Source organism: Mya arenaria, chromosome 13 (assembly GCF_026914265.1).
Source record: "Mya arenaria isolate MELC-2E11 chromosome 13, ASM2691426v1".
Classification (NCBI taxonomy): domain Eukaryota; kingdom Metazoa; phylum Mollusca; class Bivalvia; order Myida; family Myidae; genus Mya; species Mya arenaria.
Genome location: NC_069134.1, coordinates 56,185,051 through 56,257,139, shown reverse-complemented (window position 1 = coordinate 56,257,139; position 72,089 = coordinate 56,185,051). Strand labels below are relative to the sequence as shown.

The 72,089-nt window shown below is 34.4% G+C and overlaps 3 protein-coding genes and 1 pseudogene across 4 annotated transcripts; 3 read left to right on the top strand and 1 right to left on the bottom strand.

Moving 5' to 3' along the window:
• Window positions 1-19,070: 19,070 nt before the first annotated feature.
• Window positions 19,071-24,244, top strand: LOC128213763 (receptor-type tyrosine-protein phosphatase epsilon-like). The gene is made up of 4 exons (XM_052919810.1): window positions 19,071-19,155; window positions 23,444-23,541; window positions 23,778-23,897; window positions 24,137-24,244. The coding sequence occupies exons 1-4, from the start codon at window positions 19,131-19,133 to the stop codon at window positions 24,161-24,163; spliced, it is 270 nt and encodes an 89-aa protein (XP_052775770.1). The 5' UTR covers window positions 19,071-19,130; the 3' UTR covers window positions 24,164-24,244.
• A 1,578-nt stretch (window positions 24,245-25,822) lies between these two features.
• Window positions 25,823-33,715, top strand: LOC128215403 (receptor-type tyrosine-protein phosphatase epsilon-like). Its single transcript, XM_052922088.1, has 8 exons — window positions 25,823-25,951; window positions 26,105-26,204; window positions 26,328-26,404; window positions 26,702-26,833; window positions 27,078-27,206; window positions 27,455-27,600; window positions 28,863-28,998; window positions 33,593-33,715. Exons 1-8 carry the CDS (start codon window positions 25,823-25,825, stop codon window positions 33,713-33,715), a joined length of 972 nt encoding a protein of 323 aa, XP_052778048.1.
• Window positions 33,716-45,330: 11,615 nt separating this feature from the next.
• On the bottom strand, window positions 45,331-47,321 carry LOC128215402 (uncharacterized; annotated as a pseudogene).
• A 1,919-nt stretch (window positions 47,322-49,240) lies between these two features.
• On the top strand, window positions 49,241-70,273 carry LOC128213758 (uncharacterized). 2 transcript variants are annotated; one of them, XM_052919802.1, is made up of 23 exons: window positions 49,241-49,373; window positions 55,949-56,158; window positions 56,721-56,984; window positions 57,145-58,479; window positions 58,787-58,966; window positions 59,200-59,314; window positions 59,539-59,654; window positions 59,736-59,944; window positions 60,324-60,411; window positions 60,568-60,641; window positions 60,777-60,813; window positions 61,028-61,125; window positions 61,465-61,584; window positions 61,777-61,928; window positions 62,158-62,293; window positions 62,820-62,963; window positions 65,897-65,996; window positions 66,105-66,181; window positions 66,480-66,611; window positions 67,478-67,606; window positions 67,996-68,141; window positions 68,873-69,008; window positions 69,382-70,273. In XM_052919802.1, exons 1-23 carry the CDS (start codon window positions 49,280-49,282, stop codon window positions 69,457-69,459), a joined length of 4,170 nt encoding a protein of 1,389 aa, XP_052775762.1. In that variant the 5' UTR covers window positions 49,241-49,279; the 3' UTR covers window positions 69,460-70,273. The 2 variants fall into 2 exon arrangements, with proteins under 2 accessions (XP_052775762.1, XP_052775763.1); XM_052919803.1 differs by lacking the exon at window positions 49,241-49,373 and adding an exon at window positions 52,455-52,592 and having other exon boundaries at window positions 69,382-70,272.
• The last annotated feature ends 1,816 nt before the right edge of the window (window positions 70,274-72,089 follow it).

The window sequence follows — 72,089 nt, the reverse complement described above, 5'->3', positions numbered from 1 at the left end:
GTTTCCTCTATATTCATCCAAACGAAAACAACGTAAAATTATATGGTCATCAGTTCTTGAACATTTGACGGTACGATCTACAAGAAAATCAATTACATTTATATATGGCTGCCTGTGCTGCTATTCTTACTGAATTTGATGTCAAATTAATTCTAGTAACACTATTGAAAATATATTTTTTATCTAAACTATCCCGGTTAAATCCCATTACATTTTTGCAATACAATATATAGCTCGGCTTCGTCGAAACCAACGCTTTATCATTACGCGAACTTCACCCTCTAGTATATTGTGGTGCTATGCATAGTGTCAAGAAACATTTAGATATTTGTTTTCGCTATTTTGGGCAGAGGTGTTGGATTTTTTCTCTTTCACCCATTCGTGTCTGCGTACGTCCATGTCGGTATCAAAAAGACCAAAGAGCGAAGTACGTACCTTGAAATGAGAAAAAAAAATGTAACAGTGTCCGGAAACAATTGAGAATTTCTATGTCCACTAATAGAGGTTTGTGTGAAGAGACTCGAAATAACGTTGAAATGATGTCCATATTTGCCATTGACCTGATCTTAGCTCACTGTGTGCTGTGTTAAATGTGCATACCTTGTCTTCAAGCCCCAGTGAACTGTATCGCTGACCGTGCAAGGCAATATACCCTAACATTTATTAATGACGCTACTTTGACCATCGTTGGCCTGTCTGTGTTGTGTCTCTCTAGTTTAGTGTCTTTCCCATCCTTACGTCCTTCGACAGAATATTCGTTAGAATTTTGGCTACTGGGCTTTTCTCGGGAATATTTTCGCGTGTACACTTAATACGTTTAAGTAAAACGCAATAAACTCCGAAAGTGTCCGTCAAGAGGGTCTTAGATTGACTGAGGTAAAGAGAGTATGTGTCTGGATGCAATGTCTTTGGTCGTTATGAGACACCTGTGCTAATCATCACTCCACTGGTCGGCTCTTGCATTTACTAACTTCTAACTATCATTAACTTGACACTTCAAACGAAATGCTAGTACCAGTAGTTAAATAGTCACACTCCGATGAAAAATCACGTACTTTCATGAATATTTCCTACTTCAGGGCAAATTTGTTGAAATAAATGTAAAGGGTAAATAGGCCTTTGGAAAACCCCTAACGGAGTTTTAAATGTCTGCTTTATATGACTTTAAGTTTTACTTACTGATAAGTGTTTTTTTTTTAATTCACATACAGCAAAAACATAAAGGTTTAAAATGCAAGTTGATTAAAGTGTGTAAATATTATGTGACCACAGATGTATTTGTATGAATTACAGAACATTCATTATAACATTCATTATAACCTTCATGTAACACGCACGCACGCACGCACGCAGGCACATACACACACACACACACGCGCGCAGAGACGCACACAAACACAATATATATACATATATATTGACTATAACAAACCTCACACACTTTTATTAACTTGGTATATGGTAGTAAAATTCAGGAACAGTTTCACTATTGTTTTTTGGGGGATTTCGTCATACTAATGTGAATCACATCATACGGGTCACTTCCTTGTCTCTGTAAATAAACCGATTCATGTGTCATTGATATTCTCTTCAACAAAAACATATGCATTTAATACCTGCATGGCCAACAAATGGGTTTCAATCTTTCAATCATTCATAAACGCATTGGCTATATCAAACTTAAATCATCATGAAATTAATTGTGTATAAGCTCCTGTTAAAAAGTCATCAATCAGAGAAATGAATGCGTTTTTCAAACAATTATATATGTATTTCTATACCACTTTTCTTAAAACATTACATTTCCTTCTGTCATGGGTTCGTTTATATGCTCAGTATTATTGGTTAAAAGTAGCTAAAATACAAAATAAAGTGTTTCTCATTAATTTGCGTGTCACGTGTTTCAATGTTTACATACACTATTGGGCCCACACAACTAATGGCTAGAACTCTGACGTTTATTTTCTTAAGAAACGTGTTATCACAGATTTACGTGATACATATAAAACCCAAAGCATAAGAAGTCAAGGTATGTGCCTATCTTAAATAGGAAAACTTACACAACACTGGGAAATGCAAGTGGTGAAATCAATGCACATGAGACGCACGTGAAGATGACATATCAATGACATAAACACACGGTGAATATTCACATTTCTCCTTGAGGGAAAAAACATGAAACCGTGGCGTAAGGGATCATGTGACTTAAAGTTAGTCACATGACTCATGAAGGGATAAGCCACGGAAGCATGGCACGTGGGAGGATGACGCATGGGAATATGTTACTAAGCAACATGATGCATGACCGCGTGATGCACGAAGACAAGGCTTGTTTCAAGGATTGGCTTTTTTAAACTTATCTATTCCTACCTGAAGATTTATTTAAATATTGAGGTTATCATCTTTTTTGCCAAGCTTCAAATATTTTAATAAGGTCACAAGATTAGATGCATAGAACATTTAAACGGTTCTGAACTCTCAACCATGATCGCGCACCACTAATCAACCGTTCTGCTTGAATCATCATTAACATCGTATATCGTTTAAGATTGTTTAAGAATTTGAGTGTGTTTTTTTATTATACTCTATGTAACGAAATGGAAGATAATGTTTTGATAGCAAATTAAAGATGTGTCTTTAATGTTAACAGTTTAAGCGCTTCATACCAGAGCGATTTCTTTTAAAAGAAATGGGAATATATCTACAGTTGGCGGAAAGTTGCTTTGGGAGTTTATGATATTCACTTTTATTAAAGACGAGCTGTACAATGTAAAATCAGTTACTTTAATAAGTCATGTAAAATGGTTATATGAGTAAATAAAAACTCATTTAATAGTTTCAAAGTAAAAAAAAAAACAACGTATCTCTAGAACATTGTCGTTTAGAGCCCTTTTCATGTGCCTCTAAACAAGTTTATTTATGAATTTTCGAGAACTGATCTTTTTTGTCCCTGTAGTGTTAAATGTATAATTGAAAAAGAAGGTTTGGCTGTTTGTTCTGCCGTGCCTTAAGCAGGGATCGGTTATCAACACCAATATGTCATGTCAATAAACGTGTAGCTGTTGTTTTTTTTCTGGCGAGCTTTGTGCTGTAATCGGTTATATACACCAATTACCCGGTTGTTGGAACATTCGCTAAATCATAACGAATCGTTAAAATAACAATCGCTATATTACCTACTTACCGTTACCTGACGAGTCGTTAAATTTTCGGTTGTTGAAATCAATTTAGCGATTTTCGCTACATAACGAAAATGTTAAGAAATGTAGCGAAATCGCTAAACTTAACGATCAATAAACTATTGGGTCGACCCATAATGCTCTTGACTCACTTCCTCCAAGATGGCCGACGTTAGCAACACATCTGAAAAGAAAAAGATAAAAAGTTTTAATTTCACTGCTACTGAAATAAGTGTTCTTGTGGAACAGTATGAAAAGAATAAAGAAACATTAAAGGTAGTGAAGAAGCCAGAAAAAGGCTTGAAGTTTGGCAACAAATTGCCAAAGAAGTAAGTAATGTTGGTGTTACAATAAGGACAGCATCACAGATAAGAAACAAATGGGATAGTTTGCAAAGAGAAGTAAAAAAAAGATGAGGTTGTTAGGAAAAGGTCGATTGCTGCAACAGGAGGTGGACCCCCAGAAAAAAAATGTGGAGAACTGCACAACAAAGTTGTCGAGTTATGTAAGGATCAGGCTGCTTTCAGTGGGATCCCTGGTGGACTGGGGACAGTCATTGATCTTGGTATGAGCACAATTTCTGATGTTATTATTAATGAGTTTATTTGTGCTAAATTTTATTCCTCTGTAGATTAAAAAAGCAATACGCTTGCTCATTTTTTACCTGAGTCTAAAAATAGAAACGCTACTGTACACAATCTAAAATTAAAAGTGGAATCCCAAGACTGTCATAAATGATCATCGAAGACATCGTTAATTTAATAACAAATACTACAAAATTAGTCTTACCTATTTAAAGTCGATGATCTTTTCCGATGTAGTTGAGATATTCTAGCATGGTTTAAACATCCGTGATAGTATTATGATCCAATCCATTTTTATCGTCGGACATGCTTTCACCTATGAGTAGCAGCCAGTAATTAAGGAACTTAGCAGCCAAAAAATACTTTTACCACGAAACAAGAAATGTTAAAGTAATCTAGCAGCCAATAAGTAGAAAATCAATAGAAGTGTATTCTGCTAAACAACATGAATGTCACAATAAAACAGTATCGTGAATGTACTCATAAACAAAAATATAACAATATAAAAATTAATCACACTGTATGTAAACAGTATATAAAAGTTTACCCTGGTTAGAAGTTATAAACAGAAATGTGCGATATTTTAAAGGGAACCTTTTTAACATTTAGACATTTTTAAACCCCAAAACATCAAACAGACTGTGAAGCGGCTGTTTATATTGACTAGCATTAATACCAGAGAATAGTTTGATAACACGTTCATTTAAAATATAACATAAGCTTTAAAAAAATATTGTTACTGGTACAGTTATACAAATAAAAACAACAGTAACAACTGTGTTATATAATATTTGGTCATTGATTTTTGTCCATACGCAATCGTAAGATTTGATATAAATGTATTATAGCACAAATTTGAGTGTCACTTTTGGCAAGAAGATCTTGTGCCCCAGATGCTGGAGTGAGTTTTGGTCAAGTTGACCCGCAGATAGAAGTTATTAGGCGGTACTCGTTTAAATCTCTGTTTAATACGATTACGCTACTTTTCTATGAAACTGGAGTACATTATTCCTTATTTTGTATTCATTTTTTCTTATTTGCTGCTATGTTATAAAATGTATTTGGTTGCTTTCTCTATTTCGTTGTTTCTATTTAAGTATAAACACTTATTGGCTGTATCTATTGGCTGCTAGCTTCTCATTAGCCATGGCAAACTTTTGACAACACGTCCAAAAGTGAACGGTATTAAAACTGGGTCGTGTTAGAGTGCTGACCAATTAGCTGACGATATGGAAATAAATGAGATTTGCTGACCATATAGATAAAGAAGCGAAAACCCCCACAAACCAGCCCACACTCATGCACGCGTGCACACGCAGGCATGTATGCGGACACGCTCACTCGCACGCACGCACGCACGCACGCACGCACGCACGCACGCACGCACACACACACACACACACTTAAACATCGAAAAAAAACAACGTCAACCTAAGTGTTCGTCCTCTGTCTCTAAAGACGAAGCCTAACCTGAAATAGATAAAAATGCTGAAAAATTGCGACGCATGAACGTTCATCATCAAGCTGTGTGAACGACCCACAACGTCGATGACTGTAGCATTCTTTTAAGGACAATAAATGAATGACATTTACTGAAAAGGATGTTTTAAATGAGTGTTAATCAAAAACAAACTTTTCTTCAAGATAAATCCTTTGTGTACCTAACGACGAAAATGAAAATTATCCTTTTCATTACATTCCAAAGACACTCTTACGTAAATGAACATTCCACAAGCCTAATTTCTGTTGTTGTTTTTTTGTTCGAAACAATAAAAGTCTTGTTGTTCATGGTTTAAAGTATAAAATGAACTCGTACATTTTTGTTGAAAGGTATGTACAGTATGCAAAAAATAACAAAATCACGCCACCCTAGAGCTATTTGTCATAGTTGTTATCGATTGTAGAGTCACCGCATTTTTGCACGATTACCGCCCTCTGTTATAAATTGGCCATTGTCTGGCGATGTTTTTCAAAGGTTAGTTTTATATTTCAGGCTTATTTATTTCATACAAATATTTTATAAGCGACAATGATAATACAAGGAGTCATGCAAAACATTATTGATTAATCAGGAGTTGTTTTTATAAAGTAAAAATAGCTGTCTCCCTTCAAGTTTTCGCAAAGTGGAATTTACCCGTTTTACACATATTCATAATGAACTCGTCCGCCCGGGGAGTATATAAGCGCGTCGCTCAGCTGAATTAGTATTTTTTGTTTTACCGCCGTCTAGGCAACTTCAAGCAGTAAACCGGAAATCGTCGTTTGAAGTCAATAAATTAGATTCTTGACCGTCTGGCTGTTTATTATTGAACACAGAGCATTTGGATATGTTGGATAAAAAGGCACCAGGAACCTGACATCTATAGGATTATCTAGCGGTCAAGTTCAAGTAGCTAGATACATCTGCGATCTAATGAACAGAGCTGATGGCTAGTTACTCTAGTAAGCCTCATACCTGGCATCTGCGTTTACCACAGGGCATTGCGATCTGTGTGCTGGCAAAAGTTCAGGTATTTTGCAATGCTAATAAACAAGCTACCGTTAGAGAAGGCAATTTATTATTAAAATATTTGAGCTTAATATCAACCATTTGTATGATTATGTTTTAACTTAACCAATCATTTTTTTTTAAATCATTTGTTCAAGCATAAAGCAAAGCAGCCTGAGGAAATTTTTATATAAGGGCGATTCATATAAGCTCTATGACATCGATTGTACATACAGCAGGCACGTTTCGTTGATTATCATGTTACTTTCCTTTAGTGTGTTCACTTTTGCCTCTTTAAAATTTTAAGCATAGTGTTTCAAAAGATCAATTCAAAGCTATAATGAAGTTAATATTGCGACAAATATTTTGCTTGTAGCCATTTTGATTTAAAAACCTAATATGAATTCACGTCCGAATATTACGAAGACGAACCTTGAAATATAACTGTAATCATCCGGGGCCACAAAACGCATGAACCATGCAAACATCGCAACAATCTTGCGTAATTATGTTGCTATAAATAATCACATAATGTATGAATTGCACAAACATAATTATCAATGTAATCCTCCTACAAAAAAGCTTATGGGGTGACTATTTTGTTTTATATTGCCCAAGACAAGATAATTTAATATACAACCCAAGTGACTGATGCATTCAAGATTGAAGCAATGCGAGTTTAACAAACAATATGTTTCACGTCTCTCGTTTTAAAGAACAATGACCAATGAACATAATAATAATTAAAATGAACGCAAGAAAAAATATTCCTTTACAGTAATTTTGCCCACGCTCTTAGTTAAAATATACCTAATGCAAATATCATAGTATACCGCAAACAAAGCTTAATTTGGTTTGGCTGTAGCACGAAGTTTTAAGTTTTAGAGATGTTATGTTTACCGTACACATGCAAAGCCATTAGACAGGTGATTGAAAATAGGTTAAACATGAAAATCATCAACATTTGAAACTTGTCATGTGCTGTTTCAAACGACAAGGCTGTGATTTTTGCTTTTAAATGAAAGGTATAACAAAAAGTGTTTATGGTCATGGATGTTTCCATTAAAACAACATCCGCTATAAGTTTGCCATTCCGGTTTATTTGCAAACTTATTTTTTATTATTTTAGTTATCATCTTTAAAAGGGGGTGGGGGGGGGGTCAGAGTAAGTTTGTATGATTTTTAAACTTTACGAAATCATTCTAGGGAAGTCCTGTAAATATTTTCCAAAACGTTTGGCAAAAGTTATATCATCATCAAAGTTTATATCATCAGGGAGGGAACCTTTCAACACAGAATTTATAACTTTGGACTTCGTATCATCAGATGATTCGTGCTCCTCGTCTCCTAGTCCGAACATTCTTAAATTACCTTTACGCGTCTCGCGCTCTATTGAGTTCATTTGCTTCATAATAATGCCAATATGGTATCGATTAGTTTTAATCACTGATTGCCAAATGGCCTAAGTCAGCTTCAAAAGCACTAGAAGAATATTCAATGTCGTCAACTTTGGATTTAATAGTTTTAAGATCATTGACAGGTATAGACATGTCCAAATCTACAGAAATCAACAAAACTGTTGTGCTTGGCTTTAAAGCATTATTAAACTGGTTGTCAAGTAGATAGCCCATGGGCAAAGGCAGGGTTTTAACAAAACTATTTTAATAATTTGGCTTGTAAACTTCAAATAACAAACATCTAAATCGAGGAGTTTCTTAATTTTTTAGTCAAGTTATTAAAGCATTTTAAGAACTTATAAGTAATATCTGAGAATTTTTCGTTTAATATTACAGTTGTAATGTACTGAGTACAGATGTTTTAACGCAGACACTGTATAGAGTATAGCCTTTCTATGTAGTGGGGATAGTTTTGGCATTGTTTTGCGCTCTACAACTATTCGAATCACAATGTAGATATTTAGCATTCTAAGTTAAAGATTACAAGTTACAGATATATGTACCACATGTTGTGGTTTTACTTTTGATTTTACTCTATTAAGAATGCTTTGTGATTACTCTGTTCCGTAATTCAGTCATTAGCAAAAAAGTATTGTGACACAATCATCACGCTGAGGATCTGGACTTGATAGTCCTGCATATGCTCTACGTCTGAAATAGGAAAACGGCTTCACTTTACTGGCAATGTATAAAGTTCTCGGCAACATTCGCCCTGATTGGATATTGCGTGATAAATATAATCTCCATGAAAAATTATTTAAAAAAGAGAGAATTTTAGACAAATGAACTGGTTACGGAGACCATGTAGATCATATATGAACTGACAATGCCTCTAAATGACCAGAGCTGTCGATAGAGCGTTAAAACCCAACAAATCCAAACTGAAAGGGTTGTAAGGCTGTAGGCGCTAAAAGAGTGATACAGACAATGAAAGTCGAATAAAAAAAAATAGTTTGAGTGGCCCCATACGGTTCGGTTACAACCGGAAAGTGCCTGTCATTACCTGAGAAAAGGTGATGTAAATTATTTATTTTTTTAATATCTTAGTGATTAACCCATGTACTAGGACAAAATGAAGCCCGATACTGGATGAGGATTGTTTTCTATTCATAGTACGTAAAAAGGCAGCGTCTTTTAGTCAACACATTTCCAATTTTTGCGTAAAGTTAAATAAGAAAAAAATACATCTTCCCCTCGGTTCTTCACCAATTATTATCTAAGATTATTGGGCTTGCTTTCAAATTCACATTCACGTTGCAATGTTATAAACGTATATACATAAAGAAGTATTTTAATTTGCACTGCATTACACCATAGTTGCCATTTTAAACACCGGCGCAATAATCACTTTCAGAGGTAATGTCAACAAGAAGATCTGATAGCTGGTTTCGATTTGAGGTACTTAAGTGTGTAGACTAACAACCTAAACACAACAAAGCATATGTGGTATAAAATACTTGATATTAAAATAAATTATATATAACACGTTTCGTTAAATAATATATATTTTTTATAGACCTCTAGTTACTTAAATTAGGTTATAGTTTAATGTTTTTATGTTTTTACAAATGACTTTGGCACAACCAATATATTTAAGTGTCCAGAGTACACTGTGTTCTAGAGTACGACTATACCCAGTCCACAAAAATACTGTACGCAGTCCATGTAATGTGAACAAGACTGTATCTAAATAAGGAGCAATTTTTCACAGACAAAGTTTGGCATATAACTAATTATTGCGAAAATGAAAAATGCGTACAGTTTATAAATTTATGTAACGTTTCAAAAACGTTTTGTACTGCTTACAAACAACTCTGAAGCGTTTACTGGTTGGATTAAATATTTGTTATTATTCAGAATTCACAGATAGCTGAAATATCATGTGAAATTATACCTATTGTACACATAAATATTGCCACATTGCGTTGTTTACGTGTCGCTAGGGCCACTATATACCAGGTGTACGGTTATCCACCGTGAACCAGGTAGTATTTCTTAAGCAAGATTTGCCCATTTGTATACAATTCAATTAAATTCATTTCTTATCTAAAATGATATGAACAAGAACCAATAATGCAGTATTGATTAAAACTTGTTGTTTTTGTTTAAGATAAAAGATGTTTATATTTGTATAAATGCAAAAGGAATTTTATTAAATCTCTGATAAAATATTTAAATTGTTGGCCTTTCCCATCCACTGAAGGCTCTCATCAGTATTTTTTTTTTGTATATATTAATACCTTTTACAAAAGTGAGAAATCAAATAAACAGACAAAGGACATGAATAAGTGTGCAAATGAGCTTCAATATGGGATTTTTTTGTAAGATTCATAAGATGTTGTTTCAGTACATATATCCTAATTGAGTTTTAAGCGTGTATGGGAATATTATTTTATAAAGCGACATATAGAAGTAATAGAACAAGTAAATGCATGTATATACAGTAAGGTTTAATTCATATCTAGAAAATAATACGTGTGAAAAAATGTACATATAAACAAGTTTATCCGTCAGCTTTATTCTTAGCTTATTCTGCCAAGTACGTCTCCATTGTCTGATTCTTTTGGATTAGGCCATGCAAGGTTTAACCTTTTTAATCGTATGGCTCGTTCTTTATCACAGAATTGTTCAATTTGTTTAAATCTTCGTCTAAAAAAACATGCTTGCGCGAGTTTTTGAGTAGTTTTGCCCTCCTCCAGACTTTTAACCTCTCTGCACACGAATTTGACAATTATGGGGCGGTTTTACTTCTCATCGTATTTTCCTAGTCCATTGCAATGTCTATGTCCATTCTTGTTCTAAGAAATTCTTGAACTTTTGTGCTGTTTCATGTGAGATCTGACCGCTGGAGTCCTTGATATCGCCCGTTATGCGTTTATTATTACGTTGGCTTTATTGTTCAGGGTCATTGATCTCCTCAAAAAACTTTTCGTTTTGTTTTAGTAATTTTTGATTGCTTTTTAATGTCATCAAGATGTTAGCAAAGTGTCCTTTATTTCATCTAAAGTATCCATGATTATGTTTTGAATGAAGAAGCGGTCATTTTTTGTAAGCATGTTGTTCAATTTTGGGTTTATTTCATCTAATTTATTTTCTATTTGTGTGTATGAAATACATGCGTCTATTTCTTCTTCGATTATGATTTTTGTTTTTTTCTTGGGTTGTTTGTCTTTCTTTTTTGCACTACCTTTATTTTCAATGTTTTTGACTAAAGTATCAACCTCCGCCATTTCAACCTCGGATAATTCACTTCCCGTGGATGATCTTATTCGTGAACTGAATCTCTTATATATATTACAATTCCCCCACTAAAGCATTTTAGCCCGCCTGTGTTGAAACTTTCGAAAATATTTCAACATATATACATATATAACCCTCTAAATCATAATTAGAATCTACGTTACCCCCTTATTCATACAAAAATATAATGTCATAATTAAAAAATATAGGTCCATCAATTTATCACATGTAAAAACACTCCATATTCCAGCGACTATATTATCAAGTTTGGAGGATAAGACTTTTTACCCTCGCAATCGAGTGAAATCCATACTTCGGGCAAGGTTCAATTCACATGTACCTTCTTTTTGTACAAACGGTACCTGCTAAAATACCTGCATTTATCGGTAAGCCGCGTCGCGGCGAAATGCCGCGTGAATCTGTTCGAAAGTCATACGCGGCTGCAGCAGATAAACGCGAGGTAATTCCGAGGTAATGCAATTTCGCCCGCGTCGATAACGTGTTGATTTTTGGCAAAAAAAACGCGTGGTTTGAAGTGTAAGCAGCAATAGTAGTTGCAACACTGTCATCGTCCCCAATCGTTGAACTGTACATCGGGCGAAATAGTAATTGCGACACTTTCAACGCCCTCTATTGTTCTTCGTCTGTTGCAATTGTCTACAACTTGAGCGCCAAATACTTGCAACCTTATCAACGTTCCATATAGTTGGACTATAGTGTTGGTAAATTTTGAACTCAAAATTGATTCATTGAACGAACGCTTCATATTTGTGACCCTTTCCATTGCAACAACATGTATATATCCAGGTGTATTTCGAAAATATATGTAAAAAACTTTAACGATTTAGTTGAAAATTATCCCAACGCTATAATTTATTTGAGCAAGCTCTATCGTGGCCCATAGTTTATTTAACGCAATCACTTTCCTAAATCGTAGTTTAACGTTTATGGTGACTAAATACTGTATAAAGGCTTCTCATTTTAGAATGAATATATATCGTTATATAATTACACAATAAATATATAGCTTGTTTACTTCTGAATATGTATTAAGTTAAGCTAGAGGAACCATTATAACTATTAAATTATTGAAGAAACATATTGATATTTAACTACAATTATATTTGATTAAGCCAAAGTAGCCTGTAAAAGGGAGAATTGTCTTAAACGTCACAATAATTCAATTATTCAAGAAAATTGGGTTGAATGTGCACTAAATCAGAGTCAATAAATATCTGATTTAATAATTATTATTTACGAATAATTACCCTGCTTTGTGTAGCATCTACAAATATTTGAACCTATCTCTTATTAAAAACAATCAAATTCATTTCTGTTATAAATGTCCTGCCTGAACTTTGTGTCAGCTCAACTGATTATTATTAAAATGATTATTTGTGAAACATTTAGACAGGGTGAAACTATCTGCAAACTTCAATCTTATCAATGAGGAAGCTTTTAACATGTGTGTTAAGTGTCTTCCACTTTCGCTGTGCTCGTTTAGATCGACATCTGATTGACGAAAAGATGAAGTCAAACATGGAATTTCTCTTTTTATTCATGTTGTTAATTGGAAAGGTATTCTGTACATGGAATTTTCAAGGTAAACAATTTTAACTTAATCTTAGATAAGAAGAAAAAGAAAGAACATGAGTGGATATCATCTATACGAAATCTATTCATTAAGTTTCCTCATACGGATGAAAAATAGCATTAGCGAGATTTTATCATTTATTTAAGTAGTGTAATAAGCACTGTTTGGATTTTCCACGAATGCTATAGTCTATTCACATCAAAAATACTGATTTGATGATTTACAGCGCTATATACATATACGTCACTTTAAAGCGTGCACATTTATATAGCTATGTATTATTGCGTCAAGTATAATACTAGTGTTAAACGTCTCATACGCTTTAAAACAGGCAGTAAACACAAAAAGTACTATGTAGAAGTAAAAAATGTAAAAGTATAATACAAGATTAATGACAAATTAAATCTAGGTAATAACCATAAACATTTGACGTCAAAGACAATTATCTTTATACACGTTTAGCTTCAAGTCGAATTCATTAATAATGGTGTTGTTATATATAGGACATTTACCACAACTATTTATGTTTAAACCAAATGCGAGAAAAGAATTGCAAAACTTCACAGGTCAAAATATCGCACCATATGGCCAGGCGGATCAGTATCCAAAGACATACCGAGATAATGAATTTAATGCAAGAAAAGCCATTGATGAAGATAAGGATACGGATGTTGCACATGGAAAATGTTCACACACGGACCTTCCACAAAATGGAGAAACTGCTTGGTGGGAAATTCAATTCAACAATTCATACAGCATCACTGGTATTGTGATTGTAAACAGAAAATTCATAAGTAAGTATCACATACATATTTGACCTGTCTAAGCAAAATCGATGTCAATGAAAATTATTTTCCATTTAAAAACTTTTAAGGCCCTTTGAGTCGTTTTGCCCTTTTGTAAAGGGGAAGATGATAGTTACGTAGTATTCTTTACATGTTGTATAAAAATATATTGCTTGTGTTGCATTTATATTTTGTTTTGGTAGATAACTTCCTAAAGAAATTACCAATTCATAACAACTGCATTTAAAACTGTCTCTTATAATATGTCACATGCGTGATGTTGTGCACTTATTTCTTTCTTACATCACTTTTTTAGCTGACCGAAACAAACTGTTCGGAATGTTTATATATGGGAACACTTCCGGCACCGATTATACTGTACTATTTCATGATAATTCAACCACAAGGAGTTGTCAAACAAACAGTACTGCACAAGTGTGTAATGACAATATTATAATTCCTATTAGTGGAACGAAAAGGCTGTTGCAAGGACTAAGGATAGTAACACAAAACTATCTCACCCTATGTGAAGTGGAAATTTTTGCAAGTAATTGTGCAATATTTACTTAAACATTCTGACTTACTTTATTTTTTGATTAGTTTTAAGTATGAACACGAGAACAATCTTAAACTTCAAGCACTCTAGTTCACTAGATGTATTTTAGAGAATTGCCAATAGCTTTATATGAGGGTCATTTTTGTTTCTACTTACACTCTCTTTCAATTCATTTATGTTTCGTATACTCTCATTATAATGTCAATCTATAGAACGACATTTTAAATCATACATTATTGTCCTTCAGTTGCCTGCAAACCTACTGACATATCAAATGGGAACACACTTCCGTTGTCACCACCGTCAGATTTGCGCGTGAACTGTCCGAACGGTTATCATCCGCAACCTGAGTCAGTTCAATGTCATCACAACGGTAGCTGGTCCAGTTCGCCACAATGTATTCGGGGTTGTCCATGGCAAATTGAAAATGGCTATCTTACAGATATATATGAACATTCCACACCATTCAACAGACCTATCCAAGTAAATGAAAACTTTAGCATCATATGCAATGCTGCATATGAGCTAAATGTTACCAATAACAGATTTTATTGTCGTAATGGGAGATGGAACGAGGGTGTAAAATGCGAACCGATCGAATGCTCTTGTCCAGCAGAGACAAACATCGCCATTTACATTGTATTTGCTACAAAAAAAAACAGTGTAACTGGAGTGAATTGTATGGAACTAGGTTGCAAGTTCAATGCAAACCTGGGTATATATTATCCACTGCAGTCAATACAACATGCCAAAGAGACAAACTTTGGAGCCTTCATTCATTGAAATGTGAACAAGTTACTTGTAATAACGAGCCTCCAGAAATTCGAAATGGGTTTTATGCCCATTCTGAACAAAGTCCATATCATGTTAATGCCTTTGTGACACCACAATGTAATAATGGATATAAACTAAAAGGAAATGGCAATTCACTGACATGCTCTTCTGTCGGTAATTGGTCAGGGGTTTATTCTAGTTGTGAATTAGTTACATGTTCTGGGCCACCAGTTCTTGTGCATGGAACATATGAACCAGCGCATATTGAAAAATACTTTTATAACACGACATTAAATATAATATGTAACATTGGATATACAATTTACACCGGACCTTCTATGCGTATATGCACAGCGGACGGAAACTGGAGTGGTTTAAATCAGTGTGAACAAGTGACATGTTCAATCAACATTTCCGAGACCAACCATGTATTTTATAGTCCCACTGTAAACTACACTGGCAATTCATTTCTGATTGATTACAATACTACATTATATGCAGTTTGTAAGGATGGATTTACTTCTAAATTCGAACACATTCCAAGAAAGTGCAAGCTAGACGGACATCTGAGTGGCCATGAACCAATTTGCACAAGAAAGGCATGCGTCGCAGTTAATTATTTAGAGGTCAACATATCGGGATATACAGTACAAGTCAATGGACCGCTCCTCTACGAAGAAACGAAAATGGTTGAATATAACCATTCATTATTTTATCATTTTAACGGTTCATTAATTGTTTACTGTTCTGTCGATGGGACACTTCAATGGCAACAAGGCAACCCACCTGACCTACGTATGTATTTTTATTTCATTTTACATTACTATGAATGTTAACTTAGTGTTTATCGTTAAGCTTATACGCATGAATATAATTGAAGTCACATACAATTCCATAAAAAAGTAGATCTGTTATTAATTTACGTGATTAACACTAAATTAATTTCAAATGATATTTTGTAATCATATTACAACAATTTGACATTAAGACACATTTCTATTTAAGGAAAAATATGCATCTTACCAAAAACGATTCCAAACGGGATGGTGAATCATTCCTGTATAGCTGACGATAAATGCGAACAGGGGACAACTTTGCGAATTGAATGTGATGACGATTTCTCAACATTGAACATTCTTGTCGAATGTCTTCCTTCACACACGTGGAATGCAGATATGATTTGTGAAAGTAAGAATATGTTATCATTTTTTTGTATCTACAGTAGACTGAAATAATTTAAGGGTGTTAAGGGTGTTAGAATATATGCAAAACTAAAATAATCAGAATGGCATTCGATGATAACGCGTTCTCCTTGGAGGTTGTAAAAGGTGCCCAAAAAGAACGTTTGCATCTTCACCTTGGCGCTGTCACATGACAGTAGCTCCCTCGAACATTTTCTTCTCCCATTTAAAAGAATTAATTATTATTTCAGAATTGTCTACCTACGAAACCCGAACAGTTGCAATTGCTAGCGCGGCTAGTGTGTGCACTCTGCTTTTTATTGCGTGTGCTATATTATTTGCGGTTTTTCTGCATCGAAAGCAAGTATCATAACGTTTTGTCGCATACCTTTTAAATTATGTAATTATGGTGAGTCTTACATCATTTTTATGATAAACTGGATTATACTAAACACAACAACCACATTTTCAATAATTAGACCGACATGTATTGCTTTGGAAATAATTGTAATTCTAAAACCTAACACACACATACACACGCACACACGCACACACACACAAACACACAAGCACGCACGCACGCACTCGCATACGCGCGAACACACACGCACACACACATGTAAATATTGTTCTCCACTATCGATGTTTATTATAATGACCACTATAAACATATGGATATAAGTTCAATCATTCTATGGTTGTTTCAATTTAAGTCTGGACAGCTCAAAGAATATATTTCGGCGCACTATATCAGAATGTGGTTTTTGTATGACTGCATCATACCTTTAAGGATTTATTACTGCTGCTACATTTACTTGTCAGCCATGTTTGTTCCAGGTCGATAAGTACTCGAAGTGAATTTTTAAGTTGGTATGCCTGTTCTTACTCTTTAATTTTATTCAATTAGTCTGGCTCCTTAAGGGCATGTTTTACTTTGCTTAACGTGTGAGGTTACGTGATCCCCCGACCCAATGATCTGTTTTTGCTGGCCGTTCCAAGGCGGCATCTCGAAAAACTAGTTCTTGATCGCGATGATAATGATATTCATTCTATTATTTGAAAGTTCTTCATTTGAAGGAACCGCCAGGAGCACCCAGAAAACTTATATACACTGCCTACACCCATGGATGAATTAAACTTGTATTCTGAAATTGACACAATTGGAAAGGTAGTTGAAACAAAAGGTGACAAATGTTTGTTTTTTTCTATTAAAATTATTTTTGAAATTGCGGTAGTAGTCATTGACTGATTTAGTTTGGTTTATATTTGGCATCTGTGACTTAAGATAACACTGATTATTCGTTTGCGACAAATACAGACCACATCGAAGGAACACCGGATGAAGAGACCGGCTTTGAGAAGGCATATTACAACTTTGCCGATCGTGTGAAACTCCCAGAAAATGCCATAAAAGTAGAAGATTTGTATGATATACTGTTCTCACCCGAATCCAAGGAAACTATGAAAAATCAGTTTAAGGTATAAGTATCATTTTATTTTGGATGAGATGTATTTGGCCACCTGATCTTTTATAATAATAATAATAATAATAATAATAATCGTCATACATTGGAAAGGAATCAATATTTCTGTGTGGAGCCATTAAGTGGGAAAAACGAATATTATGTTTATAATATGATAAATTATTTTGAAGACCTTTCCCAAAGGACTGACAGAAGAATATCAGGTAGCCATGAAACTTCAAAACGGACCAAAACAGAGATACAAAAATATTTATCCATGTAAGTATTGCGCAACAGTAGTGAACGCTTGAAGTTTAAAAAGTGTTATGTTAGTGTACACGCAATATTAATTGAGTCCAGATATCTGTAGTCTTTAAGGAAGAGACACTGCAAACCATGCGGTACTTTGGCTTCTTCATTACCAGTGGACTGTGTCATGTATAGGAAAGTGTTTGGCAAAATCAACTTTATACATTAAACAATGGTTGTATAATTTAATGCTACTTGCCTTGTTCGTTTTCTGTACAGTACGGTGTGATCTTTTGGTCAGAACACCACTGATAACGTTTCGTTTATATCACGTCCAAAGCTATCCGCATTAAAGCCAAAGTAAAACAAAGGAGACTCATGTATAAGCCAAGTTACCAAACCTTATCAGAGAAATGATAACTCTAAATATTATTTCAACAAGATAATCACATCAGAGCTCAAAAATGACTTTTGCTTATTTGTCTTACACGACTACTGCTTATTTTCCAGATGATAAAACAAGAGTAGTTTTGCAGAATTATGGGAACCATATTAACGATTACATCAACGCAAACTACATACACGTAAATATAATAGACTTTCCTTATTGTTATATGTATTTTAAACATTATCGAACCAAATTTATGTTGCAGTCCAATGTTCTTGCTTTAATGCATTACATGTGTTAGATGTCAACATATTGGGATATAATCTTTACAATTTAAATTTATTTAATCTACTTAAAAAAATACTATGTTTATAGCTAAATGTTGTGTCTGTAATCATTGTATTAAGCATTCGAATGACAGGAATTAAACATAACAAGTTCTTGTTTCATGTGATAAAAGTATCCGAAACACAAACATGTGAAGTTTGAATTCCACGTCCGATTTCAGTTCATATACAGAACAAAATATATTAACTACAATGGAGCAGTTTACCAGGCATCCACATTTAGCATTATGGTTAAGGGTGCTTTCCGAGAATTCGCTTGTATGTGGGTCAAAAACAAATGCTTGAATATACGACTTATTTCACTGACCGGCCGATCGATTTCAAAGAATTATAATTATTTGGTTGTTAAGATTCATAGTTTTCCAAATACATTTTTACGGAGTGTTTGAATGCAACAAAATGGATAAGTAAATTAGTGGAGTTTTCTAATGAAATTGCAAAACGGTATCTAATTATTAATGGTTTGTATTTATCAGAAAAGTACTTTACCAAACAAAATCCATATATAATGCTTATTTGGTCAACACATACCCGATCCAGAGCAGCAATATGGTCTACTGTTTTAATAGATATTGATAGTTTAGGTAAGTAGAGTTTTGTCAGGCAAACAAAGCAAGAGACGTAAAATTATTCATAGTAAATAGTTACGATTTGTCCTTAGATCTTCAAATTTTTATTTTGCCTTTCCTAGAGCACGGATACGTAGACTTGGGCTTCTGAAATATTGAGTTGTTGGCGCATCAACACCGTTATATCTTGCCCAGAAAAAAACATTAGAATGAGTACTTCATGATATATGCACTCTTTTAGAAATAGCTGTGTTCTGTTTGCAGGGGTATAATCAAATGAGAGCGTATATTGCATCTCAAGGTAAATAAATGTTGACAAAACTATGGAAATTACGAAATGAAATAATAACAAACTAACAATAACTTTTTCTTTATATTATTACTATCAAAACATACACTGTAGAAGAAATATATTTCCGTGTACAGTTTGGCAAATCACAAAGAACACGGCGGGGAATCCACGTGACCAAATGGTAGGTTTCAGTACAAGATGGCGTCACCAAAACGCTCGACTCGAGCCGAAAATCAAGGCAATACATACAATTATTAAATTTTCTTTATTTTTTAACATAGCCTATCATATGCCCACCTACCTATTGTGTATTAGCATATCCATGTTTTCCTTGAAACTTTAACCGTTCTCGAGAACACTTCTGCAATGATTCCAAAATGTACGAAATCCGACTGGTAGGTTACAGTTCCATTTATCATTTTGGCTCGGATTTAGCAGAAAATGAGGTTGTAATTTGGGAAAATCGCAAAAAAACACTTAAGTTTTGTTTAAACATAACAGGCATATGCATTTGGCAACGAATATTTTAATGATTTTAAAAGATATGAGCACGAAAAGAAAATGATAGGTTGCAGCTCCGATTTTTGAAGAGATAGGTTGCAGTTCCATATAAAGGTTGTCGTCTGGACTGCAAATTATGTAATGTGATTGTATCACTGATATTGTATACAAGCATGGAGGAATTGAAATGTGACAAACTGTTTTTATTTTTATGAATTAAATATATATTATGATTATTGAATAATATCACGTTTAATATATAAATAAATGTTAAACATCCTGATATTATATACACGTCGTGTATATAATATCAGGATATTTAACATTTTTATTTATTTACTGCCGATATATTATTATGTGAAGTATTATGGATACAACTTTTCTACCACCTCAGATAAGTACATCCAATAATTTAACCATGCTAGATATTCTTATCTTGCCCACGGGCAAAGATAAAATGCCCGTATGGAACTCCTTTTTAATGGTCACCACATTGTAATTACCTCCCTTGTTGAAGACTGTCGTCTGTAGCATCATGGAAACCTTGTCTTGTGGCAATATTTAGAATGCTAGTTAATTATTTCTCGCTTCAAATGTCACCATAAAACAATTTTCACGCACCATTCAAGAAGTAATGGTTCACTCTCCTTAGAACTATTTAAAGACCGATTTTACTATTGATTTAATCTGAATCACTGCGCGCATATCCATGAAAACCACGAATTATCTCATATTCATACGCAATTATTTTCACTATGCACAAAAGAGGTCCAGCAAAAAACTCATTTTTACTTAATTATTTTTAACTGAGGTGGGAGAAAAAACATCTACCATATCCACTCGCGGATGAAAGGGTAAACCTCGTTTCCACAAAACACCCTACGCTCGGGTCGGAATGAACCTATCTTACACTCTCGGCCATGGAAGAAACTTATAATCTTTATCCTGATCAAGTGTTAAAGATCTCTTTAGTTGAAGTTACCTTTAGGTTAACACAAGGTTTAATAAATAAAAAATACCAATCACTTGGTTGGTATTTGTTCATTTAAACAAAGGTGGTCTCAATTGGTCCGAAGTTGTTCAACACGGCGCATTAATCGAAAGCGAACTCTTCAATATCTTACATCATATTTTTTCTAGTTCTGATATTAAGTCAGGTAATGCATGTTCATGACACGGAAGGATTATAACAGCGACGAATGTAGTTTTATAATTAAGCAATGGAGGAATAAGCTAGGTTTGAACCACATCATCCTGCGATTAAACAATATTTTTACATATAAAACGCATGTTGACATTGAAAACCAGTCGAGTTTAATTCGTTGATCTTGTTCAAACGCAAGCAACAAAGTTAAACGTTATACTTAACTAAAATGACAAACATTGCCTTTCATGAGTTCTGCTTACATGAACTGGTGACCAAATATGTATTACATGTAATATGTAAGGAGTGATTTAAAAGTTCAAACGTAAATGGGTAATGAATATATATAGCTTTATTTCCCCCATTTTCTGGAGATGTACATGGTATATGGTAATGCATACATAAGCATGAATATTTACAAACACAATACAAATTTGATAGTACATAGTAATGAAAGAAAGTCATATTAACATAAATTGCGACAAGTTTGTTTTATACGCATTAAGTTGGTCTCGTTTATAATTTATAATCTGCATACAAGTCTGATCTTACAAACGATTAAGAACAATGATAATGCATGGGCTAAAATCAATAGACTGTTTCCTATTAATTTAAGCAATATTTCTTCGAAAGCGAAATAGAAATAGCTGTTTAAGGATTCGCTCATTTTGTCGAGTGGCATTGTCATTGGTGAAGTGCTCGCATCTAAATGCGTCTTAGTTTAACACATCATTGTATAATTTAGCACAGTTCATAAGGAAGTCCGGGTATGATTGTACATCGAGTACCTTTATCAAATGTTCGTCGATTTTGCCAAGTGTGTATATAATGAAGGACTGTCTCGATATCGTACTAAGTAAGTCATACATCGGTCCACTCAAACTTTTAATCGCCACAAGGAATAAAAGTCGCGAATAGCTATTGTTATTTGAGCAACACTCTAACATCAAGTGCTCGAGCTCATGGCTGCATTGTCGATAGCATAAACGGCAATCAATCGGCTGGTCTGGGGGACGCTGGCAGCAAAGACATGCTAGCAGCTTCATGAGGGAGAGGCTCCCGGGACGACGGACCACACACTTGATAGGCACAGATGCGGATGGATCTGTTTAAACAGATCAAAGTCAGAGCTTGTGTCCATTCTCGCTTTCCATCCATTCACTTCGTGGTTGTAGACAGCTGTTTTGCAGACACGTTTCCAGATGTACTTGTTTGGGAATGACACTTTGACTAGGTTCAATATATAATATTATAACACACACACACACACACACACACACACACACATAAATATATATATATATATATATATATATATATTAAAGCTAAAATATCAAATGTAAGAACGGCTTCAGCATAACATGAACTTTTTATTATGATATTTACAGTGAAAATGGATATATTTGTCGTGTTTTTTTTGTTATGAGAATGGCACTTGAGTCTTTTCCGATGATCTTTGTTGGAAGCTGTTTCGACAAATTTCATCTAGCCTTTCCCAACGTACACCTAAAGTTTCCCTTTGTATTGCATTTCTGTCTGTGGGTGTTGTCGCTTTCTTTCTGCGTGAGGCCAGTCTTGACCTCACCTTGTGATCAAACGAATGCTCACTGAACACTTCTTTTGTTTTGTTGTATCGCTGCCATTTTTTTTTAGTTGGCTGTTTAGATATCCTGCATTAATTTCGTTTAGGTTGATGAAGGAAAAGACTCTCTTATTCGTGTCATTGGTCTAAAAGATAAAAATGCATTCCATATGATATATCGAAAATTGCAAAACATCGATTGACACGTCATACAATAAAAGTATACTGGTGTGCAGATTTTATCACAGATAATGGTTTAACAATTCAACTCTAAACGTGTAATATATCAATTTGTCACAGAAAACAAATCATTAATGATGGTAACCTTATAAATTTGTAAGAAGAAAAATCGAAAGTATAAAAACAGCAGTCTCGATGTGATTTTCAATGATTTTATTATTTTAGATGATGTTATAACTATGTAAAAAGAACATGGTATAGAAAAATATTAGTTGAGTTTTATGGGAACCTATATGTTTGGCTTGAACACTAACACTAAGTCAAAGAATCTGCAGTCCAGACGGCAACCAAAATATGGAACTGCAACCTATCTCTTCAAAAATCGGAGCTGCAACATTTTCTTTTCGTGCTCATATCTTTTAAAATCATTAAAATATTCGTTCCCAAATGCATGTGCCTGTTATGTTTAAACAAAACTTAAGTGTTTTATGCGATTTTCCCAAATTATAACCTCATTTTCTGCTAAATCCGAGCCAAAATGATAAATGGAACTGTAACCTACCAGTCGGATTTCGTACATTTTGGAAACATTGCCGAAGTGTTCTCGAGAACGGTTAAAGTTTCAAGGAAAAGATGGATATGCTAATACAATCTAGGTAGGTGGGCATATGATAGGCTATGTTAAAAATTAAAGAAACCATTATAATTATATGTATTACCTTGATTTACGGCTCGAGTCGAGCGTTTTGGTGACGCCATCTTGCACTGAAACCTACCATTTGGTCACGTGGATTCCCCGACGTGAAGAAATCAAACGACAGCATGTTAAAATTTAACAATATTTGTATGTTCATGTATTACACACAATATAATTGTATCCAAATTTCAAGGGCCTACGAAAGATATACTGGTGGATTTCTGGAGAATGGTTTGGCAACTAAGAGTTGGCAAGGTGGTTATGTTGACTAATCTTGTGGAGGATGAAAAGGTTGGTAGACATTCTTTACCTGGCAAATTGTAAACTCAGATATACGAGCATGTTTATTTAAGATAAGTCATAATAATTGAAAAGGGCACCTACATATCAAGCGTATCATAAAATTAACTGACAGGTACTTTTCCAATACCACACATACTTCAATCACTTTTCGGGGTTATTCATAATTAAATATGCAAATTGAAACACTGTGTCGATAATGAAGATCTAACTATGATTTGTTTTAGATGAAGTGCATGCAGTATTGGCCAGATGCAGGGAGTGTTTATTTCGATGATTACAAAGTAACCATTCTAGCGACTGAGTATTTTTCAGCCTTTATCATAAGAACATTAGCTGTTAAGAAGGTAAATATGAAATATTCTAATAAAAATCATTTCAGTAAGATAGTAATCCTTCTTAATAGTGAATATTTTGAGATATATTGTAGTCATATTTTTTTAATAATATTTTTTGTTTCAATTGTACGAAGAAGAACTGTTCGCTAAAAGAAGTTCTGCAACATATAGATTTCCACAACTAAATAAGGGAACCACACTATGATGATACAACTTTGTAAAGTGTTAAAATGTTTATTAACTGCTAGATTGATGCAAATGGTATGACTCAATAGGCAGGAGAGAAAAAAAGACAGCTGGTCCATTTTCATTTTACTGCCTGGCCGGATAAACGTGTCCCTAAGTATGCTTCGTCGCTTGTTCATTTTCGACATAAAGTGGAAACCACTGCTGTGAAAGAGAATGGACCCGTTATTGTTCATTGCAGGTGTGTATGGCTGTATTTAAACTTTGTGTTAGATGTTAATGGACCTAATAGTATAGCATAAGTAATAATAGATGATACAATATGATGATACAATATATGCCTACAATATTAATCATCAATCTAGTTTGGGAAGCTTTACTACCATTGTGTATGTTTATGAGTTGACGAGTAGCGAGCCCGTTTGCTCCAAATGAACAACATCATTCCCCTTTGTTAATCAGAAGAACATCATATACATTTTCTTTGCTTATTTCGTTTTGTCATTTAAACACAATAAGACCTGATATATAAACAGTATTAAATCATATCTGAATTTGCAGCCATTTAACACCAGAACGTTTTAACAGTAAAATACAACGTTACTGAATCATGTCTTATATAGATTAGTCGCTGATTCATGGTAGTACCTTATGTTGGATGCTGCTTATTTATTGAATTTGAATCAAAACTTATTAAGAAACAATAAAGCCGTCTTATTTTGCCTATATTGAAGAACAAATACTGACTGTGAATCACTAATGACGTCATATCAGGGGTGCAAATTCCGTGAAATGCCATGCAAACGCTAAATGGTATGTCTACTTTAAACATTATAAACATTGCATTAAGATATGGAATATCGAAGGAGGCATATGATATAAAATATCAAGATTGATGGAGAACACTTTTCTGAAAACCTGTATCACGTATTGTTTGTTATATAAACATGCATCCGTCTCGATAGGTGTGCGGTCTATAAGAATACGTATTACATCACCGAGCTCAACGTGATACAGGACGTCAGAAAAGCGCACTACCATATCCTGTAAATATTGAAGTACTAGAGCTATAAAGGTTCAAAACAAGCGTATAAATGACACCACTTTTTCAGCATTTAAAATAGAACAATACTATGTTTGATAATGTTTAGTACCGGTGTGGGGAGGACGGGGACATTCATTGCTCTGAATGTCCTGACAGAGCAAGCCTTATCGATGGGATATGTGGATCCTGTGGGCTGTGTGAATACACTGAGAAGACAGAGAGTCGACATGATTCAAACACCGGTGTGAATATCACATACTTTAAGAAAGTTGCATAGAGCAGAGAAGCCACACTGAAAATGTACAATCTACGAGTAATCTTTATCTAAGAAGACAAACCTGAATATTTTCTTTGGCTTGCTTCTTAATTTAGTTAAATCGTAGAGGCCTGATTAAGGGTGACGATTGTTGACATTAAAAACGGTCTTGATTACGTTAATGGTTTATATAGAAGAAAACTTTTATATTTCACATGTGCTTTAAGGATAAGACTTTACATTTACATACGTTATATTTTCATTGAACTACGAAAGGGAACACCCCTGTTTTTGTTGTTTCTAACAATACGACACTATCAAAAACGCCTTTAAGACATACTAAATGTAATGTTTCTTAGAATATCTTAATTTTGTTTTCGTATATTCGAAACTAACAATTTAAATTCGCAATATAATTTCGTTAAGGATCAGTATATATTTCTGCACATGGCACTTCTGGAGACATTGATGCAATCTACATCGGCTCTATCTGCGTCGCAGTTTCTGGCAGCTTACAAAGAACTTATGGCCTTCGATAATGACCTTAGGAGACGGCAGATTGATGTTGAGTTCTCTGTGAGTAAAACATGTCAATTTGTTCTACGGATATTCGTAAGTATAATATAAATATTATGAAATGTAATACTTAACTACTTATGTTTTCTTTCTTGTTTACTTTACAAAAGCATTGATAATAGTACAGCATTATATTGCATTGCACTTTATCAGAGGATGGAGAAAATGTCTCCCGTGGCTGATGAATGTAAATACGTGAGTGCAAAAGAAGTGAGGAACAGGAACAAGAATCGGTATACAAACATTCTCCCAGGTAATTATGTACATATGTGATGTGTTCTGCTTAATTTACTGAAAAAATATATGAAATGTGTTACACCTAAATTTCTTAATTCAAAAGCTTATTCACGTTTACTTAAAATTAATTGATTTATAGTCGCGGACCACATGCCGTACCTGACTCCCTCTGGAAAGAGGTCTGAACCTGATTACATCAACGCTGTATTCTTACCGGTACGCTGCATTGCTTTTAACAAAAAACCAAAGAAATTTTATGTGATCACATAATTCTTTCGCCTTGTTGGTTGGAAACATGCGTACACTCAAACACAAGTGTTTTGATGCGTTTTGTGAGTTAATAGAAAATCTTGTTCCTTGAATTCGTGCTTTTTCAACATTTGTATTGTTTGAAACAACTTTAAACGGATGTTAAATTACGATTTTCTTATACATGCTATTATATTTCACATTCAATGAGAAGATTTTATCAGACGTTGTTAAAAGTAAAGCTAATAAAGCTATTTATTTCAGAATTACAATAAGAAGGGGGCGTTCATCATCACCCAGACACCTCTCAAAGTGACTAAAAACGACTTCATGAGGATGGTGGTTGAACACGATGTCCATACCATCGTCATGATGAACAACATGAGTGAAATGAAGGTGAGGTCAATAGGCTTAAGTCAAACAATATTCATTTAGCCAGTACCACTGTACACACGCATTAGGATTGAAGATGTAGATGTGACTTACAAACATATCTGACTTACCTTACGAAAAGTGCATTGATGGCTTTTGATTTTAGTTAATCTAAAGCAAGATCGCAGTATTAACAATTGAGATTGTTAACATTTTACGTACACACCCCTAACTTAATTCGATTTCAATTATTTACTGTCGAATGTAGGAAGACGAAATATACTGGCCTGAAAATGAAGACCACACGGTTAATCAGAACATGACGATTGGCAAGACAGGCGAGGAATGTGAAGGAGGATTAAGAAAGATAACGCTTGACTTGAATCGGTTTGGAAAGGTGATTTGTTTTTAAATGATTATTTGCTTTTTTTATGTAAACCTCCTCCTCCTCCTCCTCCTCCTCATCATCATCATCATCGGCCTCGACATCAGCATCGGAAACAGCATTATTTATACAACTTAAATATCCAATGAAATACAAATATCAAAACTAAATAGATAACGAATAAAGTGGAGAAAAGAAAGGAGATTGTGATGAAGAAAAACAAACACGAATACAATAAGGAAAATAATTACTTATTTCAGACACGGAAACTTCAGCTTATACAATTTGAAGGATGGCCTGATGATTCAGCGTTGCCATCTTCTCCTAAAGATATTATAAACCTCTTCGATGCAGTGCAGTATTGGCAACACCAATCAGGAAACAACCCTGTTCTCGTGCATTGCATGTAAGTGAAAGCACTTCTTTACTCTTAAGTCTAACTTCCAACAAGTTGAAACTCATTATCTATAAGGAGGTCCAAAAATATTTGTTTTTTATGACCATATAAGCAGGAAGTTTTTTTTCCCACCTCAGATAAGTAGATCCAATAATTTAACCATGCTAGATATTCTTATCTTGCCCAGGGCGAAGATAAAATGCCCGTATGAAACTCCTTTTACCACATTGTAATTACCTCCCTTGTTGAAGACTGTCGTCAGTAGCATCAAGGAAATCTTGTCTTATGGTAATATTTAGAACGCTAATTAATTATTTCTCGCTTCAAAGGTCACCATAAAACAGTTTTCAGGCACCATTCAAGAAATAATGCTTCATTCTCCTTACAACTATTTAAAAAGACCGATTTGACTATTAACATCAACTGGATCACTGCGCGTATATCCATGACAACCACGTGCTATCGCATATCCATACGCAATTATTTTCACTAAGCAAAAAAGAGTTCCAGCAAAAAATACATTTTTACTTAATTTTGTTTAACTGAGGTGGGGAAAAAAGCATCTACCATAGCCGCTCGTATAAGATAGGTTCATCCCAACCCTCGCGCAGGGTGTTTTGGGGAAACTCGGTAAACCTCGTTTCCGCAAAACACCCTACGCTCGGGTCGGAATGAACCTATCTTACACTCTCGGCCATGGAAGATACTTATAATCGCGGTTTATCAGAAAACGTAAATATTTTAACCGATTAATTATGTAACAAGTGGCATTGAAAACTTCCTTTTCAAATATGTAATTTAAAAGCGTTAAAAGTTTTTGTTCGAATACTAAGGTTTTTGACAAGTACCACCTTTATCGACTATATTTTACAAGGAAATTATCGGATCGAATAATAAATCAGAAAACATTATTCTAATAACATGTTGTAGTTTTTTTTATCATACGTATTATTGAACATGTTATGATAATGTTTAATCACATCTGTTCCCGGTGGTTATTCAGAATGAACGCAGGAAAGCAACGTTGCAAATTTCCAAAAGAAGTACTGTTGGAGATAAGGTTTGAAAGGTGTCGTGTAAGCGGGTTTAGAAACAAAATACATTCAGACTAGTTCGTTATTTCGACGCTTAATTATTTTTAAACATCACGAACGTAGCTGAAGGAGCGGCTATTTTAATGTTGCATCAGCAGTCTTGGAGAGGATGCAGTATGGACAAGACACATACTTACATTGTATAGATAATTAATCCTTACTTTGTCACAATTTCAGGAACGGAGCAGACAAAAGTGGCTTGTTTTGTGTTGTGTCAGCAGTCTTGGAGAGGATGAAGATCGAGCAAGACGTTGCTATTACCCAGGTCATCAAAGAGATCAGGAACTACAGGGAACAGATTGTCCCTTCTCTGGTACGCATACATAAACATCAAGCATTGCACTGTGTTAAATAATTGATGTAATTCATCAAAAAGGTTTTATGAATAGTTTCAAGCTGTGCTTTTGACGTTTCCCTTGAATAAAACACAGAAATTAAAAGAGCATACATGTCGGTATGAAAATACAGTGTGATATACTTTAAAGACAATAAAGCCAACTATTAAAAATGGTACCATTTTTTTCAGGAACAGTTTCAGTTTGTACATGAAGTAATCAAAGAATACATTCTACAAAATGAAACATATTCAAATTTCACCGGCTGAGGTCTACGGGCTATGGAGAAATGTGATATTTATATGGCAACCATTGGTTCTTATACGTGTATATTGATTATCTTTATGTATCGATAAATGTTTACCATATGTAAATGTGCTTTTATATAATTATTTCAAACTCGATTGCTTTTATTAAAATGTCAAGTTGATGTACATATGTATTATATTCTCAAACAGTGATGAATGAAGCTAAAGCGTTAAGTATGTTTCTTCGCCAAACCGTACTCTTTTGATTGTCGTTGTCATAGAAATGCGTTTTTATTCAATATACGTATATGAAAGTGCCAACGTGTTTCCAAAGCGGGAAATACTCTCAAGTACCGGAACACCTGTGACTGTTGTTACAAATAATGGCTAAGAGCGTACTTGTATAGTTATTATTCAAAACTATGCCTCGAAGAGTCTGCATCAGAGTTTTTTTAGTTTACAACAATGATTTACCAATGTTAAAAACTCCTTGATATGACCTTAACCATTTTGGTTTGTTAAGTAAATTTCTCTTCTTGCATAAAGTGGTGTTCCTCAGAAGCAGGCAATCGTGGCTTTTAAAATGAGTTTGAAAATTCTTGCTTAATGATACATACACATACTTATTCATAAATTTAATCTTTTGTTTGTGATAACATGACTGCCTCTACTGGACATTTTCGCTATAAAGGTCTCAAATGTGTGTATACTGTGAAGGTCTTAATTGGTGTAAATCTGATACGAGTGTATCAATCGTTTATTAAAATATTATTGAATAAATATTATCCTTCAATATCGTTTCGTTGTTATGCCACCCAAGTTAGGCATATGTCAAACTTATGTCTTTCCGTCCCTGAATAGTATGCCTCAGCAATGACATTGGATATATTTATTCATATCAATACGTATGATAATTATTTTCGTAGGTTTAGGACGTCACATGTGTAAAACATAGAGGTTATTGGATATATAAACGAATTATGGAGCGGAGTTGTATTACCCGATGCCAGGAGATGATTGCATCTATGTTTGCACATTTCTAGAAAGACATGGTAACATTAAAAAAATGACATTTCAAATAAAGCGATATTTTTTTCAAAGGTAATTATCGTGAATATAATAATTAAAGGATTAACTTCACTTCCGATAATTGTTGAAAACGACGTCATTTTGCGCGTTTATTGAAGTTTGACAGAATTGTCCAACACGTTCCGAACACCAGCAAAACCTTACAGACTCTATGTCTACCGTTTTAACTCAATCGGTGAATACACGAAAACAATAAGCAATTGTGTTTGCGTTTGAAATAAAGATCTTAAAATAATCAATTCCTCTATAGAACCATATTTTTTACGACTCAAAGTTTCATGAGTTACTTTGATATTTACGAGGTTAAATGATTATGTTATTGAATGACCTCGAATGTGATATTAAACTTATAACAAACTGGTGATTTATAACTCTAAAACATAAAAGTCGCCATACTGTGAGCACTTTAAGACCATAAGTTTCCTAAATCATATTCCTCACAATCTGTAACTGTGATGATTGTGGTTGGCGAAAGATGGGAGAACCAAGAGAATTATACTTTTCACTGTGATAGTTATGATGATGATGATGATGATGATGATGATGATGATGATGATGATGATGATGATGATGATGATGATGATGATGATGATGATGATGATTATGATGACGACGATGACGATGATGCTGATGATGTTTCTGAGCTATATTAGAAGTAACCAATTAAAATACAGTGGTTCTTGGAGATTTTGGTAAAATCGTAGTTTGTGAGGTGAATGTTCGAAAAAAACTATACACGTAATAGGTTAAGGGGTTTAATGAGAAAGTCTTAGAGGGGTTATGCGTAGGTACCGCAACCCTATCCTCACATTCACACTACCAACTACTTGAACCATTAAAATTGTATAAAATCTTTACAAGCATTTCCATTATAAGGACAAAACATTATGTATTTCTTAAGTTGAAGGAAGTTACAACGTGTATTACAACGGCCACACTACGATCTTTCAGCACTAACAACATTGCCGACAACTACCACCACTGCGGTACGACGCATTAATACAACCATGCTCACAACATCACGTATTTCATAAACATAGAAATACCGCTTGTATGATTACAAAACAAAGCAATTGAGCAGGCCATACCAAGCACACGCCAAAAACTAAAATCGATAAGAATCACAACTTTATATGCTACCAATTCTTGTAACCTTACAACAAGGGAAAAATAACAATACTATGTTTTTTCATAACAAAGCCTAAACAATACAACATCATTATCGACAATAACATCAGCATTGATATTTATTAAAATATATTTTTGATCACATGTGTGTACAATGACTCTAAAAAATGAGTTATTTTCAAACAACTTTAAGACTTTTAGACAGTTTTCAATTGATATAAATACCCATACGTAAAAAGTATGATTATGATGCATGTTGATCATCGCAAATGTGAAAGGACCTGTGCAATATGTGTTTTAAATGTGGGACAAATAAGGTACTAATTTTCCCACCTGTGGAGATTGTGATAATATGTCTCTCACCTTTGTAAATTGTGATCTGAATATTATGGTCCCAGTTAATTACAACTCGTTTTTCTGTTAAAAATATAATTATTTGTTAATTAACATTCTTTTGATTGATTAACAGTTGATAAAAAGGTTTCCAAGTTTGCTCCATGGCATTAATCCCTCCCACTGTCAGAGATCAGTCTGATTCGCTTGTAAACGGTTCGTTTTCTATCTGAAGATGGAGGCCCAAGCGTCGTTGTTGATAACATAATAGAAAAAATAATAACAAATTTATGTTAGAAAACGTTTTAAAAATAGGATAAACATTTCCCATAGAAAAATGTAAGTTATTTCCAAAAAATATACTTATTTATAGTCACAGTATGTTTAAGTGAAGTGAATATGTGTATACAAATGACCTCTCTTAAAAAAATTCAAAACACCAAAAGTATATTCATTCTAAATTTAGCGCACATAACGTCATAACTTTGTTAGCATATCACGTGACTTTCTTAATACGAATGTGTGTTTGTTTATGTCAGTTTGCAAAGGTCTGCTCATGCCAATTGACTGCATTATGGCTTCACCCCACCGTGGCGCCATCACGTTTGTGACCGTTTCAAATATTGGTGTTTTTGCAGTCATTTGCATTGATTCTCAAAATTGTGTTTGAATGCCATAGATGACTTCAGATAGGAGTGCCAGCAATTGCATCCAGACATTGGAAGATTTGAAGAAATAGAGCAAGATACAAGATTCAGGTGCAATAACCTAGCCCTTTGCGAAGAGACCTTTAACGTGCTCGGTGTAGACCACAATACACGGAATACAGGTTTCCTGGGTTAAATCAGTAGTTAATGATAAAAACTATATGTAGTTTTATATTAATGATATCAAATATTAAACTGAAGTATTTGCTTAGTATTCTATTTAAAGTAATGATACTGTTTTTTTCATAATAATAATAATAATAATAATAATAATAATAAACTTTTATACGTAAACAGCGTTACTTTATTCAGATTATTGCTCGTATGTTTGTTCTAATAGTCATTTTGGTTTTCTGAAGCCGCTTTTGTCTGTTTCAATTATGCACGGGCGATAAACAAATTTTGGGACGTGACCACAAATGCAAATGCAGAGGGCATATTTGACATGAATCACTCCGATGCAGGTATGTTTTTATCGATTTTGTCGTTATACTCAACAGTAATGAGTCTGTAACAGAAACATAGTTCAGAAAAGAATGCATTAATTTGTTTTCGATCGGTATGTATGTCTCCATGTACACAATCATGGTTTCTGAGATCACTTCGAATAATATTGTCCTGTGATGCAAACGTACGCAGCCAATGTTAAAATGTACCAGATTAAGGTAATGTGCCATCAATATCTTGCACATATGCCGTTCGATTGTTTAGTTGTGTATATAATGTGCTGAAGGAATGTTTTATGTAACGTGATATGTTTAAAATAAACATAAACATGCTGTAAGAAACAGTTTTACACTCAGGTGAGCATGACACGGCATATGTAAGTTTATTTCTTTGTTATAAATTATTTAAGAAATATTTTATAGTATTTAGGCAAATATCTACCAGCCACAAGCTTAGGCGTACTCATTAAAAGTTAACAAATTTATTTCAGTTACAAGCATATTAAATTCAAATACAAATACATATATATAATGGTATATATGTATTCATACAAGTGCACCTCACATGAATCCGATAAGTAGTTTCTGTGCCCGAAATTATTGCCTGAATTCGCCACACAGACGGACCTGAATAGGCATCGGCAAGAAGAAGAGGGCACATCTAGTTACACGTGCGACATGTGTGGGGTTTCAGTAAAAAAGAAAAATGACACGAAGGCCAATATGGACGGCAATCCTGGCTAAAAATCATACCCGTACGATGAATGTGGGAACTGCTATCGTCATAGAAGTTGCTTGGGCAAGCACAAGGCATTAAAACACACCCTCTAAACACCACAATTTAGAGAGTAGAATCTCAAGCCAATCATAAAATTAGTTGTTAATTTATCTGATTGCTTATCTGTGATTTTATCTGATTATCTGTCATGATGGTTCAATGTATAGCTGCCTCAAGCAGACATATGTCTTCTAGTTACTATAACGTCACGACATACTTGTATAATTTCCATGATTTGGTGTTTTGAAACTTATATGTATGCATGTACATGCCTTTTTGTGCATTTGGTTTTTCTGTGTAAAACTGAATGATTACAAAATAACTATAAGACATATGTATGTGTTGCTGCTCTTATTGCTATTTTTCATTGGTCATGATATATCTGTGATTTATGGAAGCGTCCAGGTGCCAAAGTGAAAAATATTTTCCCGTATTCTATCTCCTAATTAGGAGATACTAACTCATAATTATGACTTAATAAGACCTAATTACGAGATACTCTCTCATAATTAGGAGATACTATCTCCTAATTACGACTTACTTAGTCCTAATTAGGAGATACTAACTCATAATTATGACTTACTAAGTCCTAATTGCAAGATAATTTCTCAATATTAGGAGATACTATCTCCTAATTACGACTTACTTATTAATAATTAGGAGATACTTACTCATAATTAGGACTTACTAAATGCTAATTATGAGATACTATCTCCTAATTACGACTTACTTTCTACTAATTAGGAGATACAAACTCATAATTATGACTTACTAAGTCCTAGTTATGAGATACTATCTCCTAATTATGACTTACTATCTTTTAATTAGGAGATACTAACTCAAAATTATGACTTACTAAGTGCTAATTACGAGATACTAACTCGCGATTATTACATCGGTTACATCCCTTTGTGTTACCACGCCAAAATGGCGGAGAAGTTAGGCCCAGACGATTCATCATTCACTAATTTTCTAAAAAGTAGGGGCATACCGGAAAGGGACATCAATCGATTGATCGAGGAAAAGGTGAGCCTTTTAGAGTTTAAATCATAATAACTCGTAAGGAAACGTTACATTTTCACGTTAAGCTTTCACAACAGAGCTTTCAAAACAGTAAAAACACAATCATTTGCAATAGAATATTGTACAGGATAATTTCGGTATGGTGCCTGAAAAAAGTGATGTGAGCTACACCTGTCTAGCTCATCCAGACGAATATATGACTGTGATCAGAAGATGTAAATGATTGGGACTGGCATCATGGGATTACTTCCCCATAATAAAAGGTCTTACTTTTTCTACGTATTACTTCCGAGGTATATTTTCACAGAAATAGCCGAGCATGGTCCCATTTACTGTCAGGCTTATACAATATTTAAGCCTGTTTCTAATGATTAGCCAAGAATATAAGAATACTGGGCACTATGCACACATGCAGGGGCAATAATTATGTCACCCCCATTAATTGATCAGAAGGTCCAAGGTCAAGGTCGCAGTAGATTTGTTCTATTTAATACGGCTGAATAAACCAAACTTCACTCATTTTTGTTCGTCTCCAGTCCAAAATTACAAATTTCATGTCCATCAGTTTTTTATTCTCAGATACGACCACACAATAGGGGAGACAAGCGCTTTTTCAAAAAAGCAATCCCTAGTTTAAGTGTTGCTTTGGGCTTATACTTGATTATCAAAATTAAAACATCATTTATATAAATCTTTAATATAAGTTAGAGATTCAATATAATAAGTCAGTAAATCAAATCCTATTGAAAAGATAATCATTTCAATACTATATATTCATTTATATACTATTAAAAATATCATTTATATACATATTTTATATAAGTTAGAGATTCAATATAATAATGCACATACATAAAATCATGATGAAAAGATACTCATTTCAATAATAAATAATTATTTATATATTAATTCATAAATGCAAAAGTTCTTAAAATTGATGAATACTATATAAATCATAAAAAAAATATTCAATATTAAGCAATATTTCATAATGCAAAATAAATCACAAATATATTTAGATTGTTCCTCTATTAACTGGCATCTGATCAATTTTTAACAGATAACAATTTTTGATTCAATCAGACTGTTCCTGCATCCATAGGAGAATTAATAGCATTCATGTCCGGGGCGAGTACTTTGATAAGTACTTTCATAAGCCTTTGATATCCATTTCTACACACATGAAGATGGAATGACCCGTCTTCAATCTGTATCGACATGTTCTTTTGAGATGTGGCTGCCGAGGGGACAAGGGCCAGAAACACTATCTGCCCTTCTCATGCGATGTTTGCAGGAGTCACAGTTTTTAAAAAAAATATGAGTAATGAGCTGACAAGCTGCAGAAGCTATTACCTTATGAAAGGGCAAAAACTATGCTAATTTAGTGTTTCTTGAGTAAATAAAAATGTATGTGTTTAAGTTTAAGCTCGTCTGTTGGTGTTTTTTTTAAAGATGGGCTTATGTCATAGCATGATCGACGTCGGCACAATCTAACGGTTAAGTTTTATGGAAATGAAGCCAACGTCAGAAGATTACCATTTATTTTCTACCTGCTCCATGACATTGAGCCTTCCTAGAGGAAAACAGCCAGAGGAACTGATGAGTTGATGATGAGTCTGAAAGACTCCTGTGGTTTTGATAAGGTTTAACTAATTTGGAAGGAAAGGTGCATGGGCATGCAACAAAACAAGTAAATTACAAACATGATATGGAAGTTCATGTATTATAAACAAGCAACCAATCTTTTCATAATGTGATGTTTTCTTAAGTTTAAACTGATTCAATATGGAACTTGTCTGCTATATAATTACATTAAAAATTGACATTTCATTCAATAACATGTATGTATCTCACACATGTTGTTTAGAAATATTTGGTATTATTATAATTAACTGTATTATCACAGTATTAGAGTGGTATTCTGGTGGTAAATTTGGGTGGTATTATTTCACTGGATTACCATGTTATCGTACCGCCGGAATCCCAGTGGTATTTCATTGCTTTTTTTACTGGGGAAAGCATTACCCTGTGCAAGTAAGTTGAAAGGAAGAGGGGTGTATTGGTTTGAGGCTGCCCGAGAGAAAGAGTTTAAATAATCTTTATTTACAAGAGACATTATTTTTCTTTGTGTCACCCACATTTTTCTTCTACACGCATTAGAAAGGAATCAAAGTGTTGTGTACCTTTGGAATTGACATAGAAAAGAGATGTAGGGGAGACATATGTTTTCTTTTTAATAAAACCTCGTTTAAAATAATAACAGTGCTAGATCAGTTGTTAAACTATTTTGAAAGTGTACTTTATAATTGTCTCACTTTGGAAGAAATTTCTCAGGTATTTGTGGATGTTTAATTTGAAGATTTCTAGTACACTGTTGATGGTAGTATTCATATCTAGTTATCATTGATTTCAGCTAAAATTAAAAACAATATTTATTGCAAAGAAACATACTTCACAAATAACGTTTTGTTTTATTTGATATGATCATTTTCCCATTGGCATTTTGTACATGCATATTTTAGGATGTAAGACTGTTGATAGTCTGAATAGCATGAACACCATGCACCTTGAAAAATAAAAAAAAATATATATCTGGATTTATTAGGTAAGTGTATTTTTAAAAGGTATTTATACATTTTGTTAGACAGTCCTTTTCTGAGTTACAGTTAAAATTAATGTAATTTAAATGATTGTCTGAATCTTTATTTCGTTCAATTAATTTTTAGAGTCAGTATAAGGTGAACATGTCACAATAAATTCTGCATAAAACAATGCTTCATAATGACTTTGTTGTATACCATAGTAATGTATGTTTATGCTTTTCTATGTAAGCAATGGCTGTAGTGCTTGTAAAGTTTCCTCAAAATTATTATGTTAAAGACACACCCTTTTTCTTGAATATAGTTCATTTTTAAACTTCTGTCTGGACTTACATACATGTAATATCAAATTTAAGGTTACTAAATGACCTTTATAATTTTAAAAGAATCATTTGCAACTAAAACGTTAAGTTTCAAAAGTATTCCATTTTGATTTTTTCGATATGGTCAACTTTACTAAATTTCAAACACATGTCACCATGTGTTGATGTTCAAACAAGGTTTCTAGATTTGTTAATTCCATTTTTTATGTTGGGCATCACGTGTGTTTTTAATACTCTCATGCTTCAGATACACAAAATAGAAAGTCTTTCAAATTTATTTAATAATATGCAGAATGAAAACTGTTTTCTTTTTAAATTCTCTAGTGCCCACTTTGATCAGAAATTGTTTTGCATCATGTAGTATGGTTCTAAAACGGTAAATATAAATCAATTATGTGGTCCTTAGATATTTTGTCTCCATATTCTGCATGTAGTGCAGGATTTTACACCTTTGAAAATTCTTTAGTGATTTCTGTCAAAAGATAAGTAAACATAAACAAAATTTCACAAATCAATTTCAAGTCTTAAGTAAAGCAAACTTAAAGGATTTCATTCAATGGATCGGTCACATATGTTTACTGTCCAATTTGTTTGATTTTCATGATTAAGTCAATAAATGACCCATGGTATGTACACCCTTATGCTCAACGTTATTTTACCAACTGCAAGTATATATACGATAGTAATGTAGAAAATATATATTTCCTGCTTAAAACTTGTTTAAAATGCCTAAAACATTTTGAGGGCAACTTGTTAGTTATATGTGGTTGAGATGTTTACCTATTGTAAGCATGATTGCTTTGAAGCGTTGTGTGTAGAATGTTATAAAAAGAAACATGTTCTATTGCAAGTTTTCTTTTTATCTTTCATACTGCCATAGGCATATTTCATCGTATTGTATTTTACTTGTGTTTTGTTCAGTATGTTTTTCAATTTTGTGGGAGGCATATAAATTTTGTTTGTCCCTACATACTGTTTGTCTGTCCATCGCTATGCATATTATGAGGAGATGGTGTGTTGTGCTTAAAAGGTCCATCTCTCAAAATAATTGATTAAATTCGCCCGATGGCATAACTTCATCATTTGTTGGAATGTTTTTAAATAAATTGGTTAAAGTAATGTTAAGACAATGTGTTGCACTCACGATAATTTTGTCTTATTTGTGTTCATCAACCATTTCAAAGATAGATATTCAATAGACACAGTACATTAGCCAGTGTGCATGACAAAAACATACTGTTACAGTATTAATCTGTATTACACACTTACATGGCTGATTTTCTTTGTATCTTGTGCTTGTGTTTATTTACCATCAGCTTTGTTTATATTGCCTTTTATTGTTATATTGTATTGCTCACCTGTTTTAGCTCACATGCATACCAAGTGCTGCAGATGAGCTACATGTATTGTAATCGCCCAGTCTTTAAGAGATTTAGTTGAAAGGTTCTTCTAAATAAGTCGAGAGTCCTAACTTGGTTTTGTTGGTTCTATAACTACAGCAATGGGTCCAATCATCAGTAACAATCATTGTTTATGCATTAGAGCCCACATTTTTAGCTCGACTATTCGAAGATTATGGAGAGCTATACTACTCACCCAAGCGTCGGCGTCGGCGTTGGCGTCACACCTTGGTTAAGGTTTTGCATGCAAGCACACATGGGTTAATATCTCAGCAACTACTTGAGGTATTGCATTGAGACTTTATACAATGGTACTCAACCATCCAACCAACTTAATTAACCAAGTTAGATAACTCTAGTTTGCATTTAATGCAAATAATTTCCCTTTATTATTCGACTTAGAAATTCTGGTTAAAGTTTTGCGTGCAAGCACACAAAGGTTAATATCTCAGCAAATACTAGAGGTATTGCATTGAGACTTTATACAATGGTACTCATCTATCCAACCTACTTAATTTACCAAGTTAGAAAACTCTAGTTTGCATTAAATGCAAATAATAGGCCTTTATTATTCGACTTAGAAATTCTGGTTAATGTTTTGCGTGCAAGCACACATAGGTTAATATCTCGGCAACTACTAGAGGTATTGCATTGAGACTTGAAACAATGGTACTCAACCATCAAACCGACTTAATTAACCAAGTTAGATAACTCTAGTTTGCATTTAATGCAAATGATGTCCCTTTATTATTCAACTTAGAAATTCTGGTTAAGGTTTTGTGTGCAAGCACACATAGGTTAATATCTCAGCAACTACTTGAGGTATTGCATTGAGACTTTATACAATGGTACTCATCCATCCAATCTACTTAATTAACCAAGTTAGAAAACTCTAGTTCGCATTAAATGCAAATAATAGGCCTTTATTATTCGACTTAGAAATTCTGGTTAAGGTTTTGCGTGCAAGCACACATAGGTAAATATCTCAGCAACTACTTGAGGTATTGCATTGAGACTTGATACAATGGTACTCAACCATCCAACCTACTTAATTAACCAAGTTAGATAACTCTAATTTGCATTAAATTCAAATAATGACCCCCTTTTAGACATAGAAATTCTGGTTAAGGTTTTGCATGTAACCACTTTTAAGTCAATACCTCAGCGAATACATCATATATTGCATTGAAACTTTACACAGGCTCCCAACCATTTAACCTTCTTTAATCAAGTAAGATAACTCTATATTTCATATTGTATAATTTTTGTCCCTTTATTATGAGACTTAGAAATTCTGGTTAAGGTCTTGCATGTTAGCACACATAGGATAATATCTCAGCAACTACTTTATGTATTGCGTTGAGACTTTATACAATGGTATTCAAGTATTCAACCACCCAACGTAATTGAATAACCAAGTTAGATAACTGTATTTTGCAAATAATGGCCCTTTATTATTAGACTTAAAATTGTGGTTAAAATTTTGCATGTAGCCACATTAATGTTAATATCTCAGCACATCATGTATTGCATTGAAATCTAACCTAACAGTGATCCATGCATGTTTCGCCAAAACTTTTCAATCCTTACATTGAAAAGCGGCGGAATAGTCGAGCGCGCTGTCTTTGTGACAGTTTTGTTTAGTTTGGGTTTATAGCCGCAAACTCAAGTGAGGGACTATGAGCAATTATGACACGTTTTTGCTTATTAATTGTTATTTTTAATTTTTGTGATAATTGTTCTGCAAAATCCAGAATAGTGTTACCTAATATGCGGCATTGTCTATTGATTCTGTATAAATCATGATCATACAAATCATATTAAAAACATAGACAATGTCATATACAACAATTCATTAAATGTGACATTTCTTTGACAGGAAAACTCCGACAATTCATTAATGTTTATTTTGTAAACTACGACAATTTGTAGCAAATGTAAAATGTGGTCAAGGGAACAACTTACAAGTAATCATGTTTTCTTGCTGGTAAGACAAGCACGATGTTTGTATGCATAAATTTAATTATTAATCAGTCCTAATGTTTTGGAACCTATTGGAAGACTGTAAGGAAGACAAAGCAATGCTTAAATTTTATCATTGATGCCACCATATCACTGACGAATACTAGTATACAATGTTACGATGTTAAAAGCAATCACAATTGATGAGTTATATTTATAAGTATTACTTAGATAATTTGAAGAATTGTGGTACATGGCAAAATGGTCATGTTGACCAATTGTCCTAATTGACTTTGTGTCTTATTCGACAAACTGGATTTAGACAAACTATCGTAGACCCAGCAACATTTAGCAACATTGATAACTGACCTGACTTTGTCAGGGGTTACTGCACTGTTTTCTTTTGAGGGACAAATAGCCATTTTCAAATGTACAGTTTGTTTTGTTTAAAACTTGACATCAATGTAAGGGTAACTTTTTAAATTAAAATATGTTACAAAAACACTGATTACTTTGTTATAATTACACCCCATTAAAGTCTGCCAGATATTATTTGGGCATTGTCTATCCGACTATTCGAAGAATAAGGAGGGCTATACTACTCGCCCCGGCGTCGGCGTCTGGTAAAAGTTAAAGGGCAAGTTGGGATTTTCACTCATAAGTCCAATACCCTTCATTCAATTGACTTAATACTTCACACAGTTGTTCAGGGCCATCACATAATGAGGTTAGATAACTCCATAGTATCTTTTATACAAATTATGGCCCCTGATTGACTCTGGAACTTAGGTTAAAGTTTTAGGGCAGGTTGGGATATTTATTGATGACTTCTATACCCTTCATTCAATTGACCTAATATTTCACACAATTGTTCAGGACCATCACCCAATGAGGTAACATAACTCCATATTATACTTTATACAAATTATGGCCCCTGATTGACTAAGGTTAAAGTTTTAGGGCAGGTTAAAGTTTTAGGGCAGGTTGGGAGTTTCACTTATAAGTCCAATACCCTTCATTCAATTGACTTATTACTTCACACAGTTGTTCAGGGCCATCACATAATGAGGTTAGATAACTCCGCATTATCCTTTATGCAAATTATGGCCCCTGATTGACTCTGGAACTAAGGTTAAAGTTTTAGGGCAGGTTGGGATATTTATTGATAACTTGTATATCCTTCATTCAATTGACGTAATACTTCACACAATTGTTCAGGACCATAACACAATAAGGTAACATAACTCCATATTATCCTTTATACAAGTTATAGCCCCTGATTGACTTAGGTTTGGGCAAGTTGGACTTTAATAAAAAAAATATATTTCCATCATTCAATGCGCTTAATACTTCGCACAATTAATAATGACCAATGTACAATAAGGTCGCATAACTCTTTTTCATCCAAAAATACTTTTTTTTTTTTTTTTTAAATTTTAAATTTTACTTTTAATTTCTTTTGACAGGCACATTTTTTTTTATTCTAAGCCAAATTTTCATAAAGGGAAAACAAGTTATTTGAATGACTGGCATCATTGTTCGGGCGGGCTGATGAGAGGGCAGCATCAAAGTCACCTTATGTATAGTATAACTTTAGCTAGGTTTGACATAAAGAGACCAAACTTGGTAGTTACTTAAGAGTTAATGAAGGACTTTTATAGGAATGCATTTGAGACCCCTTGGATCAAGGTCAAGGTTACTTTTAATAGAATAAGGGTTGGTATTGAATAACTTAAGTAAGGGTCTACATATTGTGACCAAACTTGGTATATAGGAAGAGTTAATAGAGACCTTTTCTGAGATTGTGTTTTGGTCCCCGAGAGTTGTAACTAGATATATAGGAAGAGTTTATGGAGGACTTTCATGTGATTGTGTTTTGGGGCCCTTAGGATCCAGGTCACTGTTACAAAAAATAGAAGAAAGCAGTTGAAACTGAATCTCTTCTGCCAATCATTAAAAATCAGATTGTTGTTCACTTTTTAATTTGACTGTGTTATTGCTTTTGACAGGCACATATCACATCATTATTGTATTCACTTCTAAGTCAAAGCGGCGTAGTCGAGCGCGCTGTCTGACGACAGCTCTTGTGACAGTTTTGGAGTAAATCAAAACATTCACAGTTGTTCAATTTACATTAGTGTATTAATGTTACATTCACATTACCATTGTAAGTTTTTGCCATGCTGATTAGGCACTGTGTACAGAGACGCATGTCATTGACCTCAATGTGACCGGGCCTCAGTAGCTGAAGAGTCTGTGAAGGCTCAATATGGTGCCAAAGGAAAGCACCGGTTTGAATCCAAGTGGATTCTTTGAGACTAACAACGTCATTAAAATGGGGAAAAAACGAAGACGGTGGGGGTGTTAACCCAACAAAACTAAACCAAACCTAAGGAGTCGTAACTAAACAATGGAAAGTCCAACAAGTAGAGTAACTACTATTTATATATTTACCCGCGTACTTCCTTAGTGGGTGCAGTGTTTATAACAGGACATACAATATGAGCTATTTTGTCCAAGTGTCATAAAGGGACTCGCTCATGTTTTTGTAAAATGCACTTTTTTGTATGACGAAGTAAAGTGTAGCAAATCATTGGGAGTGTTATAAGTCCTTGTGTTCGTGTGATTTTGTTGTCAGTTTTCTATTTTTCCCTTGACGAATCCGGCGTTGGTTCGCTCCCCACTAAATCCAAAATACGTTTTAACACTTTATTTGTATATTTTTCTGCAATTTCGGTATCAAAGAGTAAAATAGTTATACTGTTATTGTTTTCAGATGCATTGCCATGAAAAAATAATGAACGAGTCCCTTTAAATGCCGCGTCGCATATCCACACCAAGCAACATATCCATGTCTTTCGTCAATACAGAGGTTTGTTTGGTTGCACCATACTTTCTCTATACATTTTTGATGTAGAATTATATCCAAATATATTTAGTCAAACACAGTATAGCCGGACAGGGCTGGAGTTTGAACCAACGATCCCCAGGTAAACAGTCGCGAATGCTACTAAGTGCGCTTCCAGGGCCGCCTTATTTATTAGCTGTGTTTTACGAAACCTTTTACAACTGTTTATGATGAATATAGCTAGAGGTGACAAAAACGGTTCTTAAAGGTTGAGGTCAAAGTCCCAGGTCAATGAAGTCTTATGTTTGCTTCATATCTACTGAATAATTCAAGGAATTTCCATGTTACATCAGAATACTTGTCTAAATGGTGCGGAGAATCCACATGTGAGCCACACTAATTCAAGGAAGCAGTTACATAAAACAGACGTAGGGTCGAGCATTTTTTTCAAACTCAAGTCTCAAATTTCAGTTTCAACTTTTTAGTTGACAATTAAGCTTTTAAGGTCAAATTTATAGGCATGCCTAAATGCAGAAGAACTATTGAAATGATTTAGATGCACATTTTGAGATATTTAAATTTACTCTTTGCTCTATGAAGGAGTAATAGTTCAAAGTCTCAGTCTTAAACTCAGACTTAAAACGTTAGTGAAGACGGGTCCAGGATACAAAACATGACGGTTTAAACATCAACAGTCATAAAATGATTGTAGATATAAAATAGATTGCGCTGAAATCGATTTATTGAATAAAGAAAGGCATATTTTACATTTATGCATTAATTGATCAGTGCTTATTCATGTGCTTACATTTAAAGTGAAAATCTTATTCAAAATCAATACATACACGTGTATAACAAAAATAAATTTCGACTGATAAACCTTAAACTACTTACTAAATAATGCATATATGGAAAATATACTGATAACAAGATTGTAACCGTGAATTTATTAGCAAAAAGTGATAAAAAATTAAATGGTGAATGCATAAAGATTTACTGTGGTCTACTATAGTCTCAAAAGATAGAAATACTGTGTTTTATTTCTTTCAAATTAAACTAGATATTCTTCGTAAGAACCATTGTTTTTGACATTTATTCATCTCTTTTGGAATAATAAAACAATATTATTAATTGATGTAAATATTATTTGGGAATAAGAGTACATCTTTAACCTTGAAAATACAAAGCAACCACATATGCAGTACACATGGCGCTATGCATAATGCATGTGTATTAACCGGATAGAAATACATGTACATGTTGTATATATATCAAACAAACATGTTTTTGTAGAACAGATACTATACATATAAATGTATGATAATATATAAAATGTATTTTGATCAAACATTTAAATAACACATACCATAATAAAAAGTTAATTTTCTGAATTTTAAATCGGTCTGTATTTGGAAAACATTCTCTTCATGTGCGACTAATTTCACTGAGAATTTCACGTCGGAGTGTTTGGTAGAGAATAACTGTCGAATCACCACAATCCGGCCCCTGGAGGTCATGGTCGTCCATAATCATGGTGCAAATTTCAAAAACAGTTGCGTCACATGTAATGTTGCTTTTAAGCACACACTCTTCCAAACATGAATCAACATTAGCTCGAGGTACTGCGCACAGGTAATCTTGAGCGCCGTATAATTCTGGACAAGTGTACATTGTAACCGGGCGGCCACTTGGACTGATGTTGTTGCGAACAGGTCTTATGCGATGACAATTCCAGAGGAACTTCATCAAGTTCTTCCTGGAAATAGACAAACCGTCATGTTAAACTCACAGAACATGTTATCACAGGTGCATAATGCACTTTGTCTTCTTGAGCCCTTTTACTGATATTAAAGGTACTGAACACCACATGAAGAAATGTAAAAAAAACCACAAGAAAAATGTAAAAAATCCAATAATCATGCTCATCGGTATATTCTAAAGACCTAAAACTCTAATTCACCATATACTTTATTCATTTTCATTCGCCAAGGTTTACACCGTTTACCGAAGTTGTGTCTATTTATGCTCTCAATAAACGGTCTTCTTCATCAATTAATGTCAACTTACGCTAAAAGTTAAGTGAGGCACACTAGCTCAGTGGTAACCGCGTCCGTTTCTTAAGGGGGTTAACGCACTTATGAACTCCTTTTAGGCCATTTCGGCTTCCTAGTTGCGATAACCAGTGCTTTCCTTGGATCTTCTCCAGCGAACCACAGCTTCCCATTTGCATCAGAAATGGGAGGCAAGTGACCTCAGGACATGCCTCTGATCAACACATCGCAAAGTCCGTTCCCGCCAGTCTTGGCGTTCGAACCCACGACGTTCGGACTGGGAGTCTAGTGCGCTTACCAACTGCGCTTACCGGGCCGGCGTAAACGTGTCGGACAGCGTTTTATCTCACCGTGAAGTGTTTGTGGGTTAGATTCCCGCCGGAAACAAAACTCTTTCATTATTAAAATTAAAACCTGAAACATCGTCATATTGCCCATACGAAGGGTAAAAAAGGAACCTGAAATGGTCTAAAGTCACCCAAAGTTCTGTTTATATAGCTTCTAGTGCTATTGACACATTGAGAACAATTCTACTTGTACATGATCGATCTGGATATATAAACACGAAGGGTTTAAATGCATAACGATGTACGCAGAAATTGTATTCGCTATATATAATTAATCGATGCAAATTTAACAAATACTCATATCATATTAACTATTATGTCTGCGTAAATATGAAATTAGACGCCTACGACAACAGCATTCCATCCCATAGTCACTGGGTATGAACATGTATTTGTAATGAATTTAGTCCGAAATAACATTGAGACATTACCTGTATAACATCCATGAAGCAGAACTGCAGCAGTGCTATGTCTAAAAGGTCCCCCGTGTTACTTCCAGTGCTCTCTAACAGCTTGAAAAAGTCCATCCAGTACTGGACATTCTGCGTTCGTAGTATGCCCAACCATCTTTCTATTCTTTGGTTCCTATTGCTAGAACCGACCAGATAGCAATTTTGTACATCATGATCTTCTGTAAAACTTCTCAGATACATGTGTATGTCTCTCACATAGCAGTTTTCTGTACCCAAGTCGGCACTTACTCTTAATGGGCAACCGTCCATCATATTTATCGTCTCTGTGTAGTATCCAGATATCAGCTTCGGATCGTTGTTGATTTTATAGGCTTCCAATCACAAAACATATCTCGAAAAACCATCAATCGCACCATGTATGCAAATACCGAATGGTTTAAGTTATCATACCAATCAATATGCCACAGGTAATTTGGACCTAATTACTAATATACTCTTCTCTGCAGACGACGTTCTTGTCGATATTTAAAGCCATTAGTATCAAAAATGTGCAAGAGTTCTCTGATTGTCTCTTGCGTGACACAGTAACCATTTTGAATGCACATTATGTGCATCATTTTGTATTCGTGTTGCTTGCCAGAATGTTCAAGTTCATATATTAAAAATAATTCCACATCAGTAATATTACTGTAATTTTTCTTGCGAAACAATCCAAAACGATTCGAAAATCGTTTTAATGTCCTGAGGCTTATATTTATCTCATGTTTCTTAGATAAACACATAATTAGGAGATAGTATCTCATTATTAGCACTTAGTAAGTCATATTTATGAGTTAGTATCTCCTAATAAGGACTTAGTAAGTCGTTATTAAAAGATAGTATCTCCTAATTATGAGATAGTATCTCGTAATTAGGACTTAATAAGTCATAATTATGAGTTAGTATCTCCTAATTATGACTTAGTAAGTCGTAATTAGGAGATAGTATCTCCTAATTATGAGAAAGTATCTCGTTATTAGGACTTAGTAATTGATAATTATGAGCTAGTTATCTCCTAATTAAGACTTAGTAAGTCGTACTTAGGAGAAAGTATCTCCTAATTATGAGAAAGTATCTCGTAATTAGGACTTAGTAAGACATAATTATGAGTTAGTATCTCCTAATTAGGAGATAGTATACGGGAAAACATTTTTCACTTTGGCACATGGACGCTTCCATAGTGATTCCTTTGTGATTTAAAGTTTTTGTACTTTTTGTAAGAATATGTGGGAGACGAACTCAACAAGGCCTGACTTGGTATAACAAGATAACCCATTATTCAAAAAATGTGACATTCCATATAATTATAAAACAAATAATTTAGAATCAGTCTTCGACTTCTATTGCATCAGTAAACATTTAAATCATATTGGTGTGGTTTAGATATATCAGAAAATGTCTCGTTTGTCTCTTATTTTAAGATTCGGTCATGTTACTTGTGTCCTTTTTGCAGTTATTTAATGAATTTCAGTTTTGCTGAATTGCAACGGGAAAAGGCGCTTCCATTAAACCGTTTATAAACATTGTTTTAAGATTCGAAGATGTAACTATTTAGACACATCAACTTGAATAGTATTTTGTTTCTGAAACAATAAAATAATATATCTTTACCAAATTCGCCGAGTAAATAATCCATATATAACAGTATATGTTTGAATAACCTGTAATATTTGTGCAACTCAATACCCATTTCTGCTCAATTTGATCAACTGATATTTTATTCCTTTTCAAAAACATTGACAAAAAAGCAATTGACAAAATAGAACCAATATTTTGCTGAATTAATTCTGCTGAAACTTGACAATTAAAGAAACAAGATACTAAACATAAAGTTTTTTAGTGAACGGATGCTGAATGAAACTCTCCCATTACTATAATTACACAAACAAATCCATTTACTATTGCCATAACACTGCTATTTGTTTAACTCAAGCTTAGGATTAGCTCCGATTAGGATTTATTACAATAAGTTAAATTAGTTACTACGGCAATTGTATATTACCACAAATATAATTTATCTTTCCATTATAAATGTATTATTGTTGCTCATTTGAAGTGAGTTGCCATGTTATTTAGAGTTATATTCGTTAACCATTACTATTTAGGTGGACCACATCTGCTTGCTGAGTGAATCAGCTATGAAAATATCATGGAAATAGATTACTTTAACACGTTTTTATAACCCTTTAAATACACCAATATTTTGTAATAATTGATTCGCAGCACTAAATTTATAAACCTTATTAATGAAGTAGATACGCAATCATTAGCTGCATTTTTCCGAAACAGACGTAAATTATACTTTAAAGTATACTTTAAAAGAGACAAAAATAGAATTTATATGAATCGAATATTTTGTTGAATACATGGCATCGCTCTATGATAACCGTACACTTCAAACTTCACACAATTTGCCGTATAAGTACTTAAGGCTTACCAATTAGGAAGTTTTGACTCGAGGCGGAAATTTTAAGTTATTGTGTCATGATATTTTGCTTAAACATCTGTATCGCTGGTATTTGTTATGAAAACGGATAAAGTGAACATGGAATTAAAATTCCTTCTGCTTTTGCTGTCTGGCATAGCTCTCGGTGATTGGACAGACTGGCATTTTACAGGTACGTCCAATTGTTGATTTAACCATTTTATCAGCACAATTTTATGTTATCACTCATCTTTAACGATACAGTATATAGCGTGCAGGGTTACTGATTTTAACACACCGTAATATTTTTTTCCCGATGATAGTACTTAAGATTGGTATCATATTAATGGAAACAGAATGGCCTTTTGTAACTTTTTATTTCTCAAAACTTAAATTTCAGGATATTTTCTTAATTGAAATTTACAAAATGGCAGAAGTTAAAATGTACTGCTTTAAACGTTATTTATCCTTCCATTAAAAAATCTCATTTTTTCATAAAATACTCTGGAGGAATTTTTTTTTTTTACTTTTTCCTATTCAAATTTACAATTCACGTCTGTAACGCCATTTGTTTCCAATATAGCTTATTCGTTTGTTAACTGATAAGAACAAAAAATATAAATATTTTTAAGAACAAGTTTCAAAACGCTTCCAGGTCAAATTTTATATGAGTAAGTTGGTAACTTATGGACTGCGTTTTTGTTTCCTGAAAATCCTTTTCTTTCCAAAATTTACCAGAAGAGTGGTCGTTCACTGCCCATTTAACTTAGTTCACACCTTATTTTAATGTTTGCTAATGAGATAAACCTATCCAGTGATTCCGACTTGGATTGAACTTATTGCATAATATTTAGACCTCAACTTCCCTTTATTAAATGACTGGCAATTACGATTATCATCCGATGAATGCTACATCTTCGGATATGGTCGGATCGCGTATAAATGTGCTTGTACATTGTTTATCCTGTTAATGTTTTAACTGTGTCAGCAGGCCATGAAATTAAACCTAAATCAGCATGTTTATGATTTATTTTATTTCTTTCACTAGCGTTTACATTTTACATTAAAAGTCGTTAAGAAGGTGTGTATATTTTCCCGCGCTGTTATGATGTCATATGGCAAACTGTTTCTCGTTACTGTCGGTTCGTTCTATTTACGTTATTTAAGTTATTAAACGTGATTGTGGTTGAGTTATTTTACTTAACGAGATAATAAATGAAAACTATATTTAAGTGCCAAATAGCTTACAATAATTGATTACTTACTAAATGTGTTGTGAACTTAAAGACGTCACCCGGTAGAATTACTACGGACCTATTGCAAAAACAATATCAACGTGCTAAGAATTATCGTGCAATTGATTGTGCAAGAATAAACATTATAAACTTGTACCGCATACGACAACCATTTCTTAGCTATTCTACGAAATGTCCAAAAGTATCCGACCCGGAAGGAAACAATATAACAAATGCGGGTCTCGTAGAATTTTATGGGCTTGTTTAACGATCAATATAAGAAAATAACTTCGTTTTCTTACCTGTAAAAAACAGTAATAATAACTATGACACATTCACAAACTTCAAAAATAATACCACTCCATTTAGATAGAAGAAATAGTTTTGACAAGTTCGTAGCCATAAACGACCTAAAGCAGACCTACGCCACTTATCATTATTAGGAAATGTTCAGTTGTATTTGAGAGTACTTGTATTCGATTCACTTTTACATTCATTAAGTGTAAATGTCTTTTAGAAACAATTAAACATTGATGTCTCAATTATGTCTTAATAATGTATATTTTAATAAAATTATAATAAACAATAACAGATCGTTTAATGCTTTAGATATATTGACTATTCTCAACAAAACCACTAACTAAACGATGCATTTGCAGACTATAAAGGGCAATTAAGTGATTTGGCGTATACACACTCGAGAGAGTCACCGTACCCAAAACTTTGTATTAGTACACTTAGCGATGTTAGCCATTTGAACTGGGATACATGGTTAAATATGCGATTTTGAAGATAACAATAGGCATAAAACATATAAAAAAAATATCTTTCAAAGCATGTACTTTATCCAAGTTAAAGTAAGTTGGAGAAGATTAATGCAAACTGAAGTCGAGGCCAGTCATATGACAAGGTCAATACTCATACGTCGATTTCCATAGCTGAATGAGATAATTTGACTTAAACAAAGTGCTAAATCAAGCTGAGATTAACTTAAAATTAACATTAATTATCAACATCAATATGCAAGCTGAATAGACTCCCAAAATACATACCAAAAGATCGGCATCCTTAGAATGTAGAGTACATATGACTTGATTTATCAGTACGTGCATTGTAACTTTCATAAACGCATATCACAATGAGCACAAATCCCAGAGAAAATAGAAACCATGAATGAAAAATGGATATAAACCTTAATAAGGAAAAGCAGATATTTGAATGTTTTTAAACGAACTTGTTTCTGCACACATAGAATCATTAAAAGATGTGTTAAATTAATTCCAAGTACGCCATATAATTGTAAAAAGAATTTCTTTACAAGACAGAGTGAAAATTATCAATCATTCACCTATATTTTCCACATTTTCACTCATAGGCATAAAAAATTACGATCGTCCTGTAGAACGTATATAAGGAAGAAAATAATTTTGTTTTTAATTTTAATGCTTCTATTAGAAAATTTATAGCTAACTTCGCATTATCAAACACTTAGCGCATACCGGGGAGAGCCATACAAAATAAGCGATCAACACTGTGTTCACATACATTGTAAGGACCTCTCGATGCATTTAAAACTCTCCGTGTACGTCACCTCAGCCGTTTTCCTAAGTCTATTGGCCATTTCACCAGGGGAATTTAAAATGGTGTATGTAAATTGAAGGTTCAGTTTGTCACAGATAGGCTCATCATAGCTCTATCGCCCATGTTCTTGAACGGAATTGAGGTATGGCCAAGCTTAACGGTTTCGCATGAGGACGACGCCAACAACATTACCAAGGATGCGTGTGTTCACAAGTTTGTTTACATCGCAAGGATACTATTAAAATATGACAAAATTTATTTGAATATGTTTTGAGTTAAACATTAAAAGTTAACGTTATCACAACAACATACATTTATAGTTTGCACTCATTATTTAAGCAACACTTACTGTATGATACACACTTAAAACTTCTGAACATTTGCCGCATCTTTAAGGATCACCAATAAGGAAGTTGTGACTTGATGTGGGTTTGATAAGGTCTCTAGTTTTTGAGAGTCGGAAACATCGGGCCAAGCATATGCATAGCTGGTATTTTATTTCATAATAATGGATAAAGTGAACATGAAACTGACCTTGCTGCTGCTTTTGCTGTCTTGTACAGCATTCGGTAATTGGTCAGACTGGCATTATACAGGTAGGTGAAACTGTTGATTTAAGTATCTAATTAAAAATGTAGTAGGTAAATATGTTTAGGTTTTTACTTCTCTCGATGGTACAAGAACACCGCTATAACTCCACTTGTCCGACTTTGTGGCCATCAAGTTAATACACAAACGCCAAGCATGGAGTGGAACCTGCGACGCCTTGGTAAGATGCGAGTGCGCTAACTAATCTGACAACGTATGTGTCTGAAACATATCGTGTATTCTTTGTGCCTCTAAACATGCTTTATATTTGATATTGTTTTACTACGCTTATCTTCATTTAACTATCTACACGTAATACGTAAATTCACTTTGATGAAGTTATCTTTTAGCATAAAGTGTGCTTATTAAAACTGTTTAATTTTAATTAATTGATTCGTTTCTTTGTGCCATAGTTTGGTATATACTTGAGAGGTATTATCTTTACATTAAATTACACAATATTGATTTATTTTGTTTGCGTTTATGCATAATTTCTCATATCAGATAAACGTAAGATGCGCAATATGTGATGAATAGCGTGTTGGTAAATAACAAAGATAAACATAGCAGCCAAGCAACTCAGTACGTGGTGAGCTTGACACAGGTTTTTTACGCAGTCTTCGTGCTGGAAAGTATATATAAATTGCACTTTGGGATATTTTTTGATAATTTCAATGAATCGGGTTGTGAATACGGTTGATATGTATTACTAATCCAGCATTTGAAAAATGAATACAATAGTTTTAACAATCTGTACACTATATAAATTAAAGTAGGTTTGTGGTTGAAACGCTACAACTTTTGCGTTATGTCCTAAGTCAAGTTATAGAACTATATGTGCACGATGGTAGAGACAATCTTCGTTGTTTGGGACCATCCCGCGAATTATGGTATTTTCTGGTCCTTCTCAATCACTGAATAAGACATTTATTCATCAAATAGAATACGGAGCTTTTGTAGGCGTCCAAACACATCTCCAAATGGGATTGCTATGTCCGTAGACTGTGTTTTTTTCATAAAGCACAATGATCTCCCCTCAAAACTGTATAAGAACAAAACAACATTGAGATTAAAATTGATCTATGATTATATTGTATGCTACTTAGGTAGAAAGCATCAAAAGCTCGGATGTCAAATATTGTGCGCATAAAATGTGTCACATAATAAAGCATTCTGGGAAGTTACCATTGACAAAAGCTATCATTTGAAAGGTTTAGTAATTTTCAACAGAAATGCAGAAGGTTTGTTTTTAAGTGCATTTGAAAACTTTTTAACAGAAAGCATACATGAAATTAGTTGTGAGATTTGAACAGAAACATAATTCAGTCTGTTGCTGGGACTCTACATGCATATCACATGCTGCTTACAATTATACTGACATTATAAAGTGCATAACAGACGATTGCAGAAGAGCTTACCGAATACAACATAGTATATCACTGGAAAATGAGCATTTATATGAAGTAAATGATATAAAATTGACTTACAATGGGCAAAATAAATGTGTGTTTTTAAAAATATCACTTGTTTAGCTTAACTTTCGGTTCAACACGCACTTGTCACCCGATTACGTCAAAAATTATACCTGACGTCACGATAAATGTTTTTTGACGACACGTTTTAACATTGGTTACTGCAACAAAACAAAGTGCGCCGTAGGGGGTAGGGTTGAGAATGTGGCAACAGAAATATAACTAAGTTTAATTCATAATTGTGTTTTGGCTTAACTTAAAGTGTAGATTTTAAAAGATGAATGGGACAATTTTTAAGATGAACACTTCCATATTCCTCTCATATTTTATCTTGTGCAGGGACTTTACGAACAGCCCTCGCATTGACTGAAAAAAGGTCACCATTATAAACTGGAATATGCCTGTAAGTGAATGAAGTGAATGAATGAATGATTTGATTTTAGGATAAGAAATTATTTAAAAATAAGGACGTTTATTTAAAGTAGCTCTCATATATCGTATACATTACGACACGAGCAAAGCTCAGAACTATTGTTTTTGTTTACATATATATCAAATTTTATATATGCTGATATTGTATGATGTATATTGACCGGGAACCGAATTTGTAAATATTGTAATTAATGAAGAGATTTAATGACAAGTATGTCGTGATACCTGCAATAAAATGATATTTACTGATGATGTTTGTGGCAAACATATTCCAAGCAGAGGTAAATATGAAGTAAATTGGGTAAGGCAAATTTGAGGTGAAATTATTTGTGAATAATTAAAATGTAAAAACTAATATTTTTTCTAATATTACTGAATGTTTATTAATTTACACTTGACTTACACAAGAAATGACTTGGACAAAAATGCTCGAGTACGTCTCGGGCGGGCCATTAGGAGAAACTCGGGTCAATAATCACGACAAGGCAAGGCGTTGTCGAATTTTAACCTCTCAGTATGTACATGATGGTTGTTAACATGTATACTATTTCAGATCATCCAACGTATTACGTGTTATCCAACCAAAAGCATTAGTCTCAGATCTAAATTTATAAATTAACACAATTTAATCTGGGCTCCGTTATTCTGCTTGTTTAAAACATTTTAAAGATAATTCAACTTAACAAATACAAGTTACTTTAATGTCATATTAATATGAGAGGAGACAAAAGTCATTCAAGTTTGAAGTTGACTGAAGAGTGTTTGATTTTATGTCTTTATGACATTGGATGCATATGGCTAAAATCAAACACAATCGGATCGATAGAAAGTTGAATTGTTATTTTTTGGACATTTCATAAAATAGCTAAGAAAAGGTTGTCGTATGCGGTACAAGTTTTATAATGATTATTCTTGCACAAGAAATTGCACGAAAATTCTGAGCACGTTGATATTGTTGTTTTGCAATAGGACCGTAGGAAATCGACTGGGTGATGTCTTTAAGTTCACATAACATTTAGAAGTAACAATTATTGTAAGCTATTTGGCATAAAATAATGATTACATACACAACAAATGAGGTCCAACATCGTGCCGTTTTCATTTCTTATCGTGTTTTCTTTCTTGGGCGATTCGTGTCACAGCTAATTATTCATTTATTTGAGTAACTGGCTTATTTGTTGTAATTACAAGTTGTAGTACATACATTGTGCACAATTTGCTATTGTATAATTGAATGCTGAATGAGCGAATACATATTTGTATTATACACATGCCGGTAATTTCTACAATTTCACTTCTGGTAAAAACATATTTTTTTTTATTCTTTGCGTTCAGAACTTTATTATTGAATTATCATACAACTACGTAATGATTATTTACGAATGTGAATGCAAGTAATTGTCACGTCATAAACTATAACGTATAACATGTCGGTTAACCGCAACTTATTTTGTTCGCAGGACAGAACATTGCGCTATCGAGGACAGCAATACAATCTCCCGGAAGGTATGGAAACAGATATGCGTCTCTTGCTGTGGACGGCAACAACAGCTCAGAACCCATATATTGTTCGCATACAGATGAGTCGCAAAATGAAGCATACTGGGAAGTTACATTTGAGCAAAGTTATCTTTTGAAAGGTGTAGTAATTGTAAACAGCAATTCAGAAGGTATGTATTTCAAGCGCATGTATTTCAGTAAAATCGAAAATTATCATAAGACTACCCGATTGTAATGATTGTGTTTGTTTATGCTATATGTATGTAAGTACTTGGACGCATATTGTAATAAATAGAAAAATGAGTAAATATGTAAGACAAATATCATATGAGTTTGTATTACCAATTATGTTACGTCCCACCTGTTTTAGGCAACATTTATAGTATTGTTTTGTTTGTTTCCGATATTTTATTTCAAAGCAAATCACAAATGGATCGATCGCATAAAGCAGATTTTTATATCTACAAAAAAGGCGATCGCTCGAGGTCGCCGGGGACCGAGCCTAAACCTCGAGGGAACCGAGATTTCGAACGACCCGATTTTCAATTCTCCAATCTGTTATGAAATATCTTTCAGTGTATTTTAAGTTTGAAGTTGTCTGTTTACTAAAACACCGATTATGTGTTGCGTTGTGGAAATCGCTCATATGTTCAAAGGCTGTCGTATACACTATGTATATTAAATATAAAATGTAAATTCAAAATAATTTATACAAAAATAGATATTTTTCAGTTCATCGACTTCGGCTAAGAAAGTTTCATATGTATGGCGACAACGACATGCTACTGTACAAAAGCAATGACGAATCTACAACCTGCAGTATATGGAGTTTTTTCAAAAATGAAGTTTGTGCTCCTCTAGTTTTCATACCACTTTCTCCAGGGATTGATATGGGAACAAAACGTTTGAAAATATCAGTATATGCAAGTGATAACCCTATTCCAAACGAACACGATAAGGCATATCTTACGCTTTGCGAGGTGTTTGTATTTGCAGGTACACCATGATTACCTCTATTCCTTATAACGTTAAAGTTAAACGGACAATAGTTTTATTTTATCAGCATCAATCATGTAAATTAAAAGAAAAGTCGTTATACAGTTTACAAGACAAACTCATTTTTATGATTATATATAATAATGTTAGCTCTTTTCAGAGGTTACATGCCCATTGATGCCGATTGAAAACGGTCAACCATTACCAAAATCATTTATTATCACCACCGTGACGGTTGAATGTGATACTTCTGGATACAAAGCAAGTACTGACAGAGTGACCTGTTTAAATACTGGCAAATGGAATGAAATACCAAAATGCAATCCATACTGTGTATGGCATGTCGACAATGGATATATCGTTGACTATTATAACAACAACGAACGTATAAACTCCCCTTTACTTGGATGGATCAAAGTAAGATGTAATGCGGGATATTGGTTTACGGCCACGGATACATATGAATGTACTTTTAATCGAGGATGGTATACACCAATACCATCATGTGTACCTGTTACATGCCAATGTCCGTCTCTTGAGTTCGGTGTTTATGAGGTAAAAACAAATAATAGGGAATGCGATGGTAATGAAAATTATGACACCGTAATTGTTCCGAAATGCTGGGATGGTTACAACTTAGAATCCAATACTGAACGAAAGTGTACAGATGGACCGCGATGGAGTGGAAACACACCAAGTTGTGTCCGTATGAAATGCAATAATCCAGGTAACATACCAAATGGTTATTATCATCCAAACTCAAATGTATACCAATATAATGATATAATTAACGCAGCTTGTCACACCGGCTATAAGTTAAAAGGCAGTATCAGAGTGCGCAAATGCTCTGAACATGGCAGATGGAGCGGGATGAGCCCTGTGTGTGAAATAGTCATATGTCGTAAACCATCCCGACTCATCGATGGGTATTACATGCTTCCAAATCAAACACAGACACTTTCAAAAGAAGAGTTTAAGTTCAATACAACAGTGGTTCCTCATTGCAATTCAGGTTATTACGTTAGAAACTTCTCAGTTCGTGCATGTGATTCGACCGGAAACTGGGATGGCATTGAACCAACATGTGAGAAAATACATTGTCCTGTAATGCAAACCTCTGACCATGTCTTTAAATATTCGGCAAACCATACAATTGTAGATCAAAACATAATTTATATTAACACTAGTGTGTATCTAGAATGCAAAGCCGGTTTTTATTCGACATCTTCACGAACTTTGCAAATGTGTCTTTTAAACGGACGTTTAAGTGGAATGGAACCAAGATGCAACAAAGTGGCATGTGTGCCATCTGCTGGACAAATTAAAAGAGTGATAACAGGAATACCGGTTACTGTCGTAGGTCCGATTAAGTACAACGAAAATCGAAACGTCAGTGTAAATGATTCCTTGTTTCTTCACGAAGACGGTGACCTCATTGTGTATTGTGCTGCCAATGGGTCGTTGGTTTGGAGCATCACTGGTCCTCCGACTTTACGTAAGCATACTTTTAGTTACATACACTTTCGTATACACATCACAGTTTGCTGAAAAACCTCCTCAGTGGACCCACTAACCTTAGAAAAAAATTGAAAACAAATACGGTTTGGCGTTAAAGTCGTTTTGGAAATCAAGCAGCAGTGTCACTAGCATGTAAAATGTCCGTGCTAAACAAACTACTTCCTTTTTAAAGTATCACATTGTGTTGAATTAAATATCATAATGACAATAGTATGCATCCCAGATGGTTTTATATGTATTCATATCCTGTACATGATGAGCATCCATATAAAATTATGTTGTAGGACCAGTTTGTCCCCTTATAACCCTTACCCATGGTTGGACAAATCATACCTGTACTAGCGAAAACTGGTGTGAAGCTGGAAAATCGGTCAATATCACCTGCAAAAGGGGATATGCAGCTGCTCATGGTACTGCGACATGTACGTCGAACCACACATGGAGTAATAGAATATATTGTCAAGGTAACGTTCAACAACTTAAATATTGAACAATTTTTTATCAGCGATGATATTACTTGTTCTCTTTAGGTAAAAATGTATTGCTTAAATATAGTTTTAAAACATTTACATGTATGTGTAATATGATTTGTACCAGACCTGTCGTTTCATTTATTTATAACTAAGATGTCCTGCTTATTTCTTCAGTTTACACTTCTGATGTAGTTTTGCATTTAATGTGATGCATCTTTTGTCAGCAAACGAAAGCAGTGTTTCTGACAGTCAGGTGGCGGTAGTTGGTGGGGCAGCCGGAGGAGCTGGTGTACTTCTTATTGCTTTGCTGGCCGCTGCCGGATTTGTAATTTATCGAAGGTGCTATCATTGTCTCTCACATACATATCCCAAGGTCAAATGTCTTGCACTAAACGTTCCCAAAGGCAACTTTCTTTCATCAAACGATGATGTTAAATATGTAACCGAAATCCCATCTATATTAGAATAAAATAAAAAAAACAACTAAATTGAAATAAATTAAATGTATTGTCATATGCAGTTTATAATACCTTAAACGATGTTTTTTTTGTATTTCGCCAAAGGTATAAAGAGACTAAGAAGAAGACTGACCGTTACGAAGGGAGCTCATCTCAAAATCGGGATCAACCAAATGAGTATTCAGAAATAGGAGCTACCGAGTCAGCATTTGTATCGAAAGGTAAATGTCTTTTCTGACTTCCGACTTAGATGTACGGTCTGTTGACATTTGATTTTTAAAACAGGTCTTCTTATTCTTCAGGTGATTCAGAATATGTTTATGCGTCAAACTCAACAAAGACAGCGTGTTTGAACAACGATTTCGAGGAAATAGATACAACTCTGGTTGACACAACTTACTATGATTTCGATATGCAGGAAAGGATGCCTACCTCTGCTATTAAGATTGATAATCTTTACGATGCCATTCTTTCGCCCACACACTTAGAGGAAATGAAAATCCAATTCAAGGTATATATTTATCACTTTATTGTCATTACATTTCAATATCAAATACATTTCAAACAATCTTGTTTAAACGATCCCGAGGCTAATGAGTGAAATTCTTTGAACCTTTAGTCAAAATTATAAGTTATGATAGCAACAAATCGTTGCTTTCAGGAATAATCACTAATTATTTTACCAAATAAATACTCATCAATGAATACAAAATGAACAGTTTTAAGTTAAACTAAAAATTTTGGAACGTTTATATTCAATTTGGCACTTTTTATATACCTTATGTTCCTGTAAGAAATCATGTTGAAGCGATTTAAATTCAATGATAGATGAGACCGTCCTGAAATTCGGTATAACGGCGTTTGATCTGTATTATTTTATCTCATTTCAGGAATTTCCAAAAGGTTTAACTGATAACTATTATGAGGCTCTGAAAAATCAGAACAGACCAAAAAACAGATACAAAAATATATACCCATGTACGTCAGTTGGTACCATTTATGAATATTGTTTTTGAAACGTTTATCTTATACTTTTCGAGAAATAAACATTTTAATAAATGGTGCGTTTTAAGTGCCCAATGTATGAAATATATTTTCCCATCATTTCATATACGTATTTTATTTCTTTTTCAGATGACGCAACGAGAGTAATTCTTCAGAAGGATGAACAACACTGTACAGATTACATAAATGCCAGCCTTATTCACGTAAGTTTATAATTATATTTATTGATGTATTTATTTGTTAACGGTTTATGTTTTTTTCATGACGTGACTTTCAGCATTGTTGTCGTTTTTTGAAAAAGTCAAAGCCAAAATCATTTCTCAAAGTACTTGTTTCAGGGTTACACTCAATCAGGAGAATTTGTTGCAGCGCAAGGTAATCTTATTATATACGTACAGATAGTTACATAGAATAGTAACTCATAACTGAACTTTTGTTATGAATTTGACTTTAAGGCAATGTCAAAGTAATACATGGCAGCATTAGGAATTGGTTGAGTATGTAAAATATATTAGTTTTTTCGTCGAATGTATACTATTTTGTACAACATTTATGAAAAAAGTGATAAACACTGATTTTTGATATCAAGGTCCAACAAAGGAAATACTGGTTGACTTCTGGCGGATGGTTTGGCAACTGCGGATTGGAAAAATTGTTATGTTGACCAAACTTAAGGAGGATAAAAAGGTTGTTTGGCCTTGTGTCTCTACATATAGATTTTGCTTCATTGTTAGACTGCTGTCTCCCTTTGGTTTTCATTGTATATTTTGTATTTATATGTAATGCTTATTTTGACTCAGTTGTATTATCCGACAGGGACTATATTGTGGTTAGACCTACTAAAATCGCAATAGTTTTATTATTACGTCAAAATGTGTAGATCGTATTGCCTTTGAACAGCCCGAATTAAAACATCCTTTCAATAAAAAAATGGAGTTAGATATAGAGTTATATTTTTCATATGTCATAACAAAACATCGAACACTTATCTGCTATCTCTAGTATTCAATCCGTGTTTTCTTCTAGATCAAGTGCGAACAGTATTGGCCAGATGAAGGAAGTATACAATACGACAAATTCAAAATAACACATCGAAGAACAGAACTATTTTCAGACTTTGTCATACGAAAGTTAGCTCTGCAAAAGGTAAAGACTTGTACAATAACATATTGTGTGTCCATACCTTGTCTAGATCACAAAAGCTTAAGAATTGCTCTAAATATTTATAATGCATAAATTGATATGCTGTTTTTTTTTATCGAAATCAGCCTAAGTTGAGTTGAATTAAGTTATTTTAAAAGCTGCTTTTCTGTTACAAATTTTAACTTCATTTAACAGGACGGAAAAGAAGAGAGAATGGTTTATCATTTCCATTTTACTTCATGGCCAGATAAGAGTGTGCCTCAATATGCTTCATCACTTGTCCACTTCCGCCAAAAGATTGTCAACGCTGTTGTAAAAAATAAAGGCCCTGATATTGTGCACTGCAGGTTTGAGCGACTGTTTTGTTAAAATGAAAAAGAATATGTTCTAAAACTGGTTATCGTTTCCTTGGTGTATGGTTGTACATATTTCAACACCATTTATTTAGTAAGAACCACTACGACTTGTGAAGTATTTGATTAAATTATTCCAAAACAACAACTAGTATTATATATTAAAAACACACAGCTTATTATACCTTAAGATTTAAAGTATCTTATCAATGACAATTCTTAGCGCCGGTGTTGGGCGGACGGGTACATTCATTGCACTGAATATACTGACAGAACAAGCCTCCACTGTGGGGTATGTGGATCCAGTGGGCTGTGTGAATACATTGAGAAGGCAGAGGGTCGACATGGTTCAAACACCGGTATGAGATGACCATTCACTTAGCACATATTTCAACTGATCACTTTTCAGATTGCAATATATTTGCAATTTTTTATTCTTATGAGTTTTACAATATCATCATGAAATGTCAGAAATATGTTGTACAAGTTTTACTTATACAAACATTTCTTCTGTTTTTGTTGTGAACTTATATAGCAGCAATGATCGATCTTTATCTAAGAAAGTTTTCATTCACTGGTTAAAGAACAGCAGAATGATATTACTGCGGCCTGATAAAGGAAAACAACTTTTTTGCATTGAATATTGTTTTGATTACGAAAATGGTAACGCTATATAATTAGTCGGAAAATGGCAATTCTATTCATCATTCCGCTTTATTCATTTTTAATGTTCTACCAAAGAATGAATACCTCCCTTCATATTTCCTAAGAAGGCGCGAAATGCAGAAACGCTTTTTAAAACATACCAAAAGTAACAAACTTAAGAACATCTAAATATGTTAAGTTTGTTTATTCCAAGTAAACTGTCACTGTGTTTTCGTTTAGGATCAGTATATATTTCTACACATGGCGCTTCTTGAGACTCTGATGTTATCAACGTCAGCTCTACCTGCATCAGAGTTCCTGACAGCGTATAAAGATCTTTTGTCCTTCGACAAGGACCGACGGAAACTTGATGTTCTGTTCTCTGTAAGTCAAAGTTATCGATTTGATATAAAGACAAACATTTAATTGGTTTCAAAAATAGATTTGCTAGATAATACGATTCAATTCTTTCCTTTTCTGCGTTTAAATTACATGAATAATATTGCAACAACACTAATTTGCATATGTATAATCAACAAGAGCTGTCACAGTATGTGACGAATGCCCCCGAATGTGACATTGACCTACGAACAAGGTCAGTACATGAAAAGTTGATCTTGCCTTTACGTGTCAAATACATATGGCAAGTTATTTTAAATTGCCTCTGAACATAAAAAATACCACCCATACTTGACAACCTACACTGTTATGTCCTTATATTCAGAATTCCCTTGTGAATAAACACTTAGTGTATCTTTCACCTAAGAGGTAGGGACATGAGTCTTGCACACGACACGTCATCTTCGTATGTGGAACACATGTAGCAAGTGATTTTTAAAATCTGTCCATACAAGGGAAAGTTACAGCCCGGACACGACAACCTATACTCTATGTCGTTATATGCAGCACGTCATTGTAAATAAACTCTACGTGTGACCTTGACCTTTGAGGTAGGGACACGGGTTTTGCACGCGACACGTCGTCTTGGTATGTGGAACACATTTGGCAAGTTATTTTAAAATCTGTCCATACAAGGGAAAGTTACAGCCCCGACACGACAACCTATACTCTATGTCCTTATATGCAGCACTCCATTGTGAATAAACACTATGTGTGACCTTGACCTTTGAGGCAGGGACACGGGTCTTGCACACGACACGTCGTCTTGGTATGTGGAACACATGTGGCAAGTTATTTTAAAATCTGTCCATACAAGAGAAAGTTACAGCCCGGACACGACAACCTATACTCTATGTCCTTATATGCAGCACTCCATTGTGAATAAACACTAAGTGTGACCTTGACCTTTGAGGTAGGGACACGGGTCTTGCAGGCGACACGTCGTCTTGGTATGTGGAACACATGTGGTAAGTTATTTTAAAATCTGTCCATACAAGGGAAAGTTACAGCACGGACACGACAACCTATATTCTATGTCGCTATATGCAGCACTCCATTGTAAATAAACTCTAAGTGTGACCTTGACCTTTGAGGTAGGGACACGGGTTTTGCACGCGACACGTCGTCTTGGTATGTGGAACACATTTGGCAAGTTATTTTAAAATATGTCCATACAAGGGAAAGTTACAGCACGGACACGACAACCTATACTCTATGTCCTTATATGCAGCACTCCATTGTAAATAAACACTAAGTGTGACCTTGACCTTTGAGGTAGGGACACGGGTTTTGCACGCGACACGTTGTCTTGGTATGTGGAACACATTTGGCAAGTTATTTTAAAATCTGTCCATACAAGGGAAAGTTACAGCCCGGACACGACAACCTATACTCTATGTCCTTATATGCAGCACTCCATTGTAAATAAACACTAAGTGTGACCTTGACCTTTGAGGTAGGGACACGGGTCTTGCACGCGACACGTCGTCTTGGTATGTGGAACACATGTGGCAAGTTATTTTAAAATCTGTCCATACAAGAGAAAGTTACAGCCCGGAAACGACAACCTATACTCTATGTCCTTATATGCAGCACTCCATTGTGAATAAACACTAAGTGTGACCTTGACCTTTGAGGTAGGGACACGGGTCTTGCACACGACACGTCGTCTTGGTATGTGGAACACATGTGGCAAGTTATTTTAAAATCTGTCCATACAAGGGAAAGTTACAGCCCGGACACGACAACCTGTACTCTATGTCCTTATATGCAGCACTCCATTGTGAATAAACTCTAAGTGTGACCTTGACCTTTGAGGTAGGGACACGGGTCTTGCAGGCGACACGTCGTCTTGGTATGTGGAACACATGTGGTAAGTTATTTTAAAATCTGTCCATACAAGGGAAAGTTACAGCCCGGACACGACAACCTATACTCTATGTCCTTATATGCAGCACTCCATTGTAAACAAACACTAAGTGTGACCTTGACCTTTGAGGTAGGGACACGGGTTTTGCACGCGACACGTCGTCTTGGTATGTGGAACACATTTGGCAAGTTATTTTAAAATCTGTCCATACAAGGGAAAGTTACAGCACGGACACGACAACCTATACTCTATGTCCTTATATGCAGCACTCCATTGTAAATAAACACTAAGTGTGACCTTGACCTTTGAGGTAGGGACACGGGTCTTGCACACGACACGTCGTCTTGGTATGTGGAACACATGTGGCAAGTTATTTTAAAATCTGTCCATACAAGGGAAAGTTACAGCCCGGACACGACAACCTGTACTCTATGTCCTTATATGCAGCACTCCATTGTGAATAAACTCTAAGTGTGACCTTGACCTTTGAGGTAGGGACACGGGTCTTGCACGCGACACGTTGTCTTGGTATGTGGTACACATGTGGCAAGTTATTTTAAAATCTGTCCATACAAGAGAAAGTTACAGCCCGGACACGACAACCTATACTCTATGTCCTTATATGCAGCACTCCATTGTGAATAAACACTAAGTGTGACCTTGACCTTTGTGGTAGGGACACGAGTCTTGCACGCCACACGTCGTCTTGGTATGTGGAACACATGTGGCAAGTTATTTTAAAATCTGTCCATACAAGAGAAAGTTACAGAGCCGGACGGACGGACGGACGGACAGACGGACGGACGGTGCGATTTTAATATGCCCACCTTCGGGGGCATAAAAATACATGGATAGCTACAGATACAAGTTCAACAGTCAAACATTTCACGATGACCCTGATCAAAGTCCAACAGATCCCTAACGCAAAACACTCACAGGCATAATACATACAGACACACCAAATGTGCTTTTAACTATATTTCTTAGGAAATGAAAGGTTTCAACATCGGAATGCTTTATCAACGTATATCATGTGGTCTTTTTACAGAGAATGGAGAAAATGTCTCCCATGGCTGATGAATGTCAATACGTGAGTGCAAAAGATGTGAGGAACAGGAATAAGAATCGGTATTCAAACATTCTCCCAGGTAATGTTGTATATATGTCATATTTCATTTGACTGAAATTATTCCAAAAATGAATTATAATATATTCTTAGTTCTAAAGCTGATAAAAGTATTTTTGATGTGTTACAGTCGCAGATCACATGCCACACTTGACTCCTTCTGGACAGCGGTCTGAACCTGATTACATCAACGCTGTACTCTTACCGGTATGTTGCATTGAAACAAGGAATATATCTCATTAGATCATTAAAGCATCGTCATGCTGTTTGTTAATAGATATGCCCCAACATTGACAAAACTGTGTGGATATGTGGCGTAAAACAGGCTGTTTGCACATTCAATAGAAAATTTTGTATTTGAATATCGTCCTTCCAAATCTGTCAATTGTTTTCAAAATTTTAGGGCAATATAAGTGATATAGAATATGCATGTCTAAAATTACAGTTAACCCTTTCATTATAAGTAAATAAACTTTAATACAAAGTTAAATCGTTATGTTTTAAGGGCTACAAAAAGAAGGGAGCGTTCATCGTAACCCAGACACCACTAGAGGTGACCAAAACCGACTTCTGGAGACTGGTGGTAGAACACGATGTCCATACAATTGTCATGATGAACAATAGGAGTGAGATGAAGGTGGGGATAATTTTTATTTAGTGTAAGATAATTCATTAACCATATTTTAACACATTGATTTTACGATAGAAAGATAATCCTGTATTTAATATTAAGCGAGTTAACTATTTGCATGAAATTGATTTTGTTAAAAAAAATATGTAATGTTGTTTCTAAAATCATGTTAAAAAGGAACAAAGAGTTGTCTCTGAAAACAAAACTGCTTAAGGTGACTTAAAGTCGTATCTTAGGACGATTTTATTTAGGGTTACAATATCAATTTACCCAGGAACACTGTATATACATTATACAATACAGGATCAGATGTCGCTTACATAATCTTTTCATACGAAAGTTGGTTTTGGTTTTCTTGAAAAAGGTTATGATATGCATGTGCTTAAAATAATATCGAATGGGTGGCGAAAGAAACAAAAAGCTTTTGAGCTATAATATATATATATATATATATATATATATATATATATATATATATATATATATATATATATATATATATATATATATATATATATATATATATATATATATATATCAAAATAAATTCATTCACCAATTTCAATAATTTTGTAAAAATCACAAGAATTCATGCATTGTGGATGAAGCCTTCGGCTTGGACCTATGTATATATCACATCATGTAATACAATATATTCAGTTGAACATTATTTGTGAGTAATTGTATTTTGGCGTCAATCAAATAAAAAACTGTTTGTGCTCGGTAAGTTTATCCTATAAGCATTCAAGTTTATGGCTTTTGATTTAAGTCGCTCTAAACAGGCTTAAAGTGTTGACAACTGGTCTTTTCCGCATTATCACGTGGGAATTACATGCTTATTTCAATTTTCTATCATGAACTGTCGATTTTAGGAAGACGAGATATACTGGCCTGAGAACGAGGACTCGGAAACATATGACAACATGACAATTGCAAAGACATTTGAAGAATGCGAGGATTGTTTGAGGAAAATAACACTTGACTTGAATCGGTTTGGCAAGGTAAAGTGTTTGATTTAAAAATGATTAATACCTCCTTGCCCTGCTCATCATCATCATCATCCGCACTATTCTCATCAACATCCTCATTATCACCATCATCATCATTATCATCATCACTATCATCATCGACAACAAATCATCAGCAACAATTATCTTCATCAACAGTCATCATCATCGACATAAACAACAACATCATCATTATCATTAGCAGCAGCATTTGATTTGCCATTATCATCGGGAAAACAACATCATTTGCACGACAAAAGTCATCAATAAAAATATTTATATTACATATACTCAAACAATTTTGAAATATTGGATGAAGCGAAAGGGAAATTGTAGTGAAGAAAAAACAGAACAACATTCATTAAAATAATAACTTGTTTCAGACACGAAAACTTCAACAAATACAGTTTGAAGGCTGGCCGGATGATTCAGCGTTGCCCTCTTCTCCTAAGAGTGTTATAAACCTTCTTCATGCAGTGCAGTACTGGCAACATCAATCAGGAAACAAACCTGTCCTTGTGCATTGCATGTTAGTAAATGCACTATTTTCTTATAAGTCTGTTATCAAACAAGATGAAATTCATTGCATTAACGGAACGCTTATCATATTTTGTTATCGAAATGTTGTTATATAAGGAAGTTTTAAACGCGGTTACTCATATATTATAACACGTTTAACAGTAGTTATGTCGAAAGTGCAATTGAACTTTTCCTGTTCAAATATGAATTGTTCATTATTTGATCTAAGTATGTACTTAAATCATTTTAAGTACGTATTGTACGATGTGCTCACGCTTCCTAACAAGTGTTTCTTGGTTTTACTTGAGTTTTGATTCTTTTAATAAATAGCTATTTCCTTATTATTGTTGTGAAGCACATTGACATGAAAGTCATAATCGATAATTCCCAAACGAAACCACACTATTTGTCATCGAGATTGTTTCATAATAACATGTTTTACAATAAACAACTAACTGGAGCTAGTCAGAAATGGCAGTATCGTTCAGGGAGTGTTAACCAAGATCTCCAAGACCGTCTTCCCGCCTTCCCTAGCAATATATTTTTTAAATAGTAAAACCAAAACAAATAGGAAAAACCTGCATTTGTTTGCACAAACACTCACGCGCATAGGTTTAAAATAAGCGGTTTCCGAAAAATCCAACTTTTGATTCCCTTTTATAATGTTATTGTTTATAAAACTTCCAAAAAGGATTGTCGATTCTATTTCTGTTGATTAATCATACTATTTCACACTTTCAGGAACGGAGCAGACAGAAGTGGCTTGTTCTGTGTTGCGTCGGTAGTCTTGGAGAGGATGAAGATTGAACAAGACGTTGCAATTACACAGGTTATCAAAGAGATGAGGAACTACAGGGAACACATTATTCCCTCTCTGGTACGTACATTTACCACACGTGTACATACCGACGAATCTCAATTAATACACGCATCTTTACTATGTGTTGGTTGCTACAACTTGCAAAATATATGCATAAATATGTTTTGGGTAGTTTTAATGATTGTAGTTTAATTTCAGTGGTGACATCTAACATAAGTTAACATCAATTTTGCCTGTAATCATTGATGTCTTTAAAGAGTTTGTATGTTTATTGGGCTTATCCATGTGTTTTCCACTGCATTACTGTTGACCAGGTTAAACCAATTTGTTTAATACAAAAACTATCATTATTAGTATTTCAGTCCCATTCATTTTCGATAGAACAAAAGCAAATCTTTTTGCATCAAAATGAATTTGCTTTTATTTTTAGGAGCAGTTTCAGTTTGTTCATGAAATAGTCAAAGAATACATTCTGCAGAATGAAACCTACTCCAATTTCACCGACTGAGGCCGACGATCGGGCAAACCCTTTGACATCTCCTTTAGAAATAAAATTGTAGCATTGATCGTTTGTGAATAAGTCGTCCGTTTCAGAGAGAAAGAAGAAAGTGTATGCCCCTTTTATACCTTACTGGTAGAAAAACAATTACAATTTTTTTCTGACTTGAATTACGTTTGTTTATGTTTTTCCCCTGTGTAGGTAATTTGTTTTGTTTAAATGGACGTATGTGAGTGGACTGACTTCTTGTGTTTGTGTTTAACGAAGAATCATGCAAAATATCTGTATTGCTTTATTGATATAGACATGTATATTTGTACAAAGAACATTATATGCCCATTATTGAACATTATATGCCCATTATTGTATACTTAAATATGCTTAATTATAATATATATCAAACATTCCTTCGTCATATCCCCTAAGTGGACTCTATATGCAATAATATATGCCATTCCGTCTCCTTATAAAACGATGCAGTCATAAGTTTGGTATTTTTGTTGAAAAGGCTTAAACAGGATTCATTGACCCATTGCGTCAACTCATTGTTTTCCCGGCGACTCGAATTTTTACAAAGGCAGTGAGATCGGTTCTTCACGGATTATACTACGCCTGTACCATCTCTGACTGGTGTGTTTTGGCATTTCTGACTGTTTTAATGGTGGTTTCTATGTCCCAAACCCATTTATGACATTAAAGTGATAGTAATGGTGCAAGCTCCCTATCAAAAGAACGACATTTCATTGGCACCGATGGTGCACGTCCCATATCCCAGGTATGACGTGTTATTGGCACCGATGGTGCACGTCCCATATCCCAGGTATGACGTGTTATTGGCACCGATGGTGCACGTCCCATATCCCAGGTATGACGTGTTATTGGCACCGATGGTGCACGTCCCATATCCCAGGTATGACGTGTTATTGGCACCGATGGTGCACGTCCCATATCCCAGGTATGACGTGTTATTGGCACCGATGGTGCACGTCCCATATCCCAGGTATGACGTGTTATTGGCACCGATGGTGCACGTCCCATATCCCAGGTATGACGTGTTATTGGCACCGATGGTGCACGTCCCATATCCCAGGTATGACGTGTTATTGGCACCGATGGTGCACGTCCAATATCCCAGGTATGACGTGTTATTGGCACCGATGGTGCACGTCCCATATCCCAGGTATGACGTGTTATTGGCACCGATGGTGCACGTCCCATATCCCAGGTATGACGTGTTATTGGCACCGATGGTGCACGTCCCATATCCAAGGTATGACGTGTTATTGGCACCGATGGTGCACGTCCCATATCCCAGGTATGACGTGTTATTGGCACCGATGGTGCACGTCCCATATCCCAGGTATGACGTGTTATTGGCACCGATGGTGCACGTCCCATATCCCAGGTATGACGTGTTATTGGCACCGATGGTGCACGTCCAATATCCCAGGTATGACGTGTTATTGGCACCGATGCTGCACGTCCCTTTTCCCAGGTATGACATGTTATTGGCAGCAGTGGTGCACGTCCACTATCACGGAGCAAAGTAATTCGCAGTTCTGACATTTCATTGGCAGCATTGGTATACATCCCCTCACACTGAACGCAATATGTCCAAGGTATGACATTTCATTGGCAGCAATGGTGAATGTCCCCTTTCACTGATCGAAATACATTCCAGGTATGACAGCAATTATAGTTAAAAATTTATTGAATGCAATTGAGTGCATCCCGTATCAATGAAAGAAATACATCCAATATATGTCATTTCATTGGCAGCAATGGTGTACGCACCTTATCGCAGAGCCAAATTAATCACAGGCGAAACAATTCATGGGCAGCAACTAGACATGTCCCATATCGCCTAAAAGAAACTCGTTTAAAGCCGTTGTCACACAAACATGGGCTATCCAACCAACGCTAGGACTTTTTTTATCCGTTTTAATTGTTTGTTTAATCAGATAACATAATAGGTGCTCTACGCATGTGTATGGCGTAAATAATGATTTAGGCATAATTAAGATCGGACCTTATGATTTGATGCATGTTGTATTTATCGTCAAAAATACTGTGCTTCATTGAAATCATTTCCTAAGCACTAGTCAACGATGCCTACATGGGTTGGACATCATAGGTTGTATTTCTATGGACATACTTTGAAGCCTTTTACATTTAAGCAGTATGCCCTTTTATCCAATTGAACACAATCTTTATCTGAATATCAATACATATTTTAATACTGTCTTTTATCTTATAATTCTGAGGTCGCTCAAAGGAGTAAACCAAACTGTTTAGATAAATATAATAACTGTTAAGACAATAGGCCATATATATTTTATCATAAATAATAACACTGACGTCATGGTAAGATTTGAAACCTTTTTCCGGCACCTTAATCACTTTTTTGCAACTGTACCAAGACCTTTATTTCGATTATTTTTAGTTTAAAAACAAGTAAGATGAGAGGTGATAATCACACCATGTATTGGAAATATGAAGCGTGTTTTATCTATGTGATGTTTGTGTGTTTGTATTGTTAATACATTTATGTCTGACATTTGGGCCCTAATTTGCTTCTCTAAACAGGTCTGATATTTGGTTCTTTGATGACACATGGTCTTTTCCCTGTAGTTTTCATT

Coding starts and splice junctions, on each gene's coding strand:
- LOC128213763 (XM_052919810.1), top strand. CDS start 19,131: ATGAGAGCGTATATTGCATCTCAAG. Junction 19,156..23,443: donor AGCGTATATTGCATCTCAAG/GTAAATAAATGT, acceptor CCAAATTTCAAG/GGCCTACGAAAGATATACTG. Junction 23,898..24,136: donor GAACATTAGCTGTTAAGAAG/GTAAATATGAAA, acceptor ATTAACTGCTAG/ATTGATGCAAATGGTATGAC.
- LOC128215403 (XM_052922088.1), top strand. CDS start 25,823: ATGGCACTTCTGGAGACATTGATGCAATCTACATCGGCTCTATCTGCG. Junction 25,952..26,104: donor AGATTGATGTTGAGTTCTCT/GTGAGTAAAACA, acceptor GCACTTTATCAG/AGGATGGAGAAAATGTCTCC. Junction 26,205..26,327: donor GTATACAAACATTCTCCCAG/GTAATTATGTAC, acceptor ATTGATTTATAG/TCGCGGACCACATGCCGTAC.
- LOC128213758 (XM_052919802.1), top strand. CDS start 49,280: ATGAAAACGGATAAAGTGAACATGGAATTAAAATTCCTTCTGCTTTTG. Junction 60,412..60,567: donor ATACAAAAATATATACCCAT/GTACGTCAGTTG, acceptor TTTCTTTTTCAG/ATGACGCAACGAGAGTAATT. Junction 66,182..66,479: donor TCAACGCTGTACTCTTACCG/GTATGTTGCATT, acceptor TTATGTTTTAAG/GGCTACAAAAAGAAGGGAGC.